This window comes from Anthonomus grandis, chromosome 2, assembly GCF_022605725.1.
Source record: "Anthonomus grandis grandis chromosome 2, icAntGran1.3, whole genome shotgun sequence".
Lineage (NCBI taxonomy): Eukaryota > Metazoa > Arthropoda > Insecta > Coleoptera > Curculionidae > Anthonomus > Anthonomus grandis.
In genome coordinates, this window is record NC_065547.1 from 30407823 (window position 1) to 30470497 (window position 62675).

The following is a 62675-nucleotide window of genomic DNA, read 5'->3' on the forward strand; positions in this document are numbered from 1 at the left end:
GCGACTTCGCGTCTCAAAAATTTGCTTTTATCCAACTGAATTTTAAAATTAGTCTCTCTCAACCTTTTGAAGACGGCTTTAGGACTATCGATGTGTTCCTGAAGTGAAGTCGAAAAAACAATTATGTCATCAATGTATACTAGACATTTTTCATTTTGAATTCCACGCAAGATGGAGTCCATTATTCTCTGAAAAGTTGCCGGAGCATTTTTCAGTCCAAATGGCATTCGGGTAAATTCAAAATGTCCGTTTTCAGTGCTGAAAGCTGTTTTGGGGATGTCTTCTTCGCTCATCTCAATCTGATGGAAACCTGAGGCTAAGTCCAATGTCGTAAAATATTGACATTTGCCTAATTTATCGAGTAAATCGGAAATATTGGGCAAAGGATATTTATCGTCAATCGTTTTTTCGTTTAATTTGCGGAAATCTACGACTACGCGCCATTTCTGTTTGTTCGAGGCGTCAAGTTTTTTTGGGACTACCCAGATTGGTGCAGACCAAGGGGAATTTGAGGGCCTAATGATTTTTTGGCCCAACATTTTTTTTTTGGGATTCAACTTCGGTTTTATGGATGAATGGATACCTATACGATTTTGTATAAACAGGTGTTTCGTCCGTTGTTCGAATGTGATGTTTAATTTTGTTCAAGGCGTATCAAGTCAAAGGCGTATTTTCTTGATAGAAAATGTCCGAAAATTCCTTACATAAATTTAAAATTGCATTCTTTTCTTCTGAATTTAAATGGTCAGTTCTTATTTGGTTTAAATTTAGTTCGCATTTAGGGGAATCATCGAATTATTATAATCTATGGTTTCCATGAATCTCCTATCAAATTTTTCTACTTCGATTGGTTGTGAAAAATCGAGAACTACTGGGTCACACGTATTATTTAAAATAGTGGTAATCGCTGAACCATTTTTTGCAATTGTAAGACATTCTGGAATTTCGCAATTGTGAATTTTTTGATGGGGAATTATTATTTCGCCATTTTTTATTGTTGTTGGAATTTTAATTACTTGTTCTGTACGGGGTGCTATTGTTATGCAATTAGGTTCCTGTTTTGTTTGATGGTATTGGAGTTTAATTTTTGCGTGAGGGTAATCAAATATCCTCGCTTGAAATCTAAATTCGCTTCCAAAGATTTTAGGTTATCTAGACCTAAAAGTCCTTTAAAAGTATTATGGAATTTAAACAAATGAAACTTTAAATTTTTCGGGCGTGGCAATTTAAAAATTTTTGACGCGAGTATCTGCGCACTAAATTTATGAGCAGATTTCTGGAAAACCGTACTTACAATAAAAGGGTCGTTTTTTATACAATTAGGATAAAATTTGAATGCAAGTTGGGGATCTATAAATGATTTCGTAGATCCAGAATCAATTAAGATTTTGATGTTATGTTCCGGAAAGGTGACATACGGTAACTCGCTTACGCTATTTGTATTAAAAGACAAGATCGGTGGGGCTATGTTTGAGGGTTGACTTGATCGACATTTGGAAAATTTTCATAATTCTCTTCAAAATAGTCGTTCGGTTCCTCTTCTTCGTAGTATTCGTTTTGTGGGTCATTTTGGAAATTTTGTTCATAGTAATCTTCATCGCTATATGAATGAGGGTGCAAATTACCTGAAGGGTTAAGTTGTGTATTGTAAATCTCTTCAACAATAGGTTTTGGCCTATTTTGTTGATTTTGGTAATTATTATTTCTATAGTTAGAAGTAGAAGGGCGGTTTGTATTATTAGTACAAACAGACATGGGAGTAGGCTTGGGGAATTGCCTATTGGGATTTGGTTTAAAGACATTTTGTTGTCTACCAAAAACTTCCGAGTTTGTTGGCAAACGGGGTTGTTTATAATTCGGGTTAGGTCTTATATCAACTGGGCCTGTTGGGAAAAATCTATTGTTATTGTTATGACTATAATTATTTACATTATGTCTGTTAGGGTTTGTGTCTCTGTGAGTCTGGTAGTTAGGTTTTTGTTGAAATTTCTGTTTGTTTTGTGTTTGTGTATTATGCACATAATTATTTTGAAAATACTTTGTATTGTTCTCTTGCAAAACGAACTGTATGGCTTCGGCTAGATCTACCGGCCGCATGCAACGTATGGTATTGCCAAGTGGCTCTCTTAGTCCGGATATGAAAGTAGTTAAGGCTAATTTTTTATACATATCCCTCTTTATAGGGGCAGCTTGAGCATTTTCATGAGCATCAACATAACTGCACAAAAGATTTAGGATTTCTAATACTCTATCATAGAAATTCTGCGGAGACTCATTGCCTTGTCTTAACATTACTAAATCTCTATTTAAGCAAGTTTCATCTCTACGGTCAGCGACATTTCTATATAGGGTATTTTTTAGAACGTCCCAAGTGGAGACATTTTGAACATTGAATACTAATTTTGCATTTCCCGCTAATTTACCTATTAAGCTATTTAAAATATAAATATTCTGAAAATTTGCGGGGTTGTTAGCATCGTAAAACGTATCAATAATTGATTTGCAAATTGCCAAATATCTATTCAGCTCTGATGGGTTACCATCAAAATTCGGCACACAATTTAAAAATTCTGGTTTAAATTGCGCCATTTTATTTTCTGAATTTATTTTATGACTAGTTTCTTTTTCTAAGTCTTTAAAAATTAATTTTTCAATTTCTTTAATATTAGAAAGATTTTCTTTCAATTGATCTAAATCAATAGTTAACTTATTATTTAACGCTTCCTCAATTATAGAAGCGGAGACAGAGCTAGTTGAAGGTTCTATTCTAAGGCTTTCAAGTGCGTTGCTTAATTCATTAATCGACATTAGCAAAATACAGTTGCACTAAACAAAAAATCGACTTACATGAATATTATGACTGCGTTTCTAGCCATCTATGAAGTAGCGAACTCTAGGGTGGCGATTGTAGTCCAATCCAAGGTCCAACTCCTCGTGAAACTGGTCAATGTAGTACCAATCTCCCAATTTTTGCGAAACAGTTCACACAAAGGTCACGATGTCCTCAGTTAACCGCACGCACTTAACTTGTGGTCTTAGCGAATATTTCGATGTCCTTTCGAAGCACTCTCGACCGTTCGATTGCCAATCAATCGTTGAACGAAAAGCCAATATTCGATATATCAGCTTTTGGCAATCCTACCGACTGCGCCAATTAAAAATCGTGTTTTCGATTTTACGTTTTTAAAAAATTATTTATTAGGCTACACAGCCAACATGTAAGTTTAGAATACAAAAATATATCAAAAATCAAATTAACATAGATCTTAGTTACAACAACTCTAAACTCTGACTAACTGTAAAAGCAACGGTAATACTAATATAACAAAGGCATAAAAATAATAAGTAAGCAATATACAAAATGCATCGTAAACAATATGCATGGTAAAGGGGTGTATAACTCAGGTCACACCTCAAACGTCAGCGTCGTCAACTTCATTTCCGCCATTTATTATATTTTTTGTTGGCAATACTGAAAATGTTCAGAGTGACTAGACTAATCAAAAGGACACAACCACTATAAAAATGGCGGTCACCAGGCAGCGGTTATTTTCGAGTGGCCATATGCATTAGCAGTGCAGGTATATTTATTAAGTTCGTGCCTAGACTAAATCCTGTTACTCTGTGAAAATTCCAAGCGTTCAGAATTTAAAGCAAATCGATTTGGAGTCTCAGGAGAGCAGCTTTTCTTTAACTTCGCTTTTATCAAATCATATTTCATATTTTTATGGTACTTAACCTACCGTCATTTTTTATGACAAGTCTTATAGCTCTAAAATACAACCTCTTTAAATATAAAATAGTACCTTCTAGTTTTACTTGAAGCTCTTTTCCTATTAATCTACAAGGTTTTAAAGATTTTCCGCTTTTTTAAACAAGATGTCATGATAATATTGTTATTATGAAACTTTTGTCCCTCTTTACTTAGTTAAAATGTTAATTACTTAATTTCTTGTTTAGATAATCATTTAACTTTACGTTTAAAAACAAAAACTGAGTTTCTTCAATAAAAATTCAAACCCAAATCTCTGAGAAGAGAATTTTTTTAACACGCCACTGATATTAGGCGCTTTAGTAGAGAACACCTTTAAAAAGTGACACTAGACATTACAGTTTCCGTCTTTATCAGCAACGTCAGGTGACGCTTATTGTCAATGTTGACGTACTGACGTGGAGTTTGTGAGATGTGGATGTTTTAAAAAGTTTGTGTTTAGTTTTTCGCCTTAAACTATTAATTTCTACTAGAAAAATTCTTCTTTAGCCATCGTAAAAGGTAGAATACATGTTCTTCTAATATACTTTATAACCACCTGAGGGCATCAAGTCATAATTTCTCAAGAAAACGTTATACTACCAAATTAAAGTTCTTCCTTGGAGTTAACAAGATCCATTAAACTCTTTAAATTAATTAACTAGATTTTAATAAAAACTTTGATTGCTTTAGCATTTTACCCCTTATAATGACTATAAACTTACGTTTAAAATCAATTCGTAACATATCTGTTAAACATATAACTTTCCCCAGATGGCTACCTACAGCTATGAAGAATATATTCAGCAAAACGAAGACCGCGATGGAATCCGGGTAACGTGGAATGTATGGCCTTCCAGCCGAATTGAAGCCACCCGTCTAGTAGTACCTTTGGCTACTCTGTATCAACCTATCAAAGAACGTCCTGACCTACCTCCAATTCAGTATGATCCTGTTTTGTGTACCAGGAATAATTGTAGGGCTATTTTGAACCCCTTGTGTCAAGTTGACTATAGGGCCAAATTGTGGGTGTGCAATTTCTGTTTTCAACGCAATCCAGTAAGTGATGAATTTATTTAGGTAAAGGTCTAGAAATTTTTCAGAAAATTGCACTAAAAATTATGGGAAAAGGTGTAAAATATGTTTTATTTTACCAGTATTTTAATTGCAGAGGAACAAATTGAAAATTTTAAATACAACTTTTTTTTAAAGAAAAATATGAAAAATTTTGACATTGCTACATTTTTTATACCAGCAATTTTAAATCTAACCCATCCCAATCCAACTATAAAAGCAACAGATAACAAATTTTGGAGAATTTTTATTACTGTAATAATCAATTCAATATCATAAAATGTAATATTTACAAAAGTCAAATAACATTTGGTATGAAAATTACTATTACACATGAAAATTAAATTTGTCAATCCCATAAAATATAGAATAAAATTATTAGAGACATTAATAAATAGAAAGAAAGATAACATTGTCAATTTAAATAATGAAGGTTGAAATAATAGAGTAGACTAACACAAATTGGATAAAAGAAAGCCGTTATCTAAAAAGTTATGAACATAAGAATGATTCATACAATAAAATCATTCTTTGATTAAGAGTGCCTTAATTTTTATTTATTTATTTAGTAGTATTAACAGCCAGAGGTAATTACAGATGCTCATTATAACATATTCAATGCAAATTAACTAAACATAAGAACAAAGTGGGTTAACATATGACATTAAAAACAAAATTACATAAACTAATAAGTGTCAAATACATACTGTCTCTAGAAAGTAAAAAGTCTATCCTCCATTATTGTATTTATAAATGCATTCAAACTAATCATATCCAATTCTAAATCACTAGCAAAAATATTAGAATATTTAGACATTTTATCAACTGTTGAATTCTTATAAATGGTCATTCTAGAAAATTCTAGGTGCAAGGTATTTTTTTGTCTTGTATTTCTGTTATTTATTAAGAAATTAAATATTGCTTCAAAAGTAAAAGGTGGTCATACCCTTGCTGTGGATAATATCTTAATTTTTTATAAAACATGTATTTGAAAAATTTATTTTGGATGCATTCTAGTTTTAAGTATTTAGTTTTAAGTTCAAACAACACTCCCTGTATTAAAACATTATATTATGATGAAGCCCATTTTTTAATGTGCCTCATTTATCATATTAACAGTGTGATCTGTAAAGTCCATATTATAGTCCATTAACAAACCCAAGTTTCTCTTTCTGAATTCACAAACTGTTTACTATATGATATGTAAACTTTGTGATATTCCAGCAACCAAACAAACACATATCATTAATACAAAGAAATAACTAATGGAGGTCCTAAATTGGAACCTTGGGGGACTCCAAAGGAACTAGGAACTCCACTGATCTCAACATACTGTTCCCTATTTAAGAAATAAGATTTGATAAGTTTAATCAGGATATTACATACATTGTACTTATAAGGGGCTTTTATTATAACACATCTTACATGATGTATGACTTATTGAAGGGCTTTTCTATTATGTTTCATAAACCTGTTTTTTCTCATTAAACCTTTTGTTAACAAACTGGAAGAATGTTATATTAAATTGGTTAATGTAGATTTATTTGGCAGAAACTTATGCTGGTAGTTAGATATAATAAACTTAACTTCTTCATTTAATCTCTCAAATATTCCTATCTCAAAGAAACACTTTAGAACCCTTGCCCCTTTTTTATATAAAGGAATAACTTTGCTTTTTCTTCTAATGGCTAAATATGTACTGAAGAGGTTCCACCAACAACTTAGGTGGCAGCTGTCTCACACAATTAGGTAATGTAATAAATAACTTGATGATAGTTTAGTGCAAATCTTGCCCTTTTTATTCATAGCCAACCCATTAGAAAACAGTCATTGTGTTTTGTAGGATATCAATGTACTTCTGAAAGAGTACATGTTGTACAAAATTTTTTTTGTTCAAGACATAGTTGGTTCATAAATGATACTTACACAAATATTGACATTAAATTCTATCCCTACAAGCAAGTGCACCTGCAAAAAAAAGGAAAAAGTACCTGGGTGTTTCTACCCTTCTATGCAGAAGTTATCTCATAGTTCTATGCATTAAGACAATACATAGAACAAGTGAAGTTTAATTTAAGGTCATATTTTTGTCAAAAGTTCTTACTTACAACATATCTACAAAACATTTAATAAAGGATTTACATTTTTGAAAATAAAACTATTAAATTGTTTAGCATAATAATTTTTCATGTCTTTTAATGAAACTGGTAACACATTATGTATTTTGTGTGCTATGACAGGGGTAAATTGCTGGTTACTATGTTATGTCCTAAAAGGAACAATCAGCACATTACGATTATTACTTCTAGTACTGTAGGCATAATCCACATATTTTTAAAACATATTAATACTTTAAAAAATATGATTGCAGTAGATATTACATAGAATTCAATTATAAGAAGCAGTCTTAAAACAGTCTCTGTTATTAGAGACCATTGTATTGCACTGGTAAAAAACCTTTAGTTTAGTGGTCATTTGGATAATGTTGTTGCTAAAGCCTTTCAGATACTTGGATTTAGAAGAAGCACCCATGAATTTATGGATATAAAATCCTCTACTTAGCCTTAGTATGTTAGTTGTATTTGGTTCCCAAACTATGAAATTCATATTAACAGCATCAGATTGGTTTAGCACAAGTTCTTAAAACTTGAAGCCTATAAGCTAAATATTTTAGAAGATTATGACGACTATGTACTTCCAAATACTTAAACTATGAAATATGGGCCCAATGACAGCATGTTATTGAAGAAGAGACCTTTTAACCCTTTATAAAATTCCTCATAGTAGGCTTTCTGCTCCTGAATTGTGAAAATGAAAGCCATTCAATATATGGCTTGGTGGGAAAATGCCTAATTATGACTTAATAAGTATAAGAATAAATCTATCTCTAGAACCACCATACTGGTCCATCAACATTCTGAAATTGATTTTTATGGTTTTTTACATATATTGCTGAGGCAGGTACATCACAGCATCCATTAATATTGTCATTGTTTTGTTAAGTTTTTTTGATTAATAACTTTAGATTTAAGTAATTAATTGTGCTGTTATGATATATTATATTTATTTTTAAGATGTTTCATTTGATTTTGTAACTGGTGATAAACCATTGATAAATAAAATAATCCACTACCACTCTTATAATGATAAATTATAATTATAATACCAATCTTATATTGATAAATAAAATAATACACTACCACTCAGTATTTGCCCACATATGACTGTTTTAAAGTTATAACTAAAAATAATAAACCCATCAGTTATTCTTATCAAACGGTTTATTTATAACAAAATGAATATAAACAATACATTTTCCAATTAATTAAATTTAAGAAAGTCAAATTTTGGATTCATCTACATGTCCGCCTCGATTTTTAATAACAGCTTCACAGAGTTTCGGTAGTCTTCTAATTAATTTGTCCAAAGTTTCCTGAGGTATCTTGTGCCACTCTTTTTGGATGATCCTCCACAAGTCTTCTTTTGATGTGAGGCATGATTTTCGCACTTGTCTATCCAGTTCATCTCTCAGTAATTCGATAAGATTGAGGTCTGGTGGTTGTGGGGGCCATACCATAACTTTCAGAAGATGTTGCCTTTGTTATTGACCTAAATATTGCTTGCACAATATCGACGTGTGCTTGGGGTCATTGGCTGAAAGATGAAGTTTTCCCCAATTATTCGAGTACCAGAAGGAAGTACATTGTCACTTAAAATTATTTAAAATAATCTAATTAGATCTAATTAGGTCGCCCACTGCAGATCCTACGAAACAACCCCACACCATCACCGAACCACCACCGTGGTTAACTGAGGCCACCGTACAGTTCTCAGCGACCCTTTCATTGGCATAACGCCGAACAAAAACTCGCCTCTTCGTTCCAAAAACCTCGAATTTCGACTCGTCACTTCAGAGAACTTTCTTCCAGTTACAATGGTCCATTCTTTGTGTGATTGGGCCCACTCAAGTCTTTTCTTCTTATTAATATCCTTCAGTAGCAGTTTGGATACAGCTAAATATCCTTTAAGACCAGCATTATAAAGTCGCCGTTTTACTGTCGAAACACTGACCGCTTTTTTACGCTCCTTGTTTATTTTTTGCTGTGATTTCAGGGGCGGTAAGGCGTCTATTGCGTTTGCTTGTAATTATAATATTTAAATCTTCCTTTGAACTTGTTGCCTTTGGCCTTCCCGATCGAGGTTTGTTGCTAGTAGTCTCTTCTCTGGTGAATTTCCTAGCAATTATAATCGACAGTCCGCCTTGGAATTCCTAAATCCGTCGAAATTTGACGGTTAGTCTTTCCAGCCTTCTGAAGTCCAATGATAATAACTTTTGTTTCTACCGATAACTCTTTTGTTTTAGCCATTTTAAAGAATGTTGAAAAACCAGCAAAGAAACGGTGACAATCGTCAATAAGCAAGCGAAATTATTTACCAATGTTACACAAAATCAATTCTTGAAGACTAAAAAACAGATTAGTTTTTTAGAAGAAGTGCATATTTTCATGTTTGTTATTTGCAAGACTATTTTTAAATACTCAGTGTTTTTCAATGAACCATAGTTGATAGGTATGCTGTTTAAGTATATATGCAATTTACAAAAGAGATACAATTTAAATATAGGTATAAAGATAAGATAAAGATAAGGTGGGCAAATACTTTTGAGTGGTAGTGTAAATAATAATAAATTATAGACCCCTAGCATTCAAAAATTTTTATCATAACACAAATGTGTTGGATATTTATTTATATTTGGAAAAATCCCACTAACTGATTACAATTATCGAAGTAATATTAAATGATATTAAACATATTGAAAAATAATAATATTATTTATTAACTGATATAACTCATATAATTATATACATTCAGAAAATTTCTAAAAAAAAATTAAACTAAATATTTCCATCAGAAGACTGTAACATTGTGTTAAATAAATTTCATGAATATTGTGTGCATAATAGCCTTATACTAAACATCAGCATAACTATATTTATGCAACTATTTCCCAAAACTACTAACATAAATTTATGATCTTCTAGTTAAACTAGCAGGCAAAACAATAGAAAGCTCTTCAAATGTAAAGGTTCTTGGGCACAATATTGATCAGAAATTAATGTGGGAGGGTCATATTGATAAAGTTTGTGAGGAAATTAGTTCTCTATGTTTCTTAATTAGGTAAAATAATAAATAAATAAATAATTAATGTAGAAATACTAAAAATGATTTACTATGGGCTTGTGTAGTCTACTTTGCAGTATGGTTTAATGTTTTGAGGCTCATTAGAGCATATCAATAGAGTCTTTCTAATGCAAAACAACATTTTGTGATGTGTGGAAAATATATCAAACACCTCATAGAGGGATATTTTTAAAAAATACAATTTTCTTACCTTCCCTTGTTTATATACCCACCAATTAAAAATATTTGTTAAACAAAATTAATCAAATTTTGATAAACATCGCACCAGTCATCAGTATTAAATACGGGGGGCACAGAATTTGGTTCTCCCATAGTGCAGATTAACTGTATGACAGAACTCCCCTTTATGTATATGGGTAAAGTGTCTGAACTGAATGAAATGCATGTTGAAAGAAGATTACAAGTGCAACAAATTTGTAATTGAATCTAAAGAGTTCCTGATCGAAGATGCATTTAGTTATTGGCCAACTTGGCACAATTACAATTATAACTATTGGAACCATAGTTGATTCTATGAAAAAGGACGTCAAATACAAGGTTGCTGCGAGTTGTTCGAGCAGGCACATGAAAGCCCAAAAAAGACTTTTCAAAGTCATGAGAAATTCTTCTCCAAGAAAGTGGAGAATAGATTAAGAGTTTGACAAAGGTCATGGTAATGAAACTCTTGATTGTTTAAAAACTTAAAGTTCATGTAGTGCAAAAATTTTCTCTGACCTCTTTCAATTCTATGCACATGATTAAATATTTTAGCATATTAAATATTTTAGCATAATATGGATTCCAGATCGACGAGGCATACTCAAGTTGGGATCTTACTAAACTGCAATAAAATATTTTAAGAGCTGACACACTAGAAAACTTTTCAGAGTGGTGCTTTATGAAAACCAGAAGTCTTCAAGACAGTAAGAAGAAGAAGAGCCCTCTTATTTGTAATGTGTTCAATGAATGATAGTTCGGGGTCAAGAGTAACACCCAAGTCATTGATATTTTCGGCGGTTGACAACTTGTTTAGCTAAATAAAATATTCATAATCTATCTGACGTCTCAGCTTAGAAAATCTCATAAAAGAACACTTTGAGGCATTAAGCTCCATTCCACTTTTCTTACACCACATCACCAATCTATTTAAATCCTGCTGCAGCAAAAACCAATCGTGAATGTTTTTAACTGAAATGTATAACTTAAGATCATCAGCGAAGAGAAGAAATTTTGAGTGAATGAAGTAACCTATGAAGCAATATTAATAAAAATGTTGAAGAGCAATGGTCGTATTTGAGGCCCCGGCGGATCTCCAGAAGGAACAGGAATATCACGTGAGAGAAAATTATAAAGTTTGATAACCTGTGAACGTCCCGTCAAGTAACTCCTTAACCAATCAAGCATATAAATTAAAAAAGTCATCCATTTTCTCTCTAAGGTGCTGGTATAATATCAAAAGCAGGAACGAAAAACTCTCAAAATCTACAGCATCTATATAATTTAAATAACGGTTACATATGTTTCACTCGGTTAGGACATCATCAGATCTTAAAAAATTATTAATTTAAAATAAAATTACAATAAAAAATAAAGTTTTCCCTTACCAAAAATAGGACGATACACATACATACACGTAAACGAACTCTAATTGTATACAAACAAAACATTCCAAATAGGTACAAAGATTAAAAATTTTATAATTAATACACATTGTGACATCTGCAATAAAACACATTAATTTACTAGAGTGAAGTTAAGTTCGTTGCAAATTTTATATTCTGATGGTGCAGAGTTCTATAGTTGGTTATTGGGTGGCGCTGCGTCTGTAGCAATGGTACTCGTTATAGGCGATGGAGATATACAGTTAATATTGTTAAAAATAAAATGATTCTGTCCCGTAATTTTGTCGTTCACACATACAAAATCGGGACTTTTTATGGCTTTATTAATCTCCATCGTCTCTAAGAGATCGAGCTTTCTACCTTTATCACATTTATGTAGAATTCCGATAATTTCTTCGGGCGGGAAAGTGTGTCTATTTTCTAATAAGTGGTTGGCAAAAGCTGACTTGCTCACTACAATATCGGTGTTAATATGTTTATCAAACTGGGATTTATGTTCTTTAATACGCGTTGGTACTTTCCTGCCAGATTGTCCAATGTACACTGCGGGGCATTCAATGCCCATTTTGATTTTGAGAGTTTTTCGTTCCTGCTTTTGACAATCAAGCATAGCTCCAGAGATACCCGCGCGTTCTAATTCATTTAACAGTATGTGATGAGGAACCCTGTCAACGGCCTTGAAAGAAATCGGTGTAAACAGAATACACCTCCCTCCAAGGCTTCCGACAAATATTGAATTTACAGCAGGAGGTTTAGCTCAGTGTTTTTCTTAGCTCTAAAACCGAATTGCTCTGGCATCAGAAGAGAAGACAGTTGAGAAGTAAGAATCTAGTGTCCAGTCTCTCAAAAACCTTCGGTATAACGCTAAGGATAGAAAACGGCCTATAGTTCTTAACGTTGGTTCGCCCTCCAGATTTGTGGATAGAAACCACATAAGTGATCTTTCAGCCGGAATTCCGAAAATTTTCCGACCAAAAATATGGTACAGAAGAGCAGCCAGAAAAAATGAGCAGCTACGAAGAAATAAAGGATGGAGGCAGTCAGGTCCTGAACCCTTGTTGATGTTTAACTGGGACAGTTCAGAATAGACGTCTGCTATTGGGATTTCATAGTTCAAGATGTGTGTGTTATTTAGTGACGGATAACTGTCATTAAGATTTACATCACTATCGTGAGTAAAAACTGATCAGTAGCAAAGAGATCCGCTGATTCCGGCCCCATGCTTGCAGAAACATTCTCCAATGAAAAAGTATTTGGACAATTGTTCGTTGTCAGTTTAGAATTAATATAGTTCCAAAAATATTACATTACATTTTATTCGGTTCAGGAATTTTTGGATTTTTCAGCAACATAGTGGAGCAACAATCTCCGTTATTGTTTTTTTATCAAAATTTTTAATGTAAGTATTTTGTTTATTCTTTGAGATGACTAGTCATATAAATTACTGTAAATTCTTTCCTGTAATTTGCTATGGTTTCATTGATGAATAGATTTGTTTTTTTTTCATTTTGTGATTCCACTTATTAACATTAGACCTATATTACATCACATCAAAATTGTCGATCACATCGAAAACGTCACTTCTGTCACTAGGGGAATGACCAGTAAGTGCACTTACGCTCTTCTTGATTTTCTCAGATTTAATTTAAATGCAGTTCGTTACTTGATTTGTAGGGCAGATTTGTGAAGAATAACTCAGGGTACAAATTTCTTTTATTTGGTATATCTATCCTATCTTTTAGGCTTGTTGTAGATAACTAAAGTAACCAGAGATTGAGCTACTAAAAGTGCTGATCAGGTAACTGTACAAACAACACTGTGCTTCAAGAAGATTAAAATCACCAAATAGGTACAATTTTTGAGAGGGATGATCTTTCTGACTTGGTGAGACTGTACTTTTTATATAAACAATAATATGTGCAATGAAGTTCACTGTTAAAAAATCAATGTTGCAGTTTGTTTCCATCAAAATGATCACATAAGAAATATAGCTATTCATAGCTAGCTTTAAAATATCTCTTCTAGTATGAAATCCCGTTACATTTTGGTAATAAATAGCAAATGGGGTAGTTTTCCTGAGCATTATGTTTTTTAACACAAACTGTTGGTATCTCCCTTACATTATATTGAATCATTATTTATGTTTATCTATACAATCTCATACCATAACCACTGAAAGTATCAAACCTATGACCTGAAACCTACCAAGGATTCGTCAATCATATATAATCATAATTAACTATTTGGAGGGTTTGGTATTAACCACTGAATCAGTCTTAAATATTTAATTTTACTATTATAAATAATTTATTAAGCTTATATATCTTTACTTTTAGTTTCCTCCCCAATATGCTGCCATATCCGAACAACATCAACCCGCAGAGCTCATGCCAATGTTTTCTACCATAGAATACACCATCACGAGAGCACAAACTATGCCTCCAATTTTTTTGTATGTGGTCGACACTTGTATGGACGAGGAGGAACTTGGAGCCCTGAAAGATTCCTTACAGATGTCCCTCAGTTTACTACCCCCAAACTCCCTAATTGGCTTAATCACTTTTGGGAAAATGGTGCAGGTGCACGAATTAAGTACCGACGGGATGAGTAAATCTTACGTATTTAGGGGTACGAAGGACCTTACCGCCAAGCAGATTCAAGATATGTTGGGAATTGGAAGGGTCGCGCCTAATCCTCAGCAAAATCCTAATATGAGGCCTGGGCAGCCAGGGGCTCCTATGCAAGCTCCAGTGCCTCCTGCTAGTAGGTTTATTCAACCGGTAAGTGAATTTTTATTAATTTTGTTAATAGATATATTGATTATGGGTTTTTGTTTTATTATTAGTGTTTTATATTGAGTCCAACTATGAAAATTATAATTTCACTAAATTCACAATTAACTAAAATAATTTTTACTAAAAATATGTTGCCATTTATAATACACCTTTGTCAAATGTGACAACAAGTAGGGATCTTGAAGTTGTATTGGGCTCCTCTCTCTCATTTATGTTTCATATAGCTGAAATTGTATCAAAACCCTTAGAATGACAGATTTTATCAAGAGATGTACAAGATATTTTACAAATATCGCTGCTATCCGCATGCTCTAATCTTTAATCAGATTTTTAGTGTTTTGATTGTTAGCTGGAGTATGCCTCTTCAGTCTCAGTAAGCATGGTATTATATTCACAGGCTGTAACAGGTGCAATGCAGCATCCTGAAATATGTACCTTAGCATTTAAATCGAAAAATGATCCTGTTAACAACTACCATTATGATTAAAGAGTTTTGCATCAGGTGCTTTGTCTTCTTCCTCTTGTTGTTCATTCATCCAACAAAGAATTTTTTAAGAAAAATTTGTATGACATTCTGACTACAGTAGCAGTATTAGTATAGCAGATTCTCCAAAGTTGCTATATTCAATAGGTCTGGTAATACTTACTAGAAATACAAGGTCAATCTGCCTTTTTTACCAACCTTATATTACAAAGGGGTACAATAGGGTTATTACTAGATTAGCCACAGACTGGCAAATAATAATTCATCTCTGAATCTTTTTAACATAAATGCTAGGCGCTTTGCTCAATTTTTTGAATTATTTGATTTTTAACCTTCTAGTTTATTATATGCAAGTTCATTCCTGTATGATTTCAAAGTAATGTTGGTTGGTGGAATCCAATGTGGGATGTTTTAATAAGGAATTTGTTGTGTTCTTTTGTTATTTGTTATTATTTTATCCTGGTTGGTATTATTTGCTAAGCTTGTTTTTATTTATGGTTGTGAATTTCAAATGATACTTTTATGAAATATCATTAAGTTTTAATTGTTTGAGGCTATAAAATATTATTGTAACTATACTAATTTTTTAAAATTGAGATGGCCTATGAATAAATAAATAATCAAAAAAACACCAAAATTCAAAATCTGAGCTATGCCTTGGATATCTGTTGGTTCAAAATATAATCTACAGTGATTTCGCAACACATATTTTTTTTTAGTAATTTTTTGTCCTTCTTAAATATTTGAATCAATTATATGCAAATATATAATAATATTGTATAATAAAATATACGATATGAGCTGATGCCGAAAATATGATAATCAAAGTGTAACTTTCCACTTTCTTGAAAATGCAATTTCTTTAAAAAACAAACTGAACAAGCAAGACCTAAATCACAAATCTACATTCGCCTCTGTAAACGATTCTTTGGTCCAAGGAACAGCGGCAAATTTGAACAGTGATTTTCAGATGACGAATTTTAATTTAAACCTACGCGATCGCAGACTTGGTGTCCCTAGGAAAATGTGGTTCTTTATAGGAAGAGCAACAAGTTCTGTCACTGCTGAATGTTTGTTGTCTGGATTAAGGGGTTACGCATAGACTGATTCGCGAAAAAAAGATATTTTCATGAATGTTTTATTTGAAGGCAATACATTTTTTTTGAATAAATTACCACACATCTATTAGCACATGCTTGAAGATATTCAATTCAATTTTTGGACACTACAACCAATGAAACAGAACAGTCTTTTTTCTCGGCCCTTCCTGGTTAGCATGATCAGTAGAGAACAGCTTTTCTGAAATCATCCAAAACACAAATTTTCTTTAATTTATATTAAGACGGTGTACTTAAACGAGGGATTTAATATAATAAATATTTTTCAGAAAAAAACGATGGTTTTTGTAGTTAGAAGTAAATATTTTGTTTGTTGTAAAAAAAAGTACAATTCCAAATAAAAATTCCTTCGTCCAATTATGAGCTATATTAGCTATAACAAGCCTACAAAAAATTCAATAGCTTATATAGTTTCGACATATCGTGCTTATGACAACGGCACTTTTTGAAAAACTATATTTCATTCGGATACTGGTTTTTACTAGCTAAAAAAAAATTTAGAACTTACATAAAATCATCGATTCCAGGGCCTATAGAGTATCTTCTGCGGCGGTTTCCAATACTTCGGCTTTACGTTGCCTATGAGACGATCTTCTATCTTTTGTCGCGTCTGGTGCGCGCTGTTCGGCGGGCAACAATCGCTTGTCTTCCGTTTTTTTCGACAAATGCATATGTGTTAGGGCTGCAGGGAATTTCTAATACTTCGCACAAATCTTTAGCATTGCAATATTTCCTTCGTTAAAGATCGACAAAATCCCTCCAGGAGGATGTTTAAGGTTTATTTTCCAAATAAGCTGGTTATACTTTTGTTCTTATTTTACTTGAATCCGCCAACGCATCGGGTCGGAAAAATTTTCGTATATAGGCTTGCTCGCAGTTAAAGCAACGTCAGGAAAAGGTCGTAACTGTGGTCCAAATCAGTTCTTTCCGCGTTTTTCGTTTTGCCGGTCCGCGAGTACTCACTTCCATTTACATTATGACTCTTTGCCGGCGGGGCACTTATCGTGTTGTGAGGTTTTGTCAATGGAACTTTAATGATAATAAGTTGCCCAGCAATAAGTAAGCCCAGATGTCATTGGACTTTGCTTTTGCTGAATCAGAATTACGGCGAATAGCGAAACCCTAATATACGGTCAATTTATCATTTTTCCGATCAATTTTCCTTTGCCACCAAGTCCTTTGTTTTTGTTTTTTATTTCATGCAATCAAGTTACCATTCTTTTTTATACATACCCGATGTACTCTTTTCTCTTTACATCGGAATTTTGATATGGCAGCATTTTAGTTATGGCAGAAAATGTTTTTGAATCTCCGACCCCAATATAATTTTCGCACTTTACCCCGAGAATAGATCCTCAGAACGTTTGAACATTTCGAGCATCGCATCAACCTCCATTTTTCCGGCTGATTCAGAATGGTTTGCAGTGCACACAGATTCGTAATTTTCCTTCAAAACATCACATTCGGCCTGGTCTTTTCTACCCTCCCAAACTTGTTACAATTTGCAAAACGCACTTTTCACAACGAGGTCTACAATCTTGCCTTTAGAATACCCAATAAGACTATAAATAAGGTATATATGAGTCACGATAAGGTCGTTTGAAATATATACAAGATGTAATTGCAAATAAATTAAAGAATTATAAATTAATAAAAAGGCCCTGTCGTAAATAAAGACAAAACTATTCAATAGCTTCTTAAAAAAAAGATCTGCATTGAACTTGCAGTATTACAGAATTGGTTGTAGAATGCCTGGACAGAACACATCAAGTAGTTGTTGACCAGACTTCAAAGTCTTTTGAGATGATCTCATACAGCAAGCACTTTATTACAAGCGGCAATACTAGCATTAGTGTAATTTTTTATTTAATGATGTAAAGAGTTCTGATCAATGGGGACATTCATTGATCGATTATCTGCTAACATCATCTGGTTTACCACAAGAATCTTGATCCACTTATGTTCATAAAAGATTTAGTCATTGTAGTCAATAAAACATTCAACAAACACTATTGTTTGCAAAAATCAACGAAGTAAAAGACGGTCAAATGATTTAAGATGAAATTACATAAAATATTTTCCTGGTTAGTAAATAATGGATTATTCTTTAAAAACACTGTTATGGACATAAATGGAGTGGTATTTCCTTAGGTTATTGTAATGTGTGATCTGGGTGTCGATTTGATAAAAATAATAATAATCTTTATTTTGTAATAAAATCTATATACTACTACATATTACACACATAAAAACAAAAATTAAGGTACTACAAGTTACTGTAAACGGTTCTGTAAAAAAAAAAATGTGTTGAGTTTTAAGTGCTCTATGGATAATGTTGTGTTGAACAATGAACCTTTTCTAAGGTACCATTCTAGCAAATTTTGGGATCTAACAATTGATGATGGGCTTAAACTTCAAAATCATATTACCAAAATATGCAATAAAGTTTCTTCTCGTTGCTATGCTCTTAGAGTAATTTCTTATATTTTTTATAAACTTCGACGTAGCTAAAAGTGCTTATCATGCTCTTGTCGAGTCTCACCTGAGACATATGTTTTTGGAGCTCATGTGCTCAATATAGGCTTGACTCACTGTTTTTACTTCAGAAAAGAGCAATTCGGTTTCTGTCTAAAATAGGATATCGTGAGTGGTGCCATCCACTTCTTGTAAATATAAAATTTTAACACTTTGTGCCTTATATATCTTACAGACTGCAAGTTTTATAATAAGTTTAGTTTTAATAGTACACATGTATCTCTTACGATGCAATAACTCGTAACATTTATATATAAAAAAATCTAGTTTAAGTAGAGTAAAATCTATTTCTAGAGAGGCTTCTATGTGCTGTTGCTTTTGTGAATAAGTTGCTATGAAAGGTCTTTCGGTTTTCTCTGTGGATAATGCGGCAATATACAGGTTGTTTCGAAGAAAGCACCGTAGAACATTAAACTCTTTGCTCCCGGTTGATCTGTACTCTCGCCACAATCAGTCACTCTATCACAATATTTATTTTATCCATCAGAATAATAAAATGCGCTCTCATTATTTTCTAAAGGCAACTAAACTCACAATTTTTTAAAGAATTTGGTAATACATTAAAATCTTGCAAGCTCTTATAAAGAACTGAACTAAATCTAAAATTAGTTACAACTATCTATTATGATAAAATGTGTACAATTTCGTGTACTATAATTATGTACATCTGGAAAGGAAACTTGATGAAATTATACCTTATAAATTTGATTATTATACATGATAACAATGTATTCTTGATCTTAAAAAAATACATTAAACAGACATTAAACAATACTTTTTGTTTAATAGATAAAATTTAAGACATTTAGCATTGTTGAAATGGGTGTGTATCTACTACACCTTAAAATAATTCTCATTGCTCTATTTTGAAAAAGTTGTAATTTTTTAATATTAAAATTTGGCACCCTATATAATAATGTAGAACAGAATTTCAGGTGAAGTGGCGCAATATTGTTATAAAATAACATTCTTATACCCAATAATAACTGCATAAGCATTGAACTTGATCAGTATTATACTAATAATATAACTTATAAATTTATTTGTCCTTCATAACATTATTTGATATTCTTTGTAGTTATATTAATATTTTCTGAGTGAATATTTGCTGACTTGCTCTTTTTAGGTCTATCAATAATTTACATCTTTTGACAATTTTTAGAGGTTATTGCAAGATAAAAGGAGCTCTAATTTCCGTTGTGCTATTTTTTCACTCAATTTATTTCATCACTAAAATGAAAAAAAAATTCTTTTAAACTGATTCACTATTAATTTAAATATATATTTTAAACTTTAGGTGGCAAACTGCGAAATGAACCTGACTGACCTAATCGGAGAACTCCAGCGGGACCCCTGGCCAGTTCCCCAGGGAAAACGTTACTTACGGTCTACTGGGGTGGCTCTGTCAATAGCAATCGGCTTGTTGGAGTGCAGTTATGCCAACACGGGGGCGCGAGTCATGTTGTTTATCGGGGGAGCATGCTCTCAAGGTCCCGGACAAGTTTTAAATGATGATCTTAAGCAACCAATTAGGTGAGATTTGTTTGATTAATTTAGACATTTGATTTCATGGTTAAAAAAATTAACAAGAATAACACTTTAGTTAATAAAACGAGGAATATTGATTGATCAAAAAAATTAGAAAAAGTGATAACGCGTATGGATGTAAAACATTTTTTGACCATATTTTAGATGTGTTCAATGAGGTAGCAGTAAACCAACATATTACTATTGAATGGCACCAACCAGGCCGATTTGGTTTTAGTTTGTTTTGTATTGGGCACTATAATCAAAGTATATAGATTTCAACAAGTAGAATCGCTTCTTTGATAAAATTAAAGGTCATCAAATTCTTTTAAAAACAAACTTTTTTTTTCTTGTATATCCGTTGCTATTCCGAATCGAAAGAAGAAGATGACAGATTATTTATAGGCACTTGATTGCTTAACTTCTTCCCGATTTCTTCCATCCTGTATTTTTAACGTATATTTCTGTATTTATAACGCTTTCCAATATTGCCATGTACATCTATATGAAGCTTACTAAACTCGGTCATTTAGGTCCCATCACGATATTCAAAAAGACAACGCGAAATATATGAAAAAGGCGATCAAACACTACGACCATTTGGCGATGAGGGCGGCTACGAACGGGCATTGCGTCGATATTTATTCGTGCGCCCTCGATCAAACCGGACTGATGGAAATGAAGCAGTTGTGCAACTCGACCGGCGGGCACATGGTCATGGGAGACTCTTTCAATTCGTCGTTGTTCAAACAAACTTTCCAAAGGGTGTTCGCGAAGGACCAGAATGGACATTTGAAGATGGCTTTCAACGGTACTTTGGAGGTGAAGTGCTCTAGGGAATTAAAAGGTATTTATTCTTTATTTTGTTAACATATAGTAGCTCCTATTTTTTGGCAGTCAATTTGACATGTGGTGTAACATTCTCGTTATGTGTCCCATTTTGGATGAGATTGCAGGATATCCCTGTCATTTTTCCATCATAATTTTTTAAGATATAGCTTTGCGGTTTTCGCGAGTCTGGATCATTTTTTTGTAAAACTTTTAAACAAACAGAAAGATTCCAACTACTTTTGTTCCTGAAATAAAGGGCGAAAACGAACAAAAAATTAAAAAGCAAATTTAAACCTGATAAGCTAATTATTGTTTGAGAATAGCATACATTTAACCGATTGGAATTTTCTAATTGGTTTTTAACCAAAACTAATAAAAATCCGGCTTTTGCAAAAAAGGTAATATGATCTGACGAATCTCCTCTAAGCAGCAGCGGCATATTAAAAATAGGCAAAATACAAGACATTGGTATCACGAAAACCAACATATTACTATTGAATGGCACCAACCAGGCCGATTTGGTTTTAGTTTGTTTTGTGTTGGGCACTATAATCAAAGTATATAGATTTCAACAAGTAGAATCGCTTCTTTGATCGCCTCAAAATGCCGACTTTTTTATAAGCGGTCGTAAATCACTTGTAAGCTACGCCGGCACCCCTCGCATGACAGAATACAAGTCCGTCCACAAAGTTCACATTAGAAATGCGTTTACGGGGAGCAATAAGGAATGTATTAAGTTTAATAATATTATTGAGTAAAATCAAGGTTTTTTTATTTTAAAATATTTTGATGAGTTTTGACGCTTATTCATTGTGACACATTAAATTAACAACAACTACGTAATAGGTAATATATTTATGTATGCATCCAGTTGCCATTTTTTCTTTGCTTTTATTTCTTTTTATAATACTGTTGCAAGTAATTCATTAATTAGTACTCTGAGTTTTTGTTTGTGCAGTTTAGAAAGCCTATATGGATTGTACGACACTGGATTTGAACTAGTTAGCTCTATAGTCATTTGGACGGTTTCAGTTTTTCCAATCTCACTTAAATTAGTAGCAACACATTTTCTATATCTGTTTAACAGATTCATTATAGTACCCTTATTCTCTAAACTACATGTAATATCGTCTTCTAATAAAATTTTTGAACAACTTAAACTATTTACTAAAGTTATGTCTAAGCAACTATCAAATTTAATTTCGCTACCATTTTTCCAAAATACTACATGTGGCTGCCCTAAAAAATTATTTCCAACCAGTATTTCCGCTGGGCACATTGCGTCAGGTACTACTATAAGACCGATAACGGCACTTACCAAATCGATAGACAGATTGGCCACGCATACGCTAACAGACTCAAAAATTTTACCTGCGAAAGATTTTAAAACCGAGGGGAACTTTTTACTATGTTCAATTTTACTTTATGTACAGTTGAGGTTCTTATTAAAGAACACTCACTACCAGTGTCTATTAAACCATGAACTACTATATTATTAATTAGCATATCCTTAAAATAAAGATTCACATAATGCTTGCCTATGTGGCAAACTTTATAATGCTGTAATTGTCATGCACTGTTTTTATTTGCAGAATTTTTCTTTTTGCGGCACTCCCTTTCTAAATGTCCGACGTTTTTGCAAAAGTTACATTTCGCGAAATCCCGACGAGATTGTTGTCCTTGAAAACGTTTTCTATGGCAATTAAAACTACGATGTCCGTGTCCATTACAATTAAAACACTGAATTTTAAATTTGTCCCCCCTGAAATTTTCTTGATTTTGCCTAGTTGAAATATTTAAATCGCAACTCCTAAGATATGTTAAAAGATCTTCCGTTCTTTTATAATTATTAGCAAGTGCCATTTGTTTTATTTCCTTATTTTCGATTCCGTGAACAATTATTTTAACTTTATCATTTTCCGGTATTTCCCAATTTAGACGTTGAAATCCCGTGGCAGATGTGTCAATATCAAGAGTAAAACGAAGAGCGGCTTTTAATTGTTCCCAACTTTTATGCGCGAATTCACCCGCTAAATACCACTCGCGTGCCCGCCCTTCTAACTTCGATACGACAAATCGTGTGGTAGTTACATCGTCCTACCTCATAAAATATGCCCGTTCTTCAACAAACCGAATCCATTTGTTTATCGAAATATTGTTCTGCCCTGCGTTAAACACCGGTATTGTTTCCCAAGAAAATGATTTCATACTAACCTCATTCCGATGCTTTAACTCTGTTATTTCTTTTTTTAACCATACCAACTCTTGTTCCATTGTTAACGGCGGTGTACTTGACCTTTCACTTGTCTCAACCTCCGTTGATGTTGAGGGTCCAACTTGTAAAGCGGCAAGTGCTAACTTCCCTATTCGACATGGCAACAGGTCACAAATAACAAACTAGCACTATAATTAATTAATTCTATGTATCGACACAGGTACACGGCACAGTTACGAAATAAATCAGTTTTTTTTTTTTTTTTTCGCGAAAAATGCGCAAATCGCAAGTAACACGATACCGAAAATAAGCGCGTAATCCCACTTCTGACAAATGTTGTGGGCAAAATAAAACAGTGATTATTGAATTAACTGTTTTAATTAAAACTCAAAAATGGTTCGCACAATCTTAATACAATTACTTTCCGAGTCTCAACTTAAAACTAAACTCTCTTCAGTCCCAAACAACTATTATTCAGTGCCGGGGCCCTATATCTGTCAACTAAATAGAATAGGGCACTTAAGTATTTATTTATGACTTCTGGACACACAGATATTTAGTTACATACTTATAAATAAGAAACTGCCTATTCACATATTCTAGATTAAACAAACTTAAATGCTATGAGGTGCCACAATACTAATAAAACGCTTAAATTCAGAGTCAAAACCTTAGGAATGTTGTTAAGAAAATTAGAATCCCCTAAAAACCCTTTAATCTTAATAAAGGTGTACCTAATATAAAGGGTGTAAACCTAAATGTATACCTTAATTGCCGACTAGTTAGGCTGAATGTATCCAGAGAAATAGAATAAAATAAGGCCTTATTTGACATTTATGCATTTAAACAGCAAAATAAAATAAAATAAGAAAAAAGGAATTACCAATCACATGCCAGGTATATTTCAAGAAATTGACCAATTACATACCAGGTAAATTTTATCTCTTTGTCTTTCAATGGGTTTTCTGACCAAAACGCCGTGCGTACTTTCGTTTTCAAATAAAAATAAAATATTAGTTGCATTTTTGTAAAATCATTAGTTGTCTTATGTCATCATTGGGAATACAAAAAAAAAGAAACACTTGGGTCGTTTGAATGTTTTTTGCAAGATTTTGTTTTTTCGACACAGCAGTATTGTCCGTGAGAAGCCATTACCAAACAACTACTATTAATATAAATTATATTAAAGTAAAAGTCCGTAAAACTAGCACTAAATGACAGAATATTAAATTCACAAATACAAAAAATATTGGCACACTCGGTAAACGTCGAAAATAAACTGAACCGAGTCATCCCTATAACCACATTTCGTCGACGAACCGGTATAAATCCCCCGCATGCGGGGGATCGATAAACTCCGATAGGCGAGAGGGGCGGCGTCGGCAGGTGCGGATGGTTAGTCGAAAAGGGTCGAGTGACTTGACTGTGTTAGACTGTGCTATAATTGTATTTACAATTTTTAAGGGTACCTTAACTGCCCAACGACCTCTAAATATATTACAAAATAATATGCAAGTTGATGGAGGACATACGTTTGGCACAGCGACATCAGGTCATATTTCCGGCAAGATGGAACGCTCCCTCATAATTCAAGGGTAGTTGGAGAATATTTAAGTGCTCATTTTGGTAGAGGCTGGATTGGAATACATGGGCCAATCACATGGCCCTCAAGGTCACTGGATTTAACTATTTTAGACTTCTTTGTATGGTCATACTTAAAAAATAAAATGTATGCAAATCGGCTTAGATAAACTCCGAGTCTCAAACATAGAAGCATTCAGAAACTTACAAGGCAATCCTTTATAAATGCCTTAAGACGAGATGAAACTGTGTTTGGTTTATGTATAAGACAAAATGTCAATTCCTATTATACCCATTCTTTTGCTATTTAACTCTCCATGCTATCTTTAATTTTTTGAAAATGTCAGTGTTGTAATGACAGTTTTTAATATCAAATCTGTATGGATATATTTTTTTTGTTTTTAACATTTTTAAGTTTATGTTAGAGTAATATTTTGCGTTTATGTTTAAAATTTTATTAAATAAGTAGGTTTAAATCACATGGCATGTTAAAAAAGTAATAATTAAATGCACGTGTGAAAGAATGCATGGCCTACTATTAAAAAAACAAACATAAATATGGATTTTTCTGATTTTTGAAGCTAAAATTTATTAAAGATTAGGTTGTGATTTAAGAAATACCAATTTTGTGCCTAATCTTAAAAACAGTGGTCTAAAAATGTTTTTTAAATATGCCACTGTTTTTTATATAAAAATATCTATTATAAGCTGTTTTCATTTTTTTCTATCTTATACAAGGCCTGAGAAATAATAACAACTCCAAAAGTGAAAATTTTAGTTTTCGCCCTGTATTTCAGGAACAAAAGTAGTTGGAATATTTCTGTTTGTGGCTTTAAAAGTTTTATAAAAAAGTGATACAGGGTCGCGAAAACCGCAAAGCTATATCTTAAAAAATGAGAGAGATACCTTGCAATCTCATCTAAAATGGGACACCTTGTACACTTTTTTACAAAATACTTTTAATCAATTTCTATCTAAAAGAACTGACCACCTCAGTGTGGTTTCAACGCAATGCGTTGAATTTCAACGCGTTACCGCTAATTTTTAAAATGTTAATTTTAATTAATTTTTGCTTGTCCATTAGAGATTGGACCCCAACGGTCGTAGTACCGAGAACTTCCGGATATGACACCTCAGTGTGCATGTGGTCAGCTCTTTTAGCTACTTTTATGTATTGCTTGATATTCCTGTTTCTGATTCGGGAAACGTGCCGGCAACGTCAATAGGCGCCCTTTTAAAGGGACTTCTCACGTACTATCGTATCAAAGCCTTCTGTTTTCTCTGCGACCCATTACCTGCCACACATTCAACAGATTTTCTGCTATGCAATAGGCCCTTATGTTGGCCTTGCTTGTGACCCAGTAAAAATCTTTCCCTCACTTTTCCCTTTTCCTTGTTATTCGAGATATCTTCCTAACACACTGGCATAATTTTTTTCTAGCAATTTCAAAATTTTGCATTTAGGCACTGCTTGGCTGCACTTTTACCTTTGTTCTCATTGCCGTCATGGTCAACTATTTTTAGCCGCAAGAATCCAGCTTCCAAAATTAGGGAGTTCCATTGTATCCAATATGACTTGATGTTGGAAGAATACTTTTCTTTTCCTTTATCCAGTTTAAGACTGTATCCATTATCCACTTGGTTTTTTTATTAGATTCCAATTTTACCAAGTATCGTCGACGATGGTAGTTCTTAACAAATGACCATTTTACTCCTCTGCCCGCTGACAATGCTTGCAGTGTCCTGGGCAGAGTCTTCTTGATAGGAGATCTGCATTTTGATTCAGTAGTTACTCTCTTAGGTAGACCAATGTGCCGGAACATTCGCCAATTTTCTACGCGTGTCCCGAGAGGTCCCATGTCCTCGCTCCATCCTTGTCGCACCGAGATGATTTCCGAATGTCAACGAGCAGCTGTTATATTAGCGGCGGTTAAGATCGTTACAGTGTTATATTTATTAGAAAAAATTTCGCTATTTATAGATTTATCTAGCTACGTTTCCGTTAAGGCTATTACATCGAAATTAGTAGCGGTAGTTTTCTGATAAACTTCTAATATTTTATTACGAAGTCCGAGAATGTTTTGATAATGAGCAAATATACCTCAATGTACCAAGCAGCATGATTTGTACTTAGATTTGCAGAGTTGTCACTACCATCACGTTTTATCCGAACACATTTGGACCGTTTTAAAACTGCAGCCGTGTAATTTTTTAAATTATGATTGTCACTGCATCTTAGATAATAATATGACACTTCCTTAGAAGAATACTTAAAACCGTTAAACAATTATATCACTTGTTACCTGCACAACATCGTAAACAGAACGTGCATCACAAAAGTATTTACAATGGCAAAGTTACCAGCAAAATTTTGGAATTTTTTAGTTGTTCATGTTTTTCTTATTTCACAAAAAAAATTAGATTTTTAAGCAGATCTAACTCATCATTAGTGTTTGTAAATCCAATCGCACATACGCTGTGGTTAATCATTTCTATCTAATCTATCTCCTTGATGTCTTAGGAGTTAACAAGTTTTTCTTTTGCGAATTGTTTAAACCTGGCATTTTTCAAAACAAAGGTAAAAACACAAAGTCACGGTCTCATCAAATCCATATAATTTTTTAAAGCTATACGTGTTTCGCTCCTATCGGAGCATCATCAGGCCTAAAAAATACATTAAGGTATTTTTCACAAAACAAAGAGATGAGGTTCAAATATTTTCTAAAAACTCCTTTTTTCGCTTAAACCGCAAATTAAATCACCTTAAGACATCTCAAGTTCAATCTTTAAGAAAAAATAATAATAATGTATACCGTAGGCAGCTAGGAAAATGTCACTTTCAATTTCATAAAAGGTACTTGAATTTAACAAATGTGACTTTCACACCGGACGAGGAAAGTTTTTTGAATCTTAATTTAAAATATAATTTTTCTAAGAAGACTGACTTGCGCACGCGGGAGACTAGCTGTGGAGGCTGAGAATGTTTTGCAGACTACTGATATTCATAATAAAAATATTTTGCTTGCTAAAATAATAAATTTTTTAAATTCTAATATTAACTCAAACTCTAATAAATCTAATTTTAATAATAAACATCTAACTTCTCTTAAAAATAAAATAAAAAATCACGATTTAATCCTTTCGAAAGCTTGGTGCTTTTCTCACTGTATATAGGAGATACGTGGATGATATTTTTGTGGTATGGAATGGAAATGATCTGGAATTGGCGGATTTCCTCATTTCTATAAACTCTCTTCACGCAAATATCTCGTTTACCATTGAAGAAGAAAGAGATGTAAAGTTACCTTTTCTTGATGTTCTTATTTCAAAAAATACCAACAAACTTGAATTTGAGATCTACCGCAAACCCACCACTACGGACAATGTCATCCAATACTCCTCAAACTCCCCTTATTCCTACAAATTTGCCTCTTTTAATTCCCTTTTCTATCGCCTTTTCAACATCCCCCTTTCTAGAGAAGCTTTCCTTGATGAACTAAATATAATTAAACATATTGCTTTTAATAACGGTTTTCCACTTGATATAATTAATCACCTTTATTCTAAATTCTATAATAAATACAAACTTACTTACAACTTAATCCATCTTAATAATGAAAATAGTCATCTTTTTAGATCAATGTCATTTTTTGGTAATATTTCTTTTCAGCTTGCAAAGTTTTTCAAGTCTACAAATCTTACAATTGCTTTTAAAACTACAAACAGTTTAAAAAGTCAGCTAGTTAGTACAATAGATAAGGCCGATTTCTTTTCAAAATCAGGGGTATATTCATTAAGATGTAATGACTGTAATGCCATTTACATCGGGCAATCGGGGAGAAAAATTTCCACCAGAATAAAGGAACATACAAGTTTGGTGGACAGGTATAGGGATACTGACATGACCGAAACTAAATCGGCGTTTGCAAATCATTTATTGGCCTCCTCACATGGTTTTTCTTTAACTCAGGGAGCGGATATTTTGCATGAGTGCTCAAAAGGCAAAAAACTGGACTTGTTAGAGAAAATGGAAATAACTAAAGCTAAGAAGAGCCCTGTCCTTGTATGTGTGAACGGTATTTTCACGTTTGAACCTCACCTCATTTATAACAACCTCTCTTAAAGGATCTTTTCTTCTTTTTTCTTTTTCGATTTTAGATATTTTTAGTTTTTATTGTGAAGATTGTTTACTTATATTCACACTTATTAGTATAGTTCGGATTATTTTCCATTTTTGATCATGTTACTTGGTGGCCTATGGGTTAGACGCGCGCCTGTGAATCTAAAGGTTGCTGGATCGTTCCCCACTGGTGACATTTTACATTTTTACATTTTTATTTTTTTTTTAAGCATATATTTTTATCTATGGTGGGAATTGTTAACTTAACCTAGCTTTTCTTTTGTTGTTAGTTGTAATGTGATCTGTGTAGGTCTAGGTAATGAGTTTTATAAGCGTTCTTTTTGTTTTGTGAAAAATACCTTAATGTATTTTTTAGGCCTGATGATGCTCCGATAGGAGCGAAACACGTGTAGCTTTAAAAAATTATATGGATTTGATGGGACCGTGACTTTGTGTTTTTACCTTTGTTTTGTTTTCGTTTGGTCTCTTAGTGAAAAATGGATGATACGTTTCTAACTGGCATTTTTCCCCTACATCCCATCAAAATTTTTCAGTTGTTATTTTAGTGATCTTTAACTGCGATTCTGTAGGATGAATGTCACATCCTGTTTTGTCTGAGATTGGGTTGAGTTTGTTAGGTTAAGTTTTGTTCTTTATTTCGTAAGAATAAGTAATAACTTCTCGCCTTGACATTTATCTAATACAGGCTTTAGTTAACTTTTTTTTATATACTTTACAAACACTAAGGAATAATGGTAATTACATGTACAGTGTGAGAAAAAAAGGAATAAAGAAAATTAGACTAGCCTAATAACAAAGAATAAAAGTAAAAACAACAAGAAAATGTATAAAATAGGGAAACCTCGTACCAGAAGGTAGAATTCTAAAGTACAGCCTTTAGGTGTTTTACATTAATAGTAGATATTTCTATTTGGACATCACTTATCATTCTGCTGATGGGACCCATACTACAAGGATTTTTCTTGTTTAAGTTCCTTAAATTAACTTTTGGTACAAAAAAATTAATATAATTTATAAGACGACTATCTTCGTTATTACTTTAATACTATTTATATAAAATAAATAAATCACAGCCTGTTGTTTTCATCTTTGTAAGAGAGATTTCAAATAAAAAAAAAAGTTGTTACTATTTTATTACCACTTCAAAAAGTTGTGACTTTCTTAATACTACAGTACTTATATATTTTTTAAACTATAGTTTTATTAATATGTACTATTATTTCGAAAAGCTTAACTACCACTAAATATTCCCTGAAATTACGTACCTATTATAAAATAAATAGAGATAACAAGAAAGTATTAGGACAATAAGGGCCTGTGAGAGCATATCATCTGATAATAGTTATTCATAGAGATATTGGTAATAGACTAAAAAGCTTTGGTCCTAAGAAAATGCGCTTTGCGATGATGTGAAAGAAGCTATCGAAATAGCAAAAAAAAAGTTATTAACAGATCTGGTCAAAAGATCGTGCATGATTTGTATCCTATATTCAATAATTTTTAAACACTTTTAATATATACAGTATTGGCCATAATAGTTGGAACTTTTAAAAAATTTATTATATTTTGTGTGCCTTTTAATTAGCATTTTATTTTCTTTTATAAAGTTGTTGTACACGAAAAACTAGTGTTAATTAATTTAAATGTTGACAAAAATTCAGCACCAGTAGCAGCTCGGAATAAAAATTTTAAAAAAGCTGGACAAAATACTTGGAACTAAATGATTTTTATTCAAAAACGACATAAAACATAACTTATTAATAACCATAATATTATAATTAATATTTGGTATGGTAACCCTTAGCATTAATTACTGCCTGCATTCTTCTGGACAGTGATTCAATCAAATTTTCAATTATTTGTCTGTCAATGTGAGTCCAGGCTTCAACAAGCTTATGAAATAGTTCATCAGCATTTTTGACTGTTCCAGATGCCCGAATTTTGCGATCCAGATGTTCCCATAAATTTTCAATCGGTTTTAAGTCTGGACTCTGGGCCGGCCACTTTAAAACTGTGATCTTTTCTTGGTCCAACCATTCTTTTACCAATTTCCAAGTTATCATGCTGGAATACAAAATTTACTGGCATAGACTCAAATGTGTAAGGCTCCATTATATTTCGCAAAATATCCCGATACATAAATCATAATAAAATTGTATGTATTGGCCCAGTACCATACCAAGAAAAGCATCCCCATACTATCACATTACTACCTCCATGTTTAACCGTAGGTCGGATAAACTTTTTCTTGAGTCTTTCACCTTTCGGTCGTCTTACATGAAGTATTCCATCACTGGAAAACGGATTGAACTTAGATTCGTCACTGAATAGCACTTTTTTCCAATCTTGTACAGTCCAGTTAAGATGATCCATTGCAAATTGTAGGCGTAACTTGACATTTTTCTTCCACAGCAAAGGTTTTTTAGCAGGTCTGTAGCTTTAAGTCTACCAGAACAAAATCGCCTTCTTACCGTTCTTGCAGAGATATTGGAAGCTCACCTTCATTTAATTTTTGTAAAATTTTGGAGGATGACAAAAATGGGTCATTCTGGGAAATATTTAAAATTCGCCTATCTACACGGGCAGTCGTGGCTTTAGGTCTTCCAGTGCTTTTACCTGGTACCACATTTCCAAATGTACGATATTTCTTAATTATCCGTGACACGGTGTTCTTAGGTTTAGTCTTTAGTCTCGTTTTATCGTCTAGTCTCGTTTTATAGTCGTTTAGTCTTTGAGCAATATTACGCTGCCTAACACCCTGATTGTAAAAATCTAAAATTCTTTGGTGAATGTCGCTGGAATAGGCCTTTTCCCATGGTAACACAAAATAAAATAAATAAAAAGAACCCACTTGCACACTGGTGTGTCAAAGACTGCCTGTAAAATACATCTTTTATAAAAGTTCCAAGCATTTTGTCGAGCACAAAAATTTAAAGTATTTCTTATTGTCTGAAACAAGATAAGGTTGAAATTCTGGTATGCTTTTTTGTTTACTTATAAATATGTTTATTGATTGGATGTACAAAAATAAAATATAAACTTAAAACATTAGAAAAATTTTAAATTTTTTAAAGTTTCAACTTTTATGGCCAATACTGTAATTACCTTATTGTAAAAAGATTGGTTTGAAAAATAAGTCTGACATATATTTTTTTTTTAAATTATTACCAACCCTAATCACATACTAAGAGGCTGGATAAAGCTTGCACATGCGCTCAATCCATACATCAAAACAGAAGATTGCATTAATGATTTTAAGTGAACGTATAATTTTTTTTCGAATTTTTTCAAAAATATACTGTACGACTCCTAGATATTCAAAAGATGCTCATTTAGAATATTAAAATGTTTACAAATTCATTTCAATGTTTCGACTTACGAAATGCTTCATGATCTTCAATATCATGAAAATGTTTTTAAACTTTGGTACATTTTTATTTTATTTTATTATAAATTTTCTTATTGTTTGTATGAAATCTTAAGTGGCTTGGTTGACATCCTTGATTGTAAATAAAATACCAATTAATGTTTTTTATTTAATTTTCGACTCTCTTGTGTTCAATTCTCTTAAATGAGTGGGCTGCTTCATATTAGTGTTTGTCTAAAAATCAGTTTTATTTGTACTAATATTTAATATGATGGGATATTGATCAGTCCTACCTGAATTAAAAATAACTGATTGTTTGCAGCTACTTTTTAATTTATTATGGATAAAAATGAGCAATGCATGATTTAGAGTTGGCTGCCTGTCAAGTGATTACATTAATAAAACTAACATATAATTTGACTATAGTTGAACTTTAATTTTTTTTTTAATTTCTGATAAAAATCCTATAGATTTGAAGTATTTTTTTGTCATGTATAAAACATGGCTAATCTTTAAATTAGACTGAAAGAAAACACCTAAATTCCTTATTTCGTGTCCACGATTTAGAGTAATATCACAGATTTTGTATTTATTTATAATTGGACTTGTTTTCCTTGTAAATGTTACTACGGAATACTTTTTAACATTGAGAAACATTTTATTATCTTTAAACCATTTACTTATATTGTTAATGTCAGCCTGCGTAAATCGCAGTCTGATTGTGTCTCAATAATCCTGCAAACGTTAAAATCAGACCTTGTCAAATGCCTTTTCACAGTCGGTATAACCAACATCGAACTGTGTTTTGTTTAATATCGGTAATAATGTCGGCAGCCGCTTCTGATACCATAGAAAGATTTGTTGGGGTTGAGCTATCTTTGACTAGAACAAATGTTGAGATTTGGATAACTTTGGACCTAAAAAGTTGCATAAATAGTCATATAAAATCATCTCATCGTTTATACATCCTTTATACACATTGCAAAAAAACCTTAGTTATCGAAGTTATTAGTGATAATGGACGAAACTTTAAGGGATCAGTGTTGCATCCATGCAATACTTTAACTATAACTTAAAAAAAAAAGTAAGTTAATGTAATCTTTTTTGTAGTTCAAGGCGGTATTGGCTCATGCGTGTCGCTAAATGTAAAAAGTCCTTTGGTAGCGGACACGGAAATAGGCATGGGAAACACCGTGCAATGGAAGATGTGCACCTTCAACCCTAGCACGACGATGGCGCTGTTTTTCGAGGTGGTCAATCAGCATTCGGCCCCCATTCCTCAAGGTGGTAGAGGATGTATACAGTTTATTACACAATATCAGGTATACAAAATTAGGAGAAAAATAATATTTTTTTTTAACTTATTATCTGATTTTTTAGCACTCGAGTGGCCAAAGGAGGATAAGGGTGACGACGATAGCGAGAAATTGGGCGGACGCATCGGCGAATATTCACCACATCAGCGCGGGTTTCGATCAGGAATGTGCCGCGGTGATTATGGCCCGGATGGCTGTTTATAGAGCGGAGACCGATGAGAGTCCCGATGTTTTAAGATGGGTCGATCGGATGCTGATTCGTTTGGTATGTAACACGGATTTAATCATTGTTATTGTTTAAATTTAAAAAAAAAATCATGTAATCATACATGTATAAAGTTCGTTCATTTTGCGAAAGAGAGAAGAAACAAAAAAGAGTGAAAAAACGATACCTTTATACAAAAAGAAGTACAACAAAAAGAAAAACCGTAAAGTCTTGGAATTAAAAACTATATAATCAAATAAATGTTTCGCTTAAAGAATCAAGCATCATCAGATTTAAAATATAAATTACACCTTATTGCAAGATAAATAATATATTTGAAATATTAAAAATTAAAAAGATTACCTGAATGATCAAAAACCACACATATTATCTACTGATTATACAAAAAAAAGAGTCAAATTGCCTAACCACAACAAGATAGCTTTTAGTTCAAAAAAATTATAAACATTCTCGCGAGTAAATATCGTAAGTTAGTTTATTTAATTTCTTGGATCATCGTGTTGTTACATCGTGTAATTTATTCTCTAGTTTAATTTGTTAAGTTGCTCTTTCTCTACAGTTTTGATAAAATACTTAAAGTCTAAGAGTAAAGCATATCCATTAGTTTTCAAAAATTCACATTTTCAACAAATTTAAAAAATGAAATTGTGATGAAGAATCTTCCTTTTAGTGTCAAAAGTTTGGAGAATATAACAAAGATGACCAGGCATCCTTCAGATTAGGAGAAAATTTTAGCTTATACCCGCAATTCATGTACCACTTAAGGCGATCCCAGTTTTTGCAAGTGTTCAACAATTCACCTGACGAAACGTCGTTTTACAGGTTACCAATTATTAAACTTTTAAGGACATGTGTATTAATTGTTACATATTTTATAGGCATATGCTTATGAGGGAAGATCTGACACAGTCCCTGATAATGATTCAGCCGATCTTGTACAGTTACAGTTTTAATGGTCCTCCGGAGCCCGTTTTGTTGGACACCAGCTCAATACAACCGGACAGAATTCTGCTTATGGACACGTTTTTCCAGATATTGATTTTCCATGGAGAGGTAAGTTAAAACTTCACATTTTTTTACACTGTTTGACACATTAGGTATAACTAAAGCACACGCTTGTCTAATTCAATACTTTTATATCCTCGTGTATCGTTGATATAATTGTCCAAACTTCACTCTTTACCAGGCTTTTTTTTACATATTAATTCAGTAGGTGGTTTTAAACCAATGAAAAAATCCATCTCAGTATAGTTTTACATAATATTAGGTGCATAAAAGCTATTATATCTATTTATTTAGAAAAAGAACATTACGCTTTCTTTTTGTTTTCACTAGGCTTTTTTTGTCATAATTTATATATTTTTTTAAATTCTTTTCTCCAATAGCAAAAAAGCCTACATATAAAGGCTACCGGATATACTCTAGGGCAGATTGAAGAGGTCTAAAATTAATATAGCATAAATAATTTGAAACAAAAAATACAATACTGAGTATAAAAAGATTTCGGGTTCTTATTATAAAAGGTACAATAACAGAATTTTCATGGTGGGGGTAAGAAATCAGCCATCAATTATTTTTTACACTTACAGTAGTACAGTTTGTTCTGTGAACCGTAATATTTTTGATATCTCGGGGAGTACACCTTACGTTAAGTCACAAAAATTGTTAATCCACATCTCAGATTTTTTTGAAGGCTTCCACTTACTAGCACAACAGTATTATCTGCAAAACTATAAATACATCTTCCTTTACAGCCGAAAAAAAATATATACATAATTATTAAATAATAATGGCTCCAGCACTGTACACTAAGACACCACACTCCAAATTATTTCTCGGTTCTTTGACTAAAGTATGTCCTAAAACGATCGTTTCTAAATTCTCTTATACCAATGTCATTTAATATGTCTAGATTGTGTGCCACAATATCAAACGCAAAGTCTAAAAAGTTTACGATGATTTTTTTCTTTGAAATTAAACATTTCACTATATGATCGGGGACCGTACATAGTGCTATTAAGTTGTACTTACTTAAAAAGATATTGATTTTATGCTTGATACATTCTTCTATTACTTTACTTAAAGTACTAACAAGTGCTTTTGTGTTTGTAATAACATGGCATTTTAATATCGCCGTGTTTATAACAGGTGGCGCAAAAATAATGTCATAATTTGAATTGGATGCCATTTTCGCAGACGGCGTCAACGGTCACTGTGTTTTGACATTTGTGATGTAGATATATAGAGAATTAGTTGTTAACAAGCGATGGAGCGAAACACACCTTAAGATGACCAAACTGATCCACTATAGATGTCGCGTTCCCTACAAAGTGCAAACTGTTCACGGATTGCTGCCTGCTGAGCATCGGTCAACATTAAATTATTGTCATACTCTGTTAAACTTAGTGCAAGAAGATGATGATTTCATGTCCGACGAAGGTTAATTTCGCTTAAGTGGTTATGGTAACAAACAAATTCTTGCGTTTCTGGGGCACAAGGAAACCACGTCAAATGGATGAAGAGCCATTGCATCCCCAGAAAGTGATGTCTGGTGCAGCATTTACTGTGAAGAAGTGATTGACCCTTTTTTTTTTTTTTTGAAGACGTTGATGAGACCACAGTAACCGTAACTGGTGAGCGTTACAGACAGGTGCTAAACCAGTTTTTTTTTGCCGCAAGTGGCTGTTTTGGGTCTCTATTATTATTGGTTTCAATAGGACGGAGAAGCCACTCACACTCTCTCGAGATTTCGAGACACCAAATACAAGAAAGCTATTATTTTAATTATGTGTTGCTTCTTTTATTAAAACTAAGCTAAAAATCAAATATTCCACACTCTTTTGAGATTACTTAGATAAGTACATGATGCAAAGTATGATTATAGATATAATAACAATTGCAGCCTCACTCATTTTCTTGAGGGAAGTTCGCAATTATTACACGAAACTGTAATAATATACAGAGCATGTTTATTCTACGTGCCATTTTCCATGTACGTCTAGTGTATCATTAGTAAATTTAAACGAACTAAATCTATTAAAGATGACGCTAGGTATTGAAGACTGTGAACTTGGGTTTGACTGTGTTCGGCGTGAGAAGAAAAACTATCCAAACTGCATGTTTTCTTTGAGCGGTAAAAAGTGGTGGCAAAGACTAACTGATATGGGTATAAAAATCGGTCAGAAAAAAGTCAGTAACTTTTTAAAGAAGATTAATACAAATTGTCGAGATATTGCTGAAGTGTATAGAAACTGCAGTGTTTTACTTTGAACAAATTTTAGTGCGCGAATGTTTTTTATCAATTAAATCAAACACTACAGGTTGCGACTTATTATCAGTTCGTATGCTGGGCAATGTATGCCTCATGTATTACCACAAATTTGTCATATAGTAAATATGTGTTTGGAAAAGGGTGTATTTCCGACTCTTTCATTGGAAGGAACCGCGTTTACATCTCATTGTCAAACTCTCTCAACTCTCAAATCTTCGTTCCAGTAGTCTATTGGTTAACGGATTAACCTGTTGGAAAATATTAGAGAAAATAACGTAGAAATAGGTTTTAAAGTTCCTCAGTTCAGAGAATTTATTTTATTCAGTGCTCAGAGTGTGCTCCGTTATTCGCGAGACAATAATAAAGTCTGTTTTGAAATTCCTTACGAACATCGGCATGTGTCTGTCCGCTAATATCTCTACTTTCGTGAGTAATTCGATTCTCTTAATCAATACTATTTTCAAGTGGGGTTTTATAAAATTTGCTTTTTAAATACTCGCAAACGAAAAAACTTAGTGGTATTAAGTCTGGCGACCGTGCGGGTTATTCAATTGTACGACGTCAGCCAATCCACATCCCTAGAACCTGTTCATTAAGCCACTCTCGAACTGTCAAAGCGTAGTAGTACACTACGCGTGTACTATTTTAAATTATTCGCACAACTGAATTTTTAACTGAGCGTCAGAATGACAATTTTAATAATAATAATCAACTGGTTTTTTAAATGTATTAAAAATGCTAGTTACTGCATTGTTATTTTTGTACCTATTAGGCACTGCAAGAAATACTAGTAAAATAAATGCGCCAAATATTATACTGCAAAAAATTTTGGGAAGATTTTTAAAATAGCATTATTTATTTTTTCGCAAATATTTTTTTAAAAAAATATTTGGATACAAGGAACTGTTTCTTATCATCATACATTTTTACTGATAAATCGCTTCAAATTGCATCAAAGGTGTAAAATTGTTTGCAACTTAAAATAATGTGTGACACTATGAGGCAACCACTTGACCTACCAACGTTTAAGTTGATAAAATATCTTTTATTACCACACATTTATGCTTACTATTCGCTGGTACGTCAACCGATTTAATTTTTTTGGCACTGTTGAATATGAAGGTTGAATGTGGAGGTGAGGTGCTGGACAAAACTTTGTCAAATATAAAATTAAAAGTCTGCTTGTATATCTAGATAGAATGATATATTTTTTTAAGAAATTATTAAGGGTGGTTTGCTTTAAAATAAAAGCACTGTATAATACATGATCTTTCAAATTCTCATAATCTTCAATGAATGCTAGAAAAACATATTTTTACATTTTCGTAAAGATAATTTTTGTCTTTCGGTAAATACTGAAAAAAGATCTCTATACGTCAAATATTAATTTACTAATTGTGTCAAATTTACGATTCAGGGAGCAGGTCTCATGGGTTATTACGAAGATCATATTCATATATGAAAATTTTATGTGCAAATACAAATGTACTGAGGAATTTTTGTGTGAGGCTGGTATTTCCTATATTTAATTACGGCTGTATTATTTATGGCTTTTGTTTATTTTTTTTAATAGCACATCTTAAAATTAACCTTTTTTTTTAATGATGTCGTAGAGAGCGTCACTAGCAACATTTTCTTTTTTTATTTAATTCTGTAATTATTTTAGACTTTGCATGAGGAAAAATAGCTATTTTTATTACTGTTTTAGATTCATTAGCTTTTGATATTTCTTTTTTATTTGAATTTAATACTTACATGGTCTTGTTTTTTCTTTCTCTCATAATTATAATTTTTCTTAAAACTTAATTTCTTTGCAGGTAGTTTGTATGTGAGTAGCTATATAGCTAATTATTGCCTGATACATATCATACAAGTGTATAATGTATAAGCTTGTATTTTTTTTTTCAATGTAAAGACGATTATGATTATTATTATATATTGCATATTCAAGTCCTGGTTATCTTAATCATTAACAAATTTATTTACTTTTTCCTTTTACAGACAATTGCACAGTGGCGTAGCTTGAAATACCAAGACATGCCCGAATACGAGAATTTTCGTCAATTGTTGCAAGCGCCGGTAGATGACGCGCAAGAGATTTTACAAACCCGTTTCCCGATGCCCCGGTATATCGATACGGAACAGGGCGGGTCTCAGGCGAGATTTTTACTGTCCAAAGTGAATCCCAGCCAGACGCATAATAACATGTACTCATACGGAGGCGTAAGTACTGTGATTGATTTAAAATTAAATGTGTATTTGGATGGCGGTTATTGATAGGGAACCAAGGTTTTGTTTTAAATCATAGTAACAAGGACGTCGAACCAAGTTTTTTTTATATACTGGGTGACTCAGGATACTTTTTTATGCTATTTAAATACATTTTTGATACCGTCTAAATAAATATATATCGTCAAGCTTAACCGCCGGCGAATATATCAGCTGTTCTCCAGCTTTTGGCATCATCTCGATGGCACACCGCATGAAATCTCGGGTAAATAATAAGTGAAAAAATCTCTGTAAGAAATCAATTGACTATTTTTGTGCATCGAGTATTTCAATTTTCACCTAAATGAACGGTAAAAACACTACAATCTATTTAAAAAGAAAAAAACCTTACAAAATATTTATTTCGAGATTTTTTCGTATTCAATCAATAAATTGTCGCTTAGATCGCTATCAATAAACGCTGTCCATATAACGTTCCATGTCGCATGTTTTGTTTTGTTACTATGACCGTATTAAGGTGAAATAGTTTATGTAACTGTTTTTTTTGTTCCATGCGTGTGTTGCTGCACTATAGGCGATTATGACCGGTCAAGCAGGGGTAATTTTTGTTTTATTTTTGAGGTTTTGTTGGGTATATCGAAAGCGTAGAATTGTTCCACACTTTAAATTTAATTATTTCAGTTACTTGAATCCTTTATAATACTGGGCATACAGAAGCGGGATTTTGGTATAAAGATTGTTCAATTTTGGATTACTTATAGGACGACGGATATAGCAACAGAGGGTTGCCCGAAAATAAGGTTTGTTCTCACTGCAAATTTCTTACAAGTTTGAAACTGTTTTCAGACCATTCTTGATGCGCATGCGTAAAATATTACAACTTCTGATCGATTTGAAACCGTCTGTGCGAACATCAAATACGGGTTGAGTGGAGTCCATATTAAAAAAAGAAGAGCAAGAAAAATAACCTCACTTTTTTATGCCAGTGGGAAATGGGAAAATAAGTAAAACCTAAAGAAAAAAAATGACACTACAACGTTAAAATAGCTGTATATTATTAATAGAGTTTAAAATTGTGTAATTATTTGCTACTTCAGGGCTTACTCTAAAATGGTCGAGAAATTCTATTCTATTCTATTAAATTGGGAGACAGTTTCATCAAAATAGTTCTGATTTTTGGGCGTTATCCGTTCTTCAAGTAAATCTTCTTTAAATGTCTGTGTCGGAATCAACAAAATTCTGATCAGATTCAACTTCCGGCGATTCAAAATCACTCATTTCCTTAATGTGTATTTTTAGACTAATCCAACTATTTAAAATACGATTTTTTAAAACGAATATCAGGGACTATACAAAACGACAAAATACAAACACCAATTTAGAGGTTACGTTCACATTCCGAAGATTGAAATAAATCCGAAAACAAGTCTATCAGAAATTTGTATAAGAACATCAAACTTTTGATTTGAAACCGATCAGAAGTTTCTGTGCGAACGCATTTTACTCTATTGCGCATGTTTATTTGTCGAAAACTTGTTTCTTACTACTCTGAGAACAAAACTATAGACTGTGCCTCCTCAGCGCCTAAGTGTATTATATGCTGTGTGGCTGCACTACTGTTGAAACTAAACGCGTTATTTTAATTCGCTATGGCTGTTTATACGCCTGCCGAAGAGGTTTTAATCTAATGGTATTACGGCGGCAATTCAACTTACAGAGTGTAGTGATTTGTTTACGGTTGCCTCTGTCGATACACCCATTTCTTATGCAAAAATCATGTTTAATGTTATTGCGAATGTTGAGAAATATTTCTGCATCAATCGCTGCAATTAATGACATAATAGTCAAAGTTAAACATCGATTTATGGTTTACCGTACAAACTATACAGTATGAAAGAAACAATTAAAAAAGAAATATTTAAAATACAAATTATCTCTCAAAATATGAGGATACGTACAAAAACATAACATAAGTATATAAATAAAAAGGTCAAAAAACAATCTGCAAAAGAAATATAATTGTACAAAAAAATCGTGAGAAAGATTTTTTTATAATTCCTGTACAATTCCTTAGGTATTCCTAAAGGAGCAACATTAAAAAATTCATCAACAGAGTAATAGATCTTATCAGCCAGAAATCTTTTTAACTCTCTTTTGAAAATTTTAGGCTCAATTATTTTTTGAATAAAGAAGAGAAGACGATTAAAGATGGAAATATCGTTATAGTATCAAAAAGAATTTTTTTTGTTAATGATGAAGTACGTCGAGGAAGGCTTATAAATAAACAAGAACGATTCAGAAAGAAGAACGGCGGGTTGAAATCGTATAATAGTACCCTAGAATTGGACCAAACACGATTCACCGGAAGTGTGAAAACTTAAACAGGTCCCGGGCTGCGACGTATACTACAAAGACCTGCAATTAAATACAATGCTAGGTTTAGACAGTTTATGTTCTTGATACAGAACTTAAAATTTCAAAAATATTTTATTTTATTAAAACACGAAAATTAAGGTAAACAAATAATATGAACGGCAGCAGCTTTAATACTATATTAAATGTAATGAGGTTATTCCTCCGTCCTTAAATTTTTTAACGTCGTCGTTGATTATTTATTGCAGAATTGTAAGTGAAATTGCCTTCTGGTGATGTTTTTTCCACAATTATGTGAAAAATGCTAGGACACATAATATAAAAATACAACTTGAAACTGAATAGTCCCGTAATTGAAGTGGCTCCATTAGATCTTCTTGGGATGCTGTAAACGCCGTATTTGCAGATTTATTAAGAAATTTGTTTCATTAAGTTCCATGGCTTTGGGAATTGAAAGATAATTTAAGCCAGAGAGTATTTAGGTTGGTTAATTATGACATCATATTGGCTAGGTAATAGGCCAAGCTTTTTCAAAATGAAATTTATGGCACAACTCTGACCACAGAACAACTAATCAGAAGCAACGTTATGGATAAAACAGTGATTATCCAGACTGAAGACAGGCAGTCCTTGCGCTGTCGAGACCACGCCATCGCATCAATAACGCTATCGCACCCTCGTTTAAGCTTCTTCCTAAGGATTTTGAAAAAAAAACAGGGTGGGAATCAGCTGGATCAGGTGGCACTACCACAGCTAGGGAAATCGGGCCGTCGACTCCCTTGCCAAATTCTCAGCTACCTGGACAAATCAGAGGCAATCCGCAAATTATCTCTCAATTCAATATTAAACTAAGCAGGAGTGGATTATGTAGGGCATGTAACAATAAAAACGAGAAAATGGGTCAGGTACAGGATCAGGAGGTCCCCTCGTGACGTTGTCGCTGTCTTTGATTCGCTGGGCTGGATGACGAGCTAAGGAAGAAGTCTCCGATTCCTTTAACAGAGGCGCACAATGGGCCTACTGAGGCCTAAGTGCAGTGGTGTTCGCCCCACTCTCTGAAGTTACAGATAAGGACATACAGAGAGTGGTATTTGTCACCACGACAGTAGGCCAACCAATTTACCAAAGTTTAGGCAAAAAATTATTGAGTGTATCAATTCCATTAGCGTAGTAATACTTTCGGGGGTATGAAACAGTTATTACAACAGGATAATATACTGTTTAGCTGAAGAAGGGTTAAAGGTGGTTTATGTGAGCCTTTTGCGTAGTATTATTTGTACGGTTTTTTATTGAGTATATATGTATTATCTGATAAAGTTTTTTCATTAGAATAATAAATTTATTTTAAATATTAGAATAACGCTTTAATTTCCATAATACATTTTACAGAATAAATTAATGTTTTACAGCGGACTTCACGATGTAAAACATTCATTGAAGATTTTTTAAACATATCTTTACTTTTGCGTAACATTTTTAAAAATGTAACTCAATCCATACTAGAGTCGAGACTGACAGACGAGACAGCAGTAGTGGCTGCACCATATCGCTTGATGGCGCGGTTGTCAAGCGTATTATGGATTCGCTATAAGTAATTTGGAAATGAACAATCTGTATGTAGGACGTAATGCTATTTTTATAGTGATTTATGAAAAGGTATTGACTTGTTTCAGTCTTTTTGGGTTGTCAGCGATATATTGCAGCATCAAATACCCTAACCTACCATTGTAATAATCTCTTTTTCAATTGGCCAAAATGTTATTGTGTGTTAACAGTAATGCCAAGATATATTTCAAACCACTTTTAACAATTGTCTTCTCTTATGCCCAGAAAATGATAATCCTACTGAATATTCTACGTTTTCAAACAAAACGCTTTTTATGTATATAACCAACTTAGTTTAGGTGGTGGTATTATTTCAACAAAACTTACCATCGGTAAAGGCCTTTTCTGGAATAAAATTAAATAATTTCCTTCATTTAAACGATATTTTCTCTAGGACACTGGCGCTCCCGTATTAACGGACGACGTTTCCCTGCAAGTCTTCATGGACCACCTGAAGAAATTAGCAGTTTCCTCAACAGCATAAGTCATCAGATAAAATATCTTTTATTTAATTATTTTATTTATACAAGAAAGAAGCGTAACGTTATTCTATTGTAAAGTCACCTTTTTAAGTTCAAGATTGTATTATTTTTTTGTTGTTAAAATAAAACACTGAACATAAAATGTGTGTTATTTAATTTGTAGCTACTTAACATGAATCAGTTTATATTCCAGAAAAAAAATAAAAGAGAACCTACATAAATATACACGTTCGGCGGTTGAAAAATTTCGAATATGATTTTTGCGTAATGTGTAAGAAGGAGACGTAGTAGAGCGAGATCAAACTTGGCTCCACCCTGGGCGGCTATCGCGTCGTCGTTGCGGTATTGTCATGCGGATAGTGCAGAAGAAGTTGTCGGCCGTTTTATATTTGCATATCCTGATCAGCAAATAGTCCCTACTGCTAAAACAATTTATAATATCTGCCATAAGTTTGAGCAGTCGGGATGTGTAAATCGGTGTGCAAAATGTTCTAGTGGCGATCAGGAACCTCGTCGAACACCTGACGCTAGGATTGAAAAGGAGGTCAAGGTGTGTGCTTTTGTAGAAGTAAGTGAACTTTGTTCTAGCTCCCAAATTTCTGAAGAACTTGATATTCCAAGTCGTACAATGCGTGATATTTTGAAAAGAAATAAGTACCAAGCCTATAAAATTAAAAACACTCAAGAAAATTTTCCAGAAGATCAAATAAAACGCTTGGAGTTTTGTGAAACTTTAAGAGAAAAAATTGATCAAAATGACGACTTCACAAGTAATATTTTATTTACAGACGAGTCATCTTTTTCTCTTCTAGGTCGACATAATTCTTCAGTCGTGAGATATTGGTCTTGGGAAAATCTACATTTGAGTGTACCATTACGAACTCAATACCCGCAAAAGGTAAATGTTTGGGCTGGTATTTTAGCCAATTACATTGTAGGGCCTTTTTTTATTGATGGTACCTTAAACTCTGAGAGATATTTACTTTTATTGCAACAAAATATTATACTCGTTGTACGAAACTTGGATGTTCATTTTGAGAAAATTTGTTTTCAACAAGACGGATGTCCCGCTCACAACGCTAGACAAGTGCAGGACTATTTAACAAACACTTTTCCTGAACGGCTTATTTCCACAAGAGGTACCATACCATGGCCTCCGCGATCTCCAGATCTGACGCCTTGCGACTACTTCTTATGGGGCTATTTGACGGAAATTCTTTACCAACACCGACATGAAAGAGCCGTTAATTTGGACGAATTGCGACTTAGAATTATTAATATTTCTAAGTCCATTACACCTGAAATGTTAGCCAATGTACGTAGAGAATTTTACGACAGGTTGGGACACTGTGAAGCCCAACAAGGAGGTGTATTTGAACACCTTATTAAATAATTCATTTAATTAGAATTATTATTTATTATTGTTTAAGAGTTATTTTTCATTTTATTTTAGAATATTGTATTTAGTTTTCACCAAAGATTTTTAAGATTTGAGTATATTAAAGTTGTTTTTTTGACTTGCGATTATCAGCACGTTAAAAAACAACATAAATTTTTATCTTTCGTGTGCGCGTAAAATTCCAATACTTGATTCGAGGCTAACCTACCCATCTCCAAGCGCTTGCTAAACATCACTGCGAGAAGCCGAAATTCATTCACATTGCGAGCGGTACGGAGAATCGGCGTCGCTATCGGGAGGTTACCGATGCAGTCGTTCTCTGTCTACTCTCTATCTATTAGGTCTAAAACATTAAAACTCAATCCGTAAGATTCAACTCGCCAAACGTGTATACTTACATGTTTAATAAAAAAAACAATCAAAAAAATTAATTGGATAATCCCAAAAATGCTTTTACAACTTCAGCACGTGAGCACACGTAAATCACAAGATTGAGAGATTAGTACACATTGTGTCTAAAGGTTAACATAGGATTATTTAGTTGTTTGTTTCGATACAGTAATAAGTCTTAGTATTCCTAGATTTTAATCGGGGTACACAAAAATTTAATTTTCTAGTAATTCAAAATAATCAATATCCCTAAGCAGAATTCCAACACAAGCTTTATTTCTTCTCAATTCTCACGTATTCCAGTGCTAGTCACTTCTGCCAATATTTTTGTGAACAACATTGAAACTAAACTTATTCCTCTGTAGATCTGCTTTCTCTCCTTTTTTGAAGATTGGGATTGCTATTCTGTTGTCGTTCCATTCCAAGTGTAGAGATAATATTTTATTGTAATGATCCTTTAATTCGCCCATGACCCTCTGAATGGTAATTTCCTGTTTTTTTCAGTTTTTCCTATTTAATGGAAAATCTTCTTTACCAGTATGTGCTAAGTTGATGGATCTCTGTGGTTTTCTCTTTGTTGCTGTATACTTGTTCAAAGTAGTGATATGTGAATGTATTCGTTCATTAGAATTTTCCTGTTTCAGCATATTCCAGACTTTTTTCTGCCCTCCATACAAATCGCGTTCCATTTCTGCTGAGACTTCTTCCCAATATGATATTGGGTAATATTAACTGGATTTCTGCATTAATCCGGTTTTTGTCAGCCCTATATATCTCGTACGTAATTCTCTTCGGTTCGGTATTGTTACGTACAATTTTCGTCTTTCAGATGCTTCGAAGTACGGTTAAACATTTCCTTACCCTACTAAACTTCTTGTGTAAAGCTAGCATTCGATCGATATCCAGAACGTAGCCAGTAACCTATTTATAGTCCGCGCCCGCTGTTATTTAATCGATATAATGACCGTATCTCCTGAAATTCCCAAGAAATTTCAGGAGATACGTTATACGAAAGTTATAAACCTCTACAAACTAAGGGTCTTGTGTGAAAATTACTTAAAAAGTCGAATGTTAAGGAATTGAAAAAGACTCCCAAAGGATTTGAATTAATTTTTATAATATATAATAAATATGTAAACGCATTTAAGAATGTTGCAAAACTCTACAAACAAAAGTTTTTTGGTAAAAAATTATTGAATTGTTAGATGTTAAAAAATATAAGGGCTATAACTCCTAACGGCTATAAGGAAAAGTTTTATCCATATATCCTTTGGCAATTATAGTCGTTTATAACATCTAACTCAATAAGATTTAATCAAAAAACTTTCGTTTGTAGAGGTTTGCAACTATTTCAAATCCGTTTAAATATTTATTATATATTACAGAAAAAAGTTTAATTTAAGTTAAAAAAATTAAAGTTATAAATATGTTGCTGGCAACGACATATGCTGCGTTCTCGATTTGGTCGCTAAGATTAATGTTTTCCTAAAAGAAATGAAGGAAAAAAGCTTAATTTTGGTGTGCAATACTTAATAGATACTTTCACAAATATGTTGTCTTTTATATTATTACCTAGAAAGATGACACCATTGACAGGAACGATTTAAATTTTCTTTTCCCCAATATATTATGTGAGCCACTTCAGACTTCTTTATCATTTTTCAGCAAAAAGGAAGTCTTTAGTTTTAATATTAATGTAAAAAACGCACTGAAACCACTCAAAATATCTTTTTAATACTAATACTGTAGAAAAGGTGCACCATCCAAAAATAAACAACGAGCGCAGTTGCCAAATACCTGTATCGGGAGAATATTTCTGAGCATTGCCGCTGTCTGTGGAAATTTGGTCATTTAAAGAATTCAAATTAAAAATATTAATTATTATTAGTGTTAGTATAAATATAGTTCAAAATATATAGTATATATTAGTGTAAATATAGTACAAAATAGTTTTGGTTATTAAACGTATTTTCACTCTTTCTTTTGCTTTATAATAAAGCAAAAGAAAGAGTGAAATTAATTTTTTGGTAATTATAATAATTTATTATATCACTTTATTTTCTTGTGTTAAAATTGTGTAATCACTGGCAACATTGAATACCAAGCATGTTTATGAACAAAATATCCCCTGTGTAGATGTTGCGCTAAATCCAAAGCAGCCAATGTTTATTCTAGTATAATCAATGTCCTAAGAATAAAATATTACTAATTTTAATATTGTCTTAAACCATCATCCCAGCAACAACCGAAGAATATTTTCAAAAGATAATTTTCAAATCTTTGTCAGCATTTGCAATGTTACTATATGGAATTCTGCTCTTCTACACCATTAACCCAGAAGTTCTTCTGGATGGGATGATATTTTCATCAAAATTCTGCAAACACTTCCTAATATTACTTTGACTGTTTTTTCAGATACAGTATAATTCCTCTTAACCGGCTTCGCATTAACCGGTCGACGGATTAACCGGCCTGTTTACAACAGCCGAACGCAACGCAATATTTTCCAAGAAATTCACCGGCGAGGCGATTCGGCTGGGATTTCCCCCATTTGGTTTGTTCTTGCTGTGGGTACGTACAAAACATAACTATATTTCCTTAACAATGAGTGCAAAGCGCAAAAGAATTGTGGTTTCGATGGATACACGTTTAAAAGTGTTAAAGCGGATTGATAATGGTGAATCTGTGGCAAAAATCTGTGCAGAATTTAATGTTGGAAAAAGCACTATAAATGACTGGCGAAAAGATAGGTATTCGATTGAGTTTTGTTCAAAAATGGAATCTGATAAGAATCTGGGCAGTCGTTGTACAAGAAAAAAAACCGATTTGCAAGGTCGTCGATGAAGCTTTGTGGATCTGGTTTCTTCAGGAACGTCGACGAGGTACACCGATTGGCAGCCCAATTTTGAAAGAAAAAGCTCTGGCTATCCACCAGAATTAATAATGGAGGCGAGTTTGTGCCAAGTGATGGTTGGCTTAATCGATGGAAAAAGCGACACGGAATTCATTTCGCACATGTAAGTGGAGAAAAACTGTCTGCTGATACTTCAGGTGCGACAGAATTCAAGACTAAGTTTGGTGAAATGGTTCAAACAGAGGAATTATCTCCAGAAAAAGTTTATAGTATGGACGAGACCGGGCTAAACATTAAAATGTTACCAGAAAAAACTTTTCTAGGCAGTCATGAACAGTCTGCCTCTGGCTTTAAAAAGAACAAAGAACGTATTACAGTGGCCGTTTGTTCGAATACAGCGGAACTCATAAAAATCCTCTTTTCGTTATTGGCAAGTCTGCTAAACCACGGGCATTCAAAAACTTGAATCCATCGTCCCTTCCGGTCTATTATAAGTCACAAAAATCAGCGTGAATGAATTCAGACCTGTTTAAAGAGTGGTTTAATTTAGAGTTTGTTCCAAGAGTTAAAAAACATTTAAATAGTGTTAACTTGCCTATCAAAGCAGTTCTAGTGTTAGATAATGCTCCAACCCATCCTCATGACTGCGATGTAGATGACATAAAATTAGTTTTTCTTCCTCCTAATGTGACAAGCTTAGTGCAACCAATGGACCAAGGAGTGATCGAAAGCTTAACACGACGATACAGGCGTAAACTTGTTTCTGAAATTCTGCAACACTCGGAGAGTGAAGAAAAAGGTCTTTTAGAAGTCATCAAAAAGATCAATATCAAGGACGTTATCTATATGTTAGCTACAGCATTTCAAGAAATGCCCTCTTCAACGTTTATTAAATGTTGGAGAAAACTTTGGCCAGATGTTGAGAATCTAGTTGCGATCTCGAATATTGCAGGGACTGAAGAAGAAGAAAACAAATCCACTTTACAAGACCTTCAAAAGTTAACGGGTAACGAAGCATTGCAACCAGAAGATGTGGAAAATTGGATGATAAGTTGTGACGATCACCTTGAAAATGAATTTTTGAATGATGAAGAAATCATAGATTTAGCAACCAAAGAACCAGAGGAATATGATGAGAGTAGTGACATTGAAGAGGAAAAAACGATTTCTCATGAAGAAGCCAAAAATGTACTGGAACTTGCATTAAAATACATTGAGCAGCAACATAAGTCAACAGCATTAGACCTTTTGGTGATTAGAAAATGGAGGGATATCGCATTCAGAAATTCACTGAAGGTTAAAAAACAGAAGAAAATCACAGACTTTTTCAAAAAATAATTACATATTAAACTTACATACATATGTATATTTTTTGATGTAGCACCTTCATGTATGTAAATATGAAATACATAATTATATAAAGAATATTTCTCCATTATCGACCAATTTCTCTCTTATCAATAAATCCGAAAATTGTTGAAAAACTCGTCAAGAGTTGGATGCTGGGTTTTCTTAAGAAAAAACAGCTTTCATCAACGTCTCTACTTTGCTTTCAAAACGATCTAAGTACAAGCGATTTTTTCATTTCTAAGACAGCTTTATCTAAGCCTCAATGAGAGTAGGGTAGCGGCAGCCGTTTTTTGTGATTTTATTAAGGCATTCGATTGTGTTGATCACGGAATTAATTTTTTATGGTTTTCGTGGTGTTTCCTTGAGATGGCCTACATCCTACTCATGATAGATCACAGGCAGTGGTGTTACAAAATATCACTTCAAAAGTTCAACCTATTACTGTAGATGTGCCTTAAGCTTCGGTATTGGGACCTTTATTGTTTTTAATTTTTGTTAATGATCTTCCAAATCTAAAGATCTCTGGAAAATTTGTTATGTTTGCTGATGACACCACTGTCTTGTCAAACAACACATCAAAGGAGGATCTACATCTTCAACTATCAGTTTGGATCTGAATATTCTTGGAGATTGATTTAAGGCTAAGTTGCTCAATGTTTCTAAGAAAAATATACTAACCTTTAAGTGTCAGTTGTCGGTCTCCACTTTCAATTCTGAACCTCAGGAGGTTCACAAGTCTTTTGGTATTGATTTAAAATTAGTTCTCGACATCACCGAGATAGCAAAAAGGGTGGCTTGTGGTTGCTATGCTGTGAGGGTGTAAATCGTTTTAAATCTTGTAGACCATTTTTTCAGTCTCAAAAAATATTAACACTGCCATCCTTGTATACTCTAAGAACCTGCTATTTGATCCACTCTAAATTTAATTCAATCATAGCTGCTAATAACTCAAATTTTACGAGAAGTTTTTATATTGTACCCTTGCCTATACCTCACTCAACATTAACAAAGAATTCCTTAACTTATTCCAGTGTTAAAATTTTTAACCATCTTCCTTCTTCAATTCGAAAAAAGGCAAAAATAAATTTGTAGGGGAATTAAAGCGCTTGTTGCTGGGGAAGACTTACCAGAGATTGTCCTAGTATTTAGAGGACAATTTTGAGCTTTGACTTAATTTTTAAAATTTTATTATATATTTTTTTTGTAAAAATTTGTTAAACCTCGTATTTTTTGTAAAAACTTGTGTTTTTGTTTTATTTTAGGTAGTTTCTTTTCTTTTTCTTTATTTGATAAGTCGTGACTCTTATTTTTGCCATTACGAGATTTTAATTGCATTTACGGCATTTGCTAAACTCTCAAGTTCAATATTTTGGAAGGGTGAATGTTTTGATTTATTATATACAAGGTGTCTACTATAAAAACCGCCAAACTTTAAGAGGTGATTAAACAAGTCATTTGCAACAGAAAAGTCGTATAACATTTTTTCGAAAAGTTGTTAGTTCTTCTGGTATTTAACATTGATTTTATCAAATTTCTTTGTTTTTTTTTCATATAAACAAGAATATCTCCGTTATTCTTACCACCACATAAAATTTAGATATACTATCTGAAAGAGAATTAAATTTGCTATAAGATGGGTATATTTAAGTTTTTAAGTAATTTTTTATACCGGGTGTTATCAGGAGTTAAATGCAACATTTGGGAAATCTGAAAATTAGTGGTATCTTCTTCGTTGTCGTTTTTCTAAAATTTGGTAAATAGGGACATGTTTTTTTTTAACCAAAAACTACTGATAGCTATTTGTTTTTACAGCAATATCATGGGCAAAAGAAAGAAAACCACAAAAATTGAAAATTTTCAAATTTTATATTTCGTGATTGACCAAGATTAAAAAATCAAAATTTCATTAAACGAATCTAAAATTATGACAATTGTTCAAAATGTCTTCCGTCTTGTTCAATACATTTGATGCATCTTCTTCTGACACTATCAACAACCCGTTCAAGTTCAATGCGTTTTTGTCGCATTTCGTTGCAACACACACTTGAGTATTAATGTTGAGTAACTTGAGTGTTAATGCTAATACTATAAACATTAAATTTTAATGTGCCCCAGACATAAAAGTCAAGGGGCGTAAGGTCAGGGCTTTTGGGCGGCCACCTTACCGGACCGTATCTTCCGATCCATTTCTTCCCAAAGCATTGATTCAAGGAATTTTGCACAATTCTGCCATTATGGGCTGGGCGTCCGTCCATAGTTCCGTTCCTAGACAGGAACTTTGGTTTCAAAAGTTCCTGTCTAGCGGCTAAGGGGATTTCTTCCAGAAAGTCAACAAGGTCATTATTTAATCAATTTGAAAACTCATTGGAATTGAGCCGATCAGGAAGTATTACAGGCCCGAAAAGGCGACCTCTCATTAATCCTATCCATACGTTGACCCTTATCTCATGCAGAAAAAGTGAAACAACAGTCGCATGAGGGTTTTCTGGATGCCATATATGGTAATTTCTTAAATTCATTATTCCGGCTCTTGTAAATGCTGCTTCATCTGTCCAAAATATTTCATCTGTTCCCCACTCTTGCAACTTATTCAAATACCACCTACAGAATTGAAGCCTCACCTCACCATCCACTGGCAACAAATCCGGGGACTTTTTTCAAATGAAACGGATGTAAATTATTTTTCTTTAAGAACTCTATGTACAGTGAAATAATGAATCCTTAATGCAGCACCAATGCGGCGAGTACTTCTAGATCTATCTTCTTTAACAGCTCTCATAATCGCAGGTACTTGTCTCCAGCGTTGACCATTTTGACCATCTTCTCTAATCCGCAAACCTCGAAAGGAACCAGTTTCCCCACAGCGTCTGAACACTTCTACAAATGTACTTCTATGGGGTTGCCGTCTATTAGGAAAACGCAGCGCATACTCCCTTGCTGCCTCCCGCGTGTTTCCATTTGCGACACCGTAAATAAATAAGATGTCCCCATTCAATGTTTGTGAAACTAGGCATTATTTTTTAAGCACGTTTAAATCAAATGACTTATTTAACTACTTTAAGTCGAAGTTAAAACTTAATGACAGTTATTGTCAAATTGTAAATATCTATGCTTTTGTTTTAAAATCAAGTAATACATGGTTTGTGAATTTCCTTCTTTTGCGGATTCATTTCCATTTACAAAAAAACGAAAACCTGAAATTTGTGGAGTTGTTGTGTTAGGGAAGATAGATCTACAAGTACTCACCGCATTGGTGCTCAAAAGAAAGAAATATAAAATTTGAAAATTTTCAATTTTTGTGGTTTTCTTTCTTTTGACCATGATATTGCTGTGAAAACAAATAGCTATCACAAAAGTAAGTATATCATTGGAAAGCATATTAAATGCAGTAGTTTTTGCTGAAAAAAAACATGTCCCTATTTACCAAATTTTAGAAAAACGACAACGAAGAAGATACCACTAATTTTGCACATTTCCCAAATGTTACATTTAACTTCTGATAACACGCGGTATAAAAAATTACTCAAAAACTTAAATATATCCATCATATAGCAAATTTAATTCTCTTTCAGATGGTATATCTAAATTTTATGTGGTGGTAAGAATAACGGAGATATTCTTGTTTATATGAAAAAAAACAAAGAAATTTGATAAAATCAAAAAATGTTAAATACCAGAAGAACTAACAACTTTTCGAAAAAATGTTATAGGACTTTTTTGTTGCAAATGACTTGTTTAATCACCTCTTAAAGTTTGGCGGTTTTTGTAGTAGACACCCTGTATATAATATTTAAAAGAATGAGGTCGTATATTGAGCGCGTATATCTACACACATTGTTCAGCGCTGTCGTCGATTGTTTCAGTCTAATTAAATTGCCAATCCTCGCATTAAAATCTTCCAAAATAATTATTGCATTCTGCTACCCTTGAGAGTTTTGGTAAAAAGTACATTGAGATGTATTTAATTTAATTCCAAATAACTTTGTAAAGAATAATAATCAAAATGACTTTAAGCTATTGGATCATTGCTAGTTGCACGGCGTTGACGCGCAACATCTTCAGTCAGTTGTGTTGTTAGTGCTATCTTGTGACACCCACATTTAATAATTTGAAACCTAATAGAAAAAAAAACCCAAATGAAGACGACAAATACTCAAGAGGCATGTGACAACCGAAAAGCACTTTTTAAGCCGTGAAACTCGAGTCATTTCGATATTAGCCTATTAAAAGTTAGTGTGAGGCTAGCGCCCGTTGCTAGGAGTCAAAGTTGATACAAATTTTAAAACGATTATTTTATTACTTTTAGAATTTGCTAAAACTGGGTTTTAAGAAGCGCCATACAAAAAGCGCACTTTTTTACCAAATACTTAACCAAATACGTTTATATACATATTCGTTTACTTTAATTAATTATATACGTTTGAACGTAAATAATTAATTAAAGTAAACGAATACAATACTGAGACACGCTAGTTGAACAACTAACTTATAAATTTAAATTAAAAAAAAAAATTAATCAGTCTTATAATTATATTTACATCTGAGTTATGAAAATTTATAATAAGGCACCACCAAGTTAAGTAGAAGTTATAGGTAGTAATGATAATAGAGCCTCCAATCTATCAAAAAAGAGGGTCATATTGGAATTAGGTGACACGAGTAGGGTTAGCAATAGAATATAAGTGGAATACTTTAAGGTTAATGAAATGTTCATTGTTAATATACCTTTTAAGCTTTAAATTTAGTGTAAATGGATTCTAAATATTTTTAGGGCACAAGAAACCTTCTCATACGAGATTATTTGTAAGAAATGGTCTTCTTTTGAATTATACCCTTTTAAGAATATTGTTATTAATTTTGTGTAAGTGTCTTGTGTAGAGGATATGGCGAACTTGCTTTTATGTTTTTATAAATATGCAAACAAAATCATAACACTAAAGCTATTAAAATCAATCTACAAGTAATACTCCAAGAGAAAGGAGACAGGCAGATAAATTTAACAATACATTGACGTCCAAGCTGAAAAACATCCAACTACCAAATTTATATTTTTTAATTTTTACTGTTCCTCAGGAAAAAGCCATTTTGATCATTTGGCAACAAATTATAATCTGAAGGTTACTTTATGGCCCTTTTACATCAGCAAAAATCAGAACTGATATGGTTAAAAAAACAGATTTAATATTATTGATGAAACAATCCTGCCTATGTATTATATCTGTTTGCATCCATTTGCTAAATGAAAAATCTTTTGGTTAGGGTTAGTAATACTATAACAGGCTCTTGAAGGATCAGTATGTATTTACACACATAAACAATTTTTTTTTAATATGTATTGTACATATGTATATTTATTATAATAATTATATATTACATAATTTACGGCGTCAATAACGACTTGCCTGTCAGTGTTATTCGCTGCAGATTGGGTCGGGAATTCTTTAAAACCACATGCTACTTTATCTTTCACAATAACGTCTTCGTGATGCTTTTTGGTGCTTATCGTTTAAAAGCATAGGCAGGATTGGCGTTAAATTCAAAAATCCTTTTAATTGTATTTGCTCTTGTTTTGTAAAAGAATTAAACTTTGATTTGATATTCGTATGTTATTACAATGTGGTCAATTCGACGCCTTTTCAATACAACCCTGTAATTCTTTGATTTTTGAAGTTTTTATTTTGTTTATTTTCAGAAAAGACATTTTTATCAAATACATAACAAGAATTCGGTTTTGCAATGGATTTTAAAAAGAACAGCAAATTTACAAATTATATAAAAAAACCTGCCAATCTACCTATGATGTTGCCAGTGCAAATTACTGCCAATAATATCAGTTACAATATAATCAGTTGATGAAATAAATTGATTTGTAAAGTTTATCATTTATTTTATACAAATATCTGAATATCACAATAGTGCAATAATATTTAATAATAATTATTATTTAATCTATATAGTATATATAAGTTTGCATTGCGTGCTGCCCGACTTAATTCAAAAACCTAATACTCATCTTTTGTTCAACATCGGTCCTCTGTAATGCCTTACAAAACTCCTCAAACGAAATCATTTGGTCATTATCCTCGTCTGCTTCTAATATTGTGCGTTCGGCGATACTCGTCAGCTGCTCTTCACTTATATTCGTTCCGACCATCATGTGTAAAATCGCTAATAGTTCGTCTTTAGAAATCAGATCATCGTTGTCGAGGTCGTACAGTTTAAAAGCAACTGGAAATAAAATTAAGTTGAAGAAGGTTAACACCTCACTTCTCTAAGGCTTTTATAGGGTTTAGTCATGAACATCTGAGAAGTTAGAGCAATGGGATTTGTGAATGCTTTGCTTACATTCTGGCACAGTTTTATGAAAGGTACCAGCTGATTAGTATGAATAGCTTCATGCTAATGATATATGGGAATCTATGAAGCACCTCGATTTTTCAATTTTCTTTATAAGTGACCTTAGATAGTAAATAAAAGTAATTTACTATCTACACAGCATCTGGCATTTGCTGATAACATTAAATTGTATAAAATTAAGTAAAAAGAATTAGTATTATTAATTTTCATTATTTTAAAAGTATTGTTCTGGCTTTCTATGAATTAAATTATTGTTTACTTATTAGCAATTTCCTGTTATTGAGCAATCTTGCCTTTTGGATATTAAGGGTTATTATAAAATAATGAAGTCAGAATTTGCTACAGCATTACTTCATTAGACAATCATTGATAGTATTAGTTTATGGTGCATTGATAATGATCTGAAGTCAAAGACATTTGGTAGATTATCAAATGTAATTCAGAAAACATATGCTATAAATTGTTCAATGTTGATGGCTACCTTTGAAATTAGGGACTTAAACTTAGGGAAGAAAACAGAAAATATCTATGAATTAACCAATAACTAAGTTTTTTAGAGATTAGTCAACAATATGAGGTTACTAATATTGGCTATTCTGAATAATTTCACATCATCGAGACAGCAAAGGTAGTTCATGGTTGCTATGCTTTGATGGTGGCAACTTGTGAATTGAATGACAATTTTTTTAAATTTTACTAGACTTTATTTTTTAAAACCAAGTAGTTAGATTTATGTGTATATTAAATCATATGCAATCTTGCAAACCTTTGTTTCATTCTCAAGAAACATTAACACTACCATCCTTGTTTATTTTAGAAGCTTGTTGTTTGATCCATTCTAAACTAGTATAATTCTAATATAGTTATAGCTGTTAATAATCCTAATTTTACCAAAAGCTCTCATAATGTACCTTTGCCTTTACTTAACTTAACATTAATAAAAAATTCTTTAATTTATTCAGGTTAAAATTTTTTGAACCATCTTCCTTATTTGATTTTCACAAAATTAGAGGTAAAAATAAATTGAAAAGAGAAGTAAAGCGCTTGTTGCTGAAGAAGGTATCCTATAGATTATTAATTAAAAAAATATGCTCCAAATACTCTTCATACTTCATCAGAGTATTACAGTTCAGTATATTAATTTCATCAATAAGCTTCATTCATAAGCTTTTAAAATTTTGAGTCTTGTTATATGGAAAGAATGGATTGGAATACACTTTTAAATTTATTTAAATTAATTATATGTTAATATAATTATTAGAAATTAAATATATCGGGTGGTGCGTCGCCGAGCGGAACATAGGAAATCCCATGTAAATTTTAAGGGGGTCAATATTGGCTTCCCTGTACATTTTACAGAAAAAATGTAAGATAACTTTTTAAAGAGACCAATCTGGTAAACCCTCGTGCAAAGTTTCAAAAAATGTTAATAAGCGAATCTTGAATTATTCAATTAAATGTAATTGCAAAATTAGCAAATTTTCGGTTCCACCCGGTATATACATATATGTAAGCGGATTAATGTAAACACCACCAGATCCGAGACCAGGTCAACCTACCTGATTGACACTGGTTCTGATGTTTCATTAATAAAGGAATTGGTTGTGAAAGCAATTAATTGGATCATAAAGCCGGATAATAGTTTACGTGCTTTTTCGGGGCTCGGTTCTCAAGTGGTTTATGCTGTTGGCGTTGGTGACCTAATTATGGTTTTGCCTACTGTGACTTGAAATTTCTTTTATGATAGTTTACGATAATGTAATTCCTGGCGATGTTGGTGTTATTATAGGATGGGATGTCATTGGTCGACCGTCCTTACGTGTTCAGAAAGGTCGGGATGGGATCGAATTACACCACTCTACTATGGCAAGAGTGTTTAGTTTAAAGACAGTTGATGCTGTGAAAATTAATCAGTTAGATTTAGAGAATAGTTTAAAATTACGTTCGGAAAGTTTATTGACCTTTTATAGAAATAAAACCGCTGATAAAAAAACCTGTGCAAAAATTACTATTAGGTTAAAAGACAATACTCCAGTTGTGTACGGTGCACGTCGTTTAGCTTATCAACAAAAAATAGAGGTAAATAAAATTATTGATAACCTGTTGAATAAAGACATTATACGAAAAAGTCACTCTGAATATGCTAGTCCTATTGTGCTAGTTGAAAAGAAAAACAATGAGACGCGAATGTGTGTTGATTTTTCGCGATGTAAATAAAAAAGTTTTTAAGGAAATCTATCCCTTGCCCATAATTGAAGACTATGTCGTTTAATCGCATAAATTCCTTATGTCGTTCAAGGTATTTCACAAAATTGGACATGAAATCTGGTTTCTATCAAATGGAAAAAGATTCGCAATTGGCTGGTGGCGGGAAATTAAAATTGAAATATAAAGGACCATACACTGTAAGAAATATTCTTCCAAATGAAAGATATGTTTTGTCCAAACAAGGGCGTAGGACAACCGTAGCCGCTCATGAACATTTTTTTTAAAGCAAGATATGATGGAATTTTGTATTTTCTTGTAAAAAGAAGTAGAGTAGTGGCGATCCCACTACGCCTAATAATGGCTATTCACTAATGGCTAGACCTAGATAGATGGCAATCCCATCTTGGTTTATAAAAAAAAAAAACTTTTTTGGGAACTTTGTTTTATTTAGGGTTAAAGTAGCCCTTCCGTTTACATATATATACAGTATCGGACAAAATTCGAGAGACTCGACTACTTACGTCTTTTATGTAAGATAAAAATGATTAAATTCCTCTTTTTGTGCTGAAGGATGTTATGTTTTGAAGTAGTTTAGAAAGGCACTAAAATAAATTTAAAAAAAAAAACATTTCTCAAGATTTATTAGGAAAAATAAAAAAATGCAAAAAATTCTGTGCGACAAAATTAGAGAGACTTATCCTTAAAGTACATTTGTACCCTATACTAATGAAACTAACCTAATACTTTGTCCAGTACCCTTTATTCTGGATAACTTTTTCACATCTATTCGGCATCGATCCAATGAGATTCGAAATTACAGCCGGATCCATTGATTTCCAAGCATTCTCGATTTCTTCAAATAATTGAGCACGATTCCCGATGTTTTTAGTGCGAATCTTTTTCTCTATAATCTCCCAAAGATTTTCAATTGGGTTCAAGTCCGGCGATTGCAGTGGCCATTTTAAAACTTGAATTTTGTTAGCCAAGAACCATTTCTTCACAAGTTTGGCCGTATGTTTGGGGTCGTTATCGTGTTGGAACGTGAATCTTAGCGGCATTTCCCATTCGGCGTAAGGCAACATTACATCTTCCAGTATAGTCCGATACATAAATCTATCCATAGTGCCCTCAATTTTGTGGATAGGACCCATTCCATAACCCGAAAAACAACTCCAAACCATTAAATTGCCACCTCCATGCTTCACAGTACCAGAAACATATTTTGGATCAAGCCTTTTGTTTGCTCGGCAATGTACGAACTGCGCTCCATCACTTCCAAAAATATTATATTTAGACTTGTCACTAAACATAACCTTATTCCAGTCCTTAGCTGTCCAGTAACGGTGACGTGTTGCAAATAACATTCTAGCAGCTACATTTTTTTTTGATAGATTGGGTTTTTTTGCTGGACTCCTTCCAGGAAGCCCCGCCTCCACTAATTGCCGCTGCATAGTCCTGGATGAAACCCCAGGCGCCTCCAATTCAGCCAAAATCTGTGTTAAAGATAGACGCGGATTATTCTGACTTAGTCGTTTAATTCTCCTGTCCAGCAGTACTGAGGTTTTTCTCTTGCGGCCACCTCTTTTAAGGTTTGTCACTCTTCCACGGAGCTGATAATTTTTTATTGTTCTGGAAACCATTTGTTTACTGACATTGAATTGCTCTTTTATTAATTTTTGTGAGCGACCTGAGTTATAGGCGTCTATAATTTTTTCTTTTAGGTCTATGGAATAATGTTTACCACGAGGCCTTGCTAATGATATTCTCAAACTAATAAACAGAAATTAAACTAATCTCAACTTCAGCGAAACTAAATACAAAATGAGTCTCTTTAATTCTGTCGCAGTAATTTTTTATTACTGTATATATATTTAATTTCAGTGTGGAAATTTTCTTATACATTTTCCTTACTTTGCCAAAAATAAAATAAAGCCATTTAATTATTATTAGTAATATTAAATTATTTATTTGAATAAATATACTCTACAGTGCTGTGCAGTAGCTTATGATGTGGCTATTATAATTTCTGTTACTTGCACTAGAAATTTAAATTAGTTTTAGATCTATCCCATATTATTTATTCTAAAACTAACAACTATCATAGACTTGGGGGAAATAAATGAGATACCCAGGGAAATACAGGTAAAGAGTACTCTACCAATTAAAAATGTGAACTGTCATTCTCAAGAAAAATTCATTCTTTTTTGTTAATTTTTCCTTACCAAAAGCTCACTACTACTTACATTTCAATTTCTCCTCTCTGGAATTCAACTTGTTCTCCTTATTCTTCTTTACCGGCCTAAAATGAGCCAAAACCTGCATGAATTGCCTAAAGTTCACCCTGTCAGTGAACTCGTCTCCTTGGAAAAAGGCGTTTACAATTCTCTCACCCAACGGGTTGATGGCCAACTCTGGAATCCTCAGGAAATCATCCCTGGATAAGGTGCCGCAATCGTTTCTATCAAGGGCGGTGAATCGAGAATACAAACGCTCGATTTGGTTTGGGGTGACTAGGAGGAGAAAGTAAGATTTATTCATTAGCGTTTTTCAGCCAAAAAGAGGTACTTACAGCCAGTTTCCTGTTGAATTTGAGCGATTTCTTCTTCGCGTAGTAATAGAGAGGACCTATTACCCATTTTGATAAAGGAAATAGGGATTTTATATGGTAAACTTGGAAGTAAATTTTCTATTTTGAATAATTTATTGAACTTTGGTCAACATTACAAAGTTTACAAAATACCAGCTGGCGAAAACATGAAACAATGACAGATGACACTGTTGACAGATAATTTGTCAAATATTTTAGAGCCATATTTTAGCGAGTAAGCGGCCATAAGCGTCTCATTCGAGCGATCAAGTAATGACGTCACCGTATAAGGCGCTTTAACCGTTTGTTAGCGGTCTCCCGAGACCGCTAACATTGCGGTCGATCGGTTATTTGTTTACATGTATATTCTACGGCGCTGTATTGTGTACATGGACGTTGTTATTAAAACTTCATTATTCTTTTGGATGGAGTTATATTGGGCCTAATACATTTTTGTATATTTTGGCAAATAAATATATTATAGCTGTTTTTGTTTGTTTATACAATCCGTTTTCGATTTTTTTTTTTCAGTCAGCTGTCAACCGCTTAACTTTCCTCCTAAGCAGGGTTACTGGCGGTTAAACCGATGACGCCATTTGACGTCTCTCGGTAAATACCAAATATCGCTTGTATGAAGCGGTATTTACTTTTGGTTTTAACCACCCCTCGCTTGGACAGGCTAAGAGCGCTTTCAGACGAGGATACCGTATTCGAGATACGCGTATCCGAGATACAAATATTTCATACACCCAAATCGAACCTTTCACACAGCATTGGCGACGCATTCCGTATGCCGAAAGCAAATTTCGGTATCGCTCATCTTTCGGCCGCCGGCGACAGAATGCGTATGCCGCATACAGAACTATCATTATGTTATATAAACCTGTTCAGACACGCATACTTTTTATTCAGTGAATAGGGTAGAACATAGGCGTTGCGTTTTTTCTTCTTGCAGTCTTGCAGTAGTAAAGAATTAGTGGACATATTACATTATATATATATATATATATATATATATATATATATATATATATATAGAAATGGAACGTGCAGTCTTTGACAACGAAAAATTTATAAGTTTGGTGGAACCAAATCCCTGTTTGTGGGATACAGCGCACCCAGACTATTGCGATAGAAATAAAAAACAGCAATGCTGGGTGGAAATTGCGAAACAAATGTGCGACAATTTTGAGGAGATGACAGCAGCTCAACATTATGAATTTACATAATATGGGATTATTTTTAATGAAATTTATTTTCCCAAAAATACTTAGTATCTTAAGATTAACTCACTATTATACAAGGTGTCTCGTATCGATATGTTCAAATTTTCGGAGCGTAAAGTACACTTCTGTTAAAGTAAAAAAAATTGTAAAGTGTGTAGTAAAGTAAGTAAAAAAACATTTAATAAATCAAAAAGGTCAATTGATAATATTATATTAGGATTAAAAATAAATTTTAAAATTTCAACATCATTAGTTCACACTGCAATGCAGCTATTCTGCCATGGTAATATATCAGTATTCATGAAATAGTCAGCAAAATAGTCACGAATAATAGTCGCTGATCTTGCAGAACCCGCTCCTGTTTCCGCAACATAATCATCATCATACAATCCTTGGACGGATAAGGTATCTTCATGTTTATATCCATCTCGTACACGAACAAAATTATGGAGCACAGTACAAGCTTTAACTATGTCAACGGCAAAATCTATTAACACGTTGAGTGGTCTGTGAAATATTCTCCACTTGTTAGAAAGTATTCCAAAAGTACACTCAATAAATCTTCGTGCTCGAGTCAATC

The 62675-nt window shown here is 33.0% G+C and overlaps 2 protein-coding genes across 3 annotated transcripts; one reads left to right on the top strand and one right to left on the bottom strand.

Moving 5' to 3' along the window:
• The first annotated feature begins 4124 nt into the window (after positions 1-4124).
• On the top strand, positions 4125-43866 carry LOC126750110 (protein transport protein Sec23A). Of its 2 annotated transcripts, XM_050459616.1 has the most exons (12): positions 4125-4273; positions 4526-4810; positions 13965-14408; positions 19858-20093; positions 20621-20934; positions 33333-33544; positions 33603-33803; positions 34435-34586; positions 34643-34817; positions 39037-39258; positions 39839-39862; positions 43637-43866. In XM_050459616.1, the coding sequence occupies exons 2-12, from the start codon at positions 4526-4528 to the stop codon at positions 43724-43726; spliced, it is 2355 nt and encodes a 784-aa protein (XP_050315573.1). In that variant the 5' UTR covers positions 4125-4273; the 3' UTR covers positions 43727-43866. The 2 variants fall into 2 exon arrangements, with proteins under 2 accessions (XP_050315573.1, XP_050315575.1); XM_050459618.1 differs by lacking the exons at positions 4125-4273; positions 39839-39862.
• Positions 43867-55583: 11717 nt separating this feature from the next.
• LOC126750644 (calcineurin B homologous protein 1) lies at positions 55584-61040 on the bottom strand. The gene is made up of 3 exons (XM_050460297.1): positions 60852-61040; positions 60526-60792; positions 55584-55945 (listed from the first exon to the last, which is right to left on the bottom strand). The coding sequence occupies exons 1-3, from the start codon at positions 60916-60918 to the stop codon at positions 55707-55709; spliced, it is 573 nt and encodes a 190-aa protein (XP_050316254.1). The 5' UTR covers positions 60919-61040; the 3' UTR covers positions 55584-55706.
• Positions 61041-62675: the final 1635 nt, after the last annotated feature.

Coding starts and splice junctions, on each gene's coding strand:
- LOC126750644 (XM_050460297.1), bottom strand. CDS start 60,918: ATGGGTAATAGGTCCTCTCTATTACTACGCGAAGAAGAAATCGCTCAA. Junction 60,793..60,851: donor AATTCAACAGGAAACTGGCT/GTAAGTACCTCT, acceptor TTCTCCTCCTAG/TCACCCCAAACCAAATCGAG. Junction 55,946..60,525: donor CAGAGAGGAGAAATTGAAAT/GTAAGTAGTAGT, acceptor TTTTATTTCCAG/TTGCTTTTAAACTGTACGAC.
- LOC126750110 (XM_050459616.1), top strand. CDS start 4,526: ATGGCTACCTACAGCTATGAAGAATATATTCAGCAAAACGAAGACCGC. Junction 14,409..19,857: donor CTAGTAGGTTTATTCAACCG/GTAAGTGAATTT, acceptor TTTAAACTTTAG/GTGGCAAACTGCGAAATGAA. Junction 20,935..33,332: donor GTGCTCTAGGGAATTAAAAG/GTATTTATTCTT, acceptor TCTTTTTTGTAG/TTCAAGGCGGTATTGGCTCA.